The following is a 72,089-nucleotide window of genomic DNA, read 5'->3' as shown; positions in this document are numbered from 1 at the left end:
CTCATCTGCCATTTACCTGCCCACATCTCCAGTCTCTCCAAGTCCTTCTGAAGAGAAATTACATCCTGCTCTGATTCTACTGTACTACCTTACACAATTTAGTATCATCAGCAAAGATGCAGACTTTGCTCTCGAAGCCAACCTCAAGGTCATTAATAAACAAGTTAAAAAGCAGGGGTCCCAGTACCGATCCCTGAGGTACTCCACTCATGACTTTAGCCCAACCTGAAAAATTTCCATTTATGACAACCCTCTGTTGTCTGTCCTTTAACCAGTTTTCAATCAAGGTGCATATATTTTTACTGAGTCCAATATTCTTTATTTTATACATCAACCTCTTGTGTGAAACCGTATCAAAAGCCTTTGCAAAATCTAAGTAGACCACATCAACTGCATTACCCTGGTCTAAATTCCTACTTACCTCTTCAAAGAAACAAATAAGGTTAGTTTGGCATGATCTATCCCTCATAAATCCATGCTGACTATTACTAATAATTTTGTTTTCCATTATTTATTCCTGAATATTATCCCGTATTAAACCTTAAGTAGTTTCCCTACTATTGAAGTCAGGCTTACAGGTCTGTAATTCCCCGGTTGTGATCTAGCTCCCTTTTTAAATATAGGCACCACATCTGCTTTACGCCAATCTTGTGGTATTGAGCCTGTGGAAATGGAGTCCTTGAATATTAAATATAATGGTTTGGCTATTACTGAGCTTAACTTCTTGAGAACTCTTGGATGTATGCCTTCGGGGCCAGGTGCCTTATTTACTTAAATTTTTTCAAGCCGCTTATGAACTTCTTCCTCAGTTAACCAATTGTTCATTAATATGGAGGTTGTGGCTTCCTCCTGCGGCACTACTATTGAACTTGATTCCTCCCTTGTAAACACAGAGGCAAAGAATTTGTTTAATACCTCTGCTATATTTTGTCTCCTATAATCTGCCTACCCATCTCACACTGAAAGGGTCCTATATTTTCTTTTCTCATTTTTTTGTTATAAAGGTACTTAACAAACTTTTTAGGGTTGACCTTACTTTCTATTGCAATCCTTTTTTCATTATCCATTTTTGCTAATTTGATTGCCCTTTTGCAATTTTTGTTACATTCCTTATAATTCTGATATTATGTCTCTGTCCCTTCTGACTTAAAGAATATAAACACCTTCCTCTTCTTGTCCATTTCCTCCCCTACCTGTTTATTTAGCCACATAGGTTTTGACTTATTTCTTTTATACTTATTACCCTAGGGTATTCACTGATCAGTGTGCTTTTCTAACAATCTTTTAAAGACTGCCCATTTATCTTTTACATTTTTCCTTGCAAAAACATCTTCCCAGTGTATTACTTGTAGATTAGACCCCAGTTTATAAAAAATTGCCTTTCTAAAGTTTAAGGTCTTTGTTGAACCCAAGTAATCTGTTTTTTTGGTAATTTATTTCAAATGAGACCATGATATGATCACTGTTACACAAATGTTCCAGGACTTGAATATTTGTTATAAATTCTTCATTGTTTGATATTACCAAATCCAGTACAGTCCCTCTCCTGGTTGGTTCCTCAATAATTTGGGTCATATAATTGTCTTTAAGCACCCCCAAAAACCTGTTTTCTTTTGTTGTAATGCTAATTTCATTTCCCCAGTCTATGTCTGGATAATTAAAATCCCCCATTATGCAAACATGACCCAGTTTTGATGCCTTCTCCAATTGCTAAAGTATTTTAGCTTCCTCAATCTCACAGATATTTGGTGGTCTATAGCATATCCCTACAATTTTTTTTTATATATATACTTTTACCTCCACTGATAATTTTTATCCACAAGGTCTCTACATTTTCATAATTCCCTTCATAAATATCTTCCCTTATAATAGGTTTTAGATCCGGTTTAACATATAAACATAAACATACTCCACCTCCCCTTCGTCTGCACCACTAGACGAATCAAGGGCCTGCTCAGTGAGCTCTAAACCCCCTTCAAGATTGCCAGTTGTCTCTTCTGATCAGCAATCTCTGACTCTAAAGAGACCACCCGCTCACACTTCCCACAGCGGTATGCTCCTTAGAACAGCTGCTCCAAGTGCACATACATGTGGCAAGATGTGCATTGAGTAGCATTTTCAATCCTGCTCATTCTAGCAACTATGAAGTTTATAAGTAGCAACAATAAACTGTACTTCAATATACTATACCTTGTTTACCCTCTTCATTGTTCAAACTGCTTCTGTTTCTAACTGAACATTTTAAACAACCAGCACTTCAAATCAACCACACAGATCAGTATACGCAATCTCCTATACTTATAAATATACTTTTATTTTAATTTGTTATTGTGTATACCTCTACTTTATTTAAAACAATAAACATAGGAATGATACTGTACCAGCTGAATTGTTCTATGGGAAATCCTGTTCTTCATCAGCGTCATTGAGACCACTGATGATAAACATGAAAGACACTGAAGCAAAGACAAAAGATGGCCAAAGGCTCCTGTAGAATAAAACCCTTAAATATAAATTCAGATAAAAACAAATGATTGGATTTTTTTTTAAATATTTGATCAGTTCTGCTTTCAGGCCCATGTTTGTACAATTAAATGCTACTCTCTGTGTTATGTTTTAGCTATTGACCTCACATTTATTCCTGATTGGCCATTACCTTTAGGATTGTTGGTTTTTGCACACGTAGTAACGTAGCATTCTCTGCAGTGCTACTGGCTCTACTGTACCTTTCCTTTAAATCAGTGGAAATATGTATTTGAAAAAATGTACAGCACAAATCCGACAGTAAATTGTTTAATAAGTTTATTTTAATGTGTGTAATCAGACATTTTAAAAGAGTTTGTAATTGCTGATCTCTTAAGAAGTAATGTAAAGAGAGTTAACAGAATGTTTAATCCTTTCAGTCAACAAACTTGAGATGCATTCAGAGGGATTACTTCTTGCCTCCTCCTCCACCTCCACCTCCACCTCCATGACCTCCACTGCTTTGACAGCCGTGACCTCCACTGCTTTGACCTCCACCTCCGTGACCTCCACCTCCGCCTCCGCCTCCGTGACCTCCACTGCTCTGACCTCCACCTCCACCTCCATGACCTCCACTGCTTTGACCTCCACCTCCGTGACCTCCACCTCCGCCTCCGCCTCCGTGACCTCCACTGCTCTGACCTCCACCTCCACCTCCGTGACCTCCACCTCCGTGACCTCCACTGCTTTGACCTCCACCTCCGTGACCTCCACTGCTTTGACCTCCACCTCCACCTCCGTGACCTCCACTGCTTTGACCTCCACCTCCACCTCCGTGACCTCCACCTCCGTGACCTCCACTGCTTTGACCTCCACCTCCGTGACCTCCACCGCTGCTACCCCCATGACCTTGATGGCAAGGTTCTGATGAGAGATAGAAGTATAATTTGAAGGAAGGGCTGAGATACATAGATTACTTCTAAATGATGGAAATGTCAGTAAAAAAAATCAGATCATACAAAGACAGCTTATTTAAAACAGAAATCCCCCACATTGAGGGACTTATTAATTTTACAGTAAAAGGAGGGACACAGAAGCGGACAGAAATTATTCAATTCCGATGTACTTGAATTTTGAACAGAACACAAAATAAGCAGGAAAGTGCTTAAAAGCACAACAAAAAATGAAAATATGCTGAAATAAGTATACAATTATACAAAATGATTACGAAACTATAACAATTTAACTGAAACACGTCATTTAAAAATGGCAAGAAACACCCTCAGTTTTCTACTCCACTGGTAACCCACAGTAGAGATGGTTCTTGGTCTGGTGGTCTGGGTTTGGTTCTAAATCATTTTTAGGTCTAGGTTTGAAAATCTGAAGGGATTTGGTTTTAGTTTTGTATTTTGTTTTGGAATGTAAAATTCTGGTACTTTCTGATTTCACACACCTAGTTTTGTCCATCTCTACTCAATACTGGATTGGTTAAAAAAGTATTTTTCTCACAATATTACAATATATTTTCCATGTATCTCCATCTAAACAGTATGATAATAATCTAGGCCAATCTATCTACAGATCTCACTCTCATTTCACACACCCAGTTTTGCCCATCTCTTTCTAACAAAAACATGAAAAAGTTTTAGAACAAAAATCAAAACACCAGTGAGGGTGCCCACCCTTATTGTATATAAGTTATTGTGCAATCTATTGCTATTGCTGTCATTTATTTTTTTAAAGACCCATTTTGGAAAAAGGCAAAACCCTCTCATACAATTACAGACAAGGAGAAGGCAGTGATATGTAGGAGATTGCTGGTGCAAAAGAGCTGTGTTTTCCTTAATCAACTTTATCTATAACAAGCATCATCATGGTCTCTACAGTCATTCTTTCCTATCCATTTATGCTCCAGGTTTAAATGACTGTTTTCCCCCTATAGTAATAAGTGTATTGATGCATTGTTTTATACTTTATTGGGAGTACTGTAAAGAGAAACACAAACAGTGTGACTGTACATATTGCTGCACAATGAATCACAGGCCCTCCCGTAAACAACAGGATTAAGATCTGATTGACCATGCAGATTTTCTTACCTGGGCATTTTGGGGCAGGGCATGCGTCCTTGCATGATTTAGCTGGTGCACATGCTGAAATGAGAGAGAATGAATATCACTGAGACAGATATGTGCAAATCCTGTATGGTTTTTATGGACCTCGTAAATACAACTTATATGTGTGATAGCTAATGGCCAATCATACAAAAGCATTGAAACCCTACAGTAGATGAATAGGGTTCAACAAGTGTATTTCTGCCATTAGGTTAACAATAGAAAAGATCATGCATTCATGTATCAGGGTGAGTGCATATCAGTGAGGGAGTTGAAGAGAGTAAAAGAAGAAGCTACTTTTCACAATTCAGTGTTTTTCCCCCTCATGTTTTTCCCTTTTCCTTACTTCCAAACACCCTGCAGTTCCGAATTGTATTAAAATGTCACTATTTTTAATTTTTTCATGTTTCATTCATGTGATGCAAGCAAAAGAAAATCTTTTTTTTTCTTTCACCAAGACACATATAGTTCTATACATTAACCTTTTGTTCTCTTTAAATAACTGTTTTTAATGTATTCACAATAATCTTTTAGACTAAAATATATTCTCGGTCTTCAGTCCTTAATAACCAAATTTATCTGGAGTTTCAAAAAATCAAGAGTCAAAAGAAATATATTACATAGACTGACATCGGCGGGGGGCTTAGCAGTACCTTGCTTGTTGTCATACTATAAAGCGGCTAATTAAGTCGGTTATCTCAATGGCACACGGACCCCGATCGGAAGCGGTGGGTGGAATTGGAAAGGGAGGTGTGTTCTCCAGTCGAATTATACAATCTGATTTGGACCCAAAAATCTATTCTTAAATCCTTCAAGGGGCCGCGCTCCTCAATGTCCAACTCATTGGAAGTATGGGAAGCTACTAAATTAAGGTGTGGGCTAACCTCTAGGAGTATGCTGATGATCCCATTGTTTGATAACACAGACTTTGCTCCAGGACTGAACATTAGAGATTTTGCAATTTGGAAACAAAAGGGAATTCTTTGATTTAATGATTTGGAGGCACGGAAAAATATTAAATCATTTGATCAAATTAAGGCAGAAAAAGAAATTCCCCAATCTGAATTCTTTAGGTACCTCCAAATAATTGCATTTTATACAAAAGCAGCACCCTTTTCCCCATTAACAAATTTTGAACAACTCTGTTTGTTGGAAACAGACACTAGTGGACTTACTTCTCAAAGGTACAAAGAGAGAGTCTGTTCGGGACGGGAGTACTCTCGACCTCCACATTACACTGCTCAATGGGAGGAAGATCTAGGGGAAACGCGACAATTTGCAGACTGGGAGGAGATATATTTGGCTGCAGCGAAAAGCTTGATCTGCACGTCACTGAAGTAGAACGCATATAAAGTAATGATGAGGTGGAACCTCACCCCACTAACATTATCCAAATTCATTGACGGGTACTCCCCATTGTGTCCTAAACAATGTGGAGAGCAAGCAGACTTGCTGCACATGCTGTGGTCTTGCCCTCAGATTCAGCCCCTCTGGAAGGAAATTCATATTTGGCTACAGAGGATTTTGGACCTTGAGGTACCATTTGATCCATGGCTGTTCCTACTGAACAGACCAGCACAGCAGCTTTCCAGAGAAGAAAATAAACTCATTTTGCATAAAGCAACAGTGGCGAGGTGTGAAATGGTGGCATTGTGGAAACAAAAAGACTTGTTTAAGTTCCAATAGAATACTGCACCGACACACTTTATTCGAGCAAATACCCGGTATGTACCTGGCAGATACCTGGAATGCGCCGCTCCTCACCTCTGACAAGCCCCGTTGCATTTGCCTTCCCAGCCTGGGTTCATGCCTGGCTGATGGGCGGCTGATCTGTTAAATGATAATGATTAGGATTTAATAGGCTGCAATGCTTCGCGTGTCTACCAGATGGCATAAATTCATGAATTGTAATGCAGTATATATATATATATACTGTGCAGTATTGCAGCCAGCGGGAATAAAATGCTTCAATCCCTGCTTGGAAAATAACTCAATGCACTCGGGCAGAAAACAGTCACAAACCTCAATACACCCGGGTATACCCGAATTCGTGGGACTAGCCAAGCTTGAATAAAGTGTGTCGCCAGTGTACATATATTTGCAATAACTATATACAGCTAAGAACATCTCTTTGTCATTCAGTCCAGACTTTTGCATGTAAAATAGAGGCATTAACTAGTAAATTCCATGTAACCCTATTCGCTATCATAAAGGACTACTTACGGTCAGAATCTTTGCATCCACCACCCTTTGATCCAGGCATGATTGCTCTTCTAGTTATAATCTGCTGTAGGGATGGAGATCTAGGATGGTACAGGTCTACCAGCAATGCCTGATGGTGCTGCTTTTATACACAAAGTGAAGCCATTCAATTATTGACAAGTGCTTTCAGGAACCAATGGGATCCCTGTCCAAACATCTATAATTAAGTATTTAGGAAGCAATGCATTTTTGTTCAATTGTTTTCTTTAATCAAGGTAGGGTGTATCTCAATTTTGTATTTTTTCTTTTACTCCAATAAAATAATGGGATTGCTGGTGTGTTTCTTTGCTACTCACTGTTGTGAGTAATTTCCAGCATAATACGAGCATTATTAGCAGCTGGAATGCTTAGGAAATGTTCCCATACATGAGCTTGAAAGATAGCATAACTCCCTTCTTCAGGTCTGACCAATTGGAATTGCTTTGCAATGCATTGCTGGCAGCCAGTTGGTTAACTTGTTTTGTGGTACAAGGCACCTGGTTTACTTGCACCTTCTTATTTACAAATCCACTTATAAAAAAAATAATATATATATATACAGCTGAACCCTGTTATAACACGGTGCTTGGGGGCCACAGAATGAGACCGCGTTATAACCGGGATCGCGATTTAAAAAATTAATGGCCGCCATGATCATGGATTCCACATCCGCCAGAGGGGGAGAGCTGGGATAACTCACCCAGCTCTCCCTGAGCCCGGACGTAGCAGCGGCAGTTCCCCGCCCTCCCCTCCCCCCTCCGCGCAGCGCAGCCGGCAGGAACAATCTCCCTCCTCTCCTATCCCTCAGCGGAGGTACAGGGAGGGAGGGAGAGGTGTGTGTATATGTGTGTGTGTGGTGATGTGCAGGGGGATGTGATGGGCAGGGGGGGATTGGGTGTCCAGAGAGGGTGATGTGCAGGAAGGGGATGTGATGTGCAGGAAGGGGGAGTGTGATGGGAAGGGGGGATGGGATGTGATGTGCAGGGGGGGTGATGTGTAGGCAGGGGATGTGATGTGGAGGAAGGGGGATGTGATGGGCAGGGGGGATGGGATGTGTAGGGGGAGTGATGTGCAGGCAGGGGATGTGATGTGCAGGAAGGGGGGATGTGATGGGCAGGGGGGATGGGATGTGATGTGCAAGGGGGGGTGATGTGCAGGCAGGGGATGTGATGTGCAGGAAGGGGGGATGTGGTGGACGAGTGAATATTTATTTTTTTCATCTCATATTTTCAACACATGTGCCTTACATTTCAGACACTCTTATAGTATTGATAAAAGGGCACACATACTTACATGAATTACAGAAAATGGAGTGGGGGGGAGGTGTAAGATGGACAATTAAAGGGAAAGATAATAACCACAAGTTTTTTTAAGATTATTGCAGCAGCTTCTGTTCTCCGCATTTTCTTGGTGGTCCATAAGCTTTACTACCTGTCCTCCTGGTTTTAACATTATCTTCCACCTTCCTTTTGTGGCTTTTTGTGTGAGCCCAGGTCAATGCTCTCCTGTCTCCCTTCTTCAAATGCAGTATGCACTTTTGCCTGTAATAAGGTTTAGATGATGATGAAATATTTCTCTATGTCTTTCTTTGTGGTGTTTTGTGGCTATACACCTCCCGATCTGACTAAGAGTTTGGCTGGCCAAATGTAGGGGATTCTCTCACGTGTGGAAATCACCAAATGGTTCAATGAACATTAGCTAATGCAAAACAAGCAAACACAGAAGCAAACACAGAAGCAAATGCATAAGAATAATCTTTCAAAATGTTAATCGGCGGACACATAAATTAATCTAGTAAATTGTGTTGGTTTTCACTGATTTTGCCCTATTTTCCCTTTATTAAATAGCTCCCCTTGTGTCAGTTGAATATGGTATTACTGTAAAGAACCCTTTCCTTTTTTGCTGGTGAAATCTCCTTTCCTCCAACCTTATGGGATGGCCCTGAGTCCTTTGTACTGCTCGTGGAATGAATAGTTTTTTGAAAGCTCCTTGTACTGTCCCCGAATATATATTTTTATACCTAATTTCCTCAATTCTAAGAAGCACTTTTTTTTCGATTTTCACATGTCTGAAATTGGGGTGTGTCTTAGAATTGATGTATTTAAAAAAGTATCTACAGTACTAACCCCCCCTTTTTACTTAACATGTTTCAGGAGACTCCCATGTCAGTGGAGGATGAAGTGTGCAATGCCGGCAGGAGAAGTCCCACGTCTGTAGATGGTTGAAGATGGACAGCAGGTGGGAGTGCGGTGTCGGCGGCAGGACAGGTACCAATCTGCAGGTGAATGAAGATAAGAAGACAGTGGGCGGGCGGTGGTGGAGGCGGCTAATAGATCATAATAGCAGGAGCAGAGCGGCATATGGGAACGGCTTGAGAGGTGCACACTGTAATACCGGAAGTTGACCTGTGTCTGACTTCCGGTTACATTGTGCACCTTCCAAACCGTTCCCCCTATGCCGCTCTGCTCCTTCTCAGCTCTCCTGCTATTATGATCTCCTGCCCCTGCACACCACCGCACACCCGCTGTCTTCTTATCTTCATTCACCTACAGGCTTTGGACCTGTCCTGCTGCCGCACACCTACCCGCTGTCCATCTTTAACCATCTGCAGATGTGGGAGCTCTCCTGCCGCCACCGCCCGCTTCATCCTCCGCTGACATGGGACTGCTCCTGGAACATAGTAAGTGAAAAAGGAATTTTCCTCGATTGTAAGGGCCAAATCGATGGTGCGTCTTACAATCGAAGGCGTCTTACAATCAAGGAAATACAGTAGTTATCATATCCCCTCTTACTGTAGATGCCTCTTTTATAATGTAAATCAATCTAATTCAGCTAGCCTCTCCTCATAAGTTAGATAGTCATCCCCTTTATTAATTTGGTGGCTCTTCTCTGCACTCTCTCTAGTTCCATAATATCTTTTCTTAGGATTGGTGCCCCAAACTGTACTCCATATTCAAGGTGTGGTCTTACTAAGGCATTGTAAAGGGGCATAATAATGTTTACTTCCCTTCTATCCATTGCCGTTTAATGCAAGATAAGATCTTGTTTGCCTTTGCAGGTTCTGCATGACTTTGGGCACTATTGCTAAGCCTGCTGTCTACAAGCACTCCTAAATCCTTCTCCATCAAGGATTCCCCCAATTTATCCCCATTTAATTTGTATGTCGCCTTTTTATTCTTGCATCCCAAATGCATAACCTTACATTTATCTGTATTAAACCTCATCTGCCATTTACCTGCCCACATCTCCAGTCTCTCCAAGTCCTTCTGAAGAGAAATACATCCTGCTCTGATTCTACTGTACTACCTTACACAATTTAGTATCATCAGCAAAGATGCAGACTTTGCTCTCGAAGCCAACCTCAAGGTCATTAATAAACAAGTTAAAAAGCAGGGGTCCCAGTACCGATCCCTGAGGTACTCCACTCATGACTTTAGCCCAACCTGAAAAATTTCCATTTATGACAACCCTCTGTTGTCTGTCCTTTAACCAGTTTTCAATCCAGGTGCATATATTTTTACTGAGTCCAATATTCTTTATTTTATACATCAACCTCTTGTGTGAAACCGTATCAAAAGCTTTTGCAAAATCTAAGTAGACCACATCAACTGCATTACCCTGGTCTAAATTCCTAGTTACCTCTTCAAAGAAACAAATAAGGTTAGTTTGGCATGATCTATCCCTCATAAATCCATGCTGACTATTACTAATAATTTTGTTTTCCATTATTAATTCCTGAATATTATCCCGTATTAAACCTTAAGTAGTTTCCCCACTATTGAAGTCAGGCTTACAGGTCTGTAATTCCCCGGTTGTGATCTAGCTCCCTTTTTAAATATAGGCACCACATCTGCTTTACGCCAATCTTGTGGTATTGAGCCTGTGGAAATGGAGTCCTTGAATATTAAATATAATGGTTTGGCTACTACTGAGCTTAACTTCTTGAGAACACTTGGATGTATGCCTTCGGGGCCAGGTGCCTTATTTACTTAAATTTTTTCAAGCCGCTTATGAACTTCTTCCTCAGTTAACCAATTGTTCATTAATATGGAGGTTGTGGCTTCCTCCTGCGGCACTACTATTGAACTTGATTCCTCCCTTGTAAACACAGTAGCAAAGAATTTGTTTAATACCTCTGCTTTTTTTTGTCTCCTATAATCTGCCTACTCATCTCACACTGAAAGGGTCCTATATTTTCTTTTCTCATTTTTTTGTTATAAAGGTACTTAACGAACTTTTTAGGGTTGACCTTACTTTCTATTGCAATCCTTTTTTCATTATCCATTTTTGCTAATTTGATTGCCCTTTTGCAATTTTTGTTACATTCCTTATAATTCTGATATTATGTCTCTGTCCCTTCTGACTTAAAGAATATAAACACCTTCCTCTTCTTGTCCATTTCCTCCCCTACCTGTTTATTTAGTCACATAGTTTTTGACTAATTTCTTTTATACTTATTACCCTAGTGTATTCACTGATCAGTGTGCTTTTCTAACAATCTTTTAAAGACTGCCTATTTATCTTCTACATTTTTCCTTGCAAAAACATCTTCCCAGTGTATTACTTGTAGATTAGACCCCAGTTTATAAAAAATTGCCTTTCTAAAGTTTAAGGTCTTTGTTGAACCCAAGTAATCTGTTTTTTTGGTAATTTATTTCAAATGAGACCATGATATGATCACTGTTACACAAATGTTCCAGGACCTGAATATTTGTTATAAATTCTTCATTGTTTGATATTACCAAATCCAGTACAGTCCCTCTCCTGGTTGGTTCCTCAATAATTTGGGTCATATAATTGTCTTTAAGCACCCCCAAAAACCTGTTTTCTTTTGTTGTAATGCTAATTTCATTTCCCCAGTCTATGTCTGGATAATTAAAATCTCCCATTATGCAAACATGACCCAGTTTTGATGCCTTCTCCAATTGCTAAAGTATTTTAGCTTCCTCAATCTCACAGATATTTGGTGGTCTATAGCATATCCCTACAATTTTTTTTTATATATATACTTTTACCTCCACTGATAATTTTTATCCACAAAGTCTCTACATTTTCATAATTCCCTTCATAAATATCTTCCCTTATAATAGGTTTTAGATCCGGTTTAATATATAAACATAAACATACTCCACCTCCCCTTCGTCTGCACCACTAGACGAATCAAGGGCCTGCTCAGTGAGCTCTAAACCCCCTTCAAGATTGCCAGTTGTCTCTTCTGATCAGCAATCTCTGACTCTAAAGAGACCACCCGCTCACACTTCCCACAGCGGTATGCTCCTTAGAACAGCTGCTCCAAGTGCACATACATGTGGCAAGATGTGCATTGAGTAGCATTTTCAATCCTGCTCATTCTAGCAACTATGAAGTTTATAAGTAGCAACAATAAACTGTACTTCAATATACTATACCTTGTTTACCCTCTTCATTGTTCAAACTGCTTCTGTTTCTAACTGAACATTTTAAACAACCAGCACTTCAAATCAACCACACAGATCAGTATACGCAATCTCCTATACTTATAAATATACTTTTATTTTAATTTGTTATTGTGTATATCACTACTTTATTTAAAACAATAAACATAGGAATGATACTGTACCAGCTGAATTGTTCTATGGGAAATCCTGTTCTTCATCAGCGTCATTGAGACCACTGATGATAAACATGAAAGACACTGAAGCAAAGACAAAAGATGGCCAAAGGCTCCTGTAGAATAAAACCCTTAAATATAAATTCAGATAAAAACAAATGATTGGATTTTTTTTTAAATATTTGATCAGTTCTGCTTTCAGGCCCATGTTTGTACAATTAAATGCTACTCTCTGTGTTATGTTTTAGCTATTGACCTCACATTTATTCCTGATTGGCCATTACCTTTAGGATTGTTGGTTTTTGCACACGTAGTAACGTAGCATTCTCTGCAGTGCTACTGGCTCTACTGTACCTTTCCTTTAAATCAGTGGAAATATGTATTTGAAAAAATGTACAGCACAAATCCGACAGTAAATTGTTTAATAAGTTTATTTTAATGTGTGTAATCAGACATTTTAAAAGAGTTTGTAATTGCTGATCTCTTAAGAAGTAATGTAAAGAGAGTTAACAGAATGTTTAATCCTTTCAGTCAACAAACTTGAGATGCATTCAGAGGGATTACTTCTTGCCTCCTCCTCCACCTCCACCTCCACCTCCATGACCTCCACTGCTTTGACAGCCGTGACCTCCACTGCTTTGACCTCCACCTCCGTGACCTCCACCTCCGCCTCCGCCTCCGTGACCTCCACTGCTCTGACCTCCACCTCCATGACCTCCACCTCCGTGACCTCCACTGCTTTGACCTCCACCTCCGTGACCTCCGCCTCCATGACCTCCACTGCTTTGACAACCGTGACCTCCACTGCTTTGACCTCCACCTCCACCTCCGTGACCTCCACTGCTTTGACCTCCACCTCCACCTCCATGACCTCCACCTCCGTGACCTCCACTGCTTTGACCTCCACCTCCGTGACCTCCACCGCTGCTACCCCCATGACCTTGATGGCAAGGTTCTGATGAGAGATAGAAGTATAATTTGAAGGAAGGGCTGAGATACATAGATTACTTCTAAATGATGGAAATGTCAGTAAAAAAAATTAGATCATACAAAGACAGCTTATTTAAAACAGAAATCCCCCACATTGAGGGACTTATTAATTTTACAGTAAAAGGAGGGACACAGAAGCGGACAGAAATTATTCAATTCCGATGTACTTGAATTTTGAACAGAACACAAAATAAGCAGGAAAGTGCTTAAAAGCACAACAAAAAATGAAAATATGCTGAAATAAGTATACAATTATACAAAATGATTACGAAACTATAACAATTTAACTGAAACACGTCATTTAAAAATGGCAAGAAACACCCTCAGTTTTCTACTCCACTGGTAACCCACAGTAGAGATGGTTCTTGGTCTGGTGGTCTGGGTTTGGTTCTAAATCATTTTTAGGTCTAGGTTTGAAAATCTGAAGGGATTTGGTTTTAGTTTTGTATTTTGTTTTGGAATGTAAAATTCTGGTACTTTCTGATTTCACACACCTAGTTTTGTCCATCTCTACTCAATACTGGATTGGTTAAAAAAGTATTTTTCTCACAATATTACAATATATTTTCCATGTATCTCCATCTAAACAGTATGATAATAATCTAGGCCAATCTATCTACAGATCTCACTCTCATTTCACACACCCAGTTTTGCCCATCTCTTTCTAACAAAAACATGAAAAAGTTTTAGAACAAAAATCAAAACACCAGTGAGGGTGCCCACCCTTATTGTATATAAGTTATTGTGCAATCTATTGCTATTGCTGTCATTTATTTTTTTAAAGACCCATTTTGGAAAAAGGCAAAACCCTCTCATACAATTACAGACAAGGAGAAGGCAGTGATATGTAGGAGATTGCTGGTGCAAAAGAGCTGTTTTCCTTAAACAACTTTATCTATAACAAGCATCATCATGGTCTCTACAGTCATTCTTTCCTATCCATTTATGCTCCAGGTTTAAATGACTGTTTTCCCCCTATAGTAATAAGTGTATTGATGCATTGTTTTATACTTTATTGGGAGTACTGTAAAGAGAAACACAAACAGTGTGACTGTACATATTGCTGCACAATGAATCACAGGCCCTCCCGTAAACAACAGGATTAAGATCTGATTGACCATGCAGATTTTCTTACCTGGGCATTTTGGGGCAGGGCATGCGTCCTTGCATGATTTAGCTGGTGCACATGCTGAAATGAGAGAGAATGAATATCACTGAGACAGATATGTGCAAATCCTGTATGGTTTTTATGGACCTCGTAAATACAACTTATATGTGTGATAGCTAATGGCCAATCATACAAAAGCATTGAAACCCTACAGTAGATGAATAGGGTTCAACAAGTGTATTTCTGCCATTAGGTTAACAATAGAAAAGATCATGCATCCATGTATCAGGGTGAGTGCATATCAGTGAGGGAGTTGAAGAGAGTAAAAGAAGAAGCTACTTTTCACAATTCAGTGTTTTTCCCCCTCATGTTTTTCCCTTTTCCTTACTTCCAAACACCCTGCAGTTCCGAATTGTATTAAAATGTCACTATTTTAAATTTTTTCATGTTTCATTCATGTGATGCAAGCAAAAGAAAATCTTTTTTTTTCTTTCACCAAGACACATATAGTTGTATACATTAACCTTTTGTTCTCTTTAAATAACTGTTTTTAATGTATTCACAATAATCTTTTAGACTAAAATATATTCTCGGTCTTCAGTCCTTAATAACCAAATTTATCTGGAGTTTCAAAAAATCAAGAGTCAAAAGAAATATATTACATAGACCGACATCGGCGGGGGGCTTAGCAGTACCTTGCTTGTTGTCATACTATAAAGCGGCTAATTAAGTCGGTTATCTCAATGGCACACGGACCCCGATCGGAAGCGGTGGGTGGAATTGGAAAGGGAGGTGTGTTCTCCAGTCGAATTATACAATCTGATTTGGACCCAAAAATCTATTCTTAAATCCTTCAAGGGGCCGCGCTCCTCATGTCCAACTCATTGGAAGTATGGGAAGCTACTAAATTAAGGTGTGGGCTAACCTCTAGGAGTATGCTGATGATCCCATTGTTTGATAACACAGACTTTGCTCCAGGACTGAACATTAGAGATTTTGCAATTTGGAAACAAAAGGGAATTCTTTGATTTAATGATTTGGAGGCACGGAAAAATATTAAATCATTTGATCAAATTAAGGCAGAAAAAGAAATTCCCCAATCTGAATTCTTTAGGTACCTCCAAATAATTGCATTTTATACAAAAGCAGCACCCTTTTCCCCATTAACAAATTTTGAACAACTCTGTTTGTTGGAAACAGACACTAGTGGACTTACTTCTCAAAGGTACAAAGAGAGAGTCTGTTCGGGATGGGAGTACTCTCGACCTCCACATTACACTGCTCAATGGGAGGAAGATCTAGGGGAAACGCGACAATTTGCAGACTGGGAGGAGATATATTTGGCTGCAGCGACAAGCTTGATCTGCACGTCACTGAAGTAGAACGCATATAAAGTAATGATGAGGTGGAACCTCACCCCACTAACATTATCCAAATTCATTGACGGGTACTCCCCATTGTGTCCTAAACAATGTGGAGAGCAAGCAGACTTTCTGCACATGCTGTGGTCTTGCCCTCAGATTCAGCCCCTCTGGAAGGAAATTCATATTTGGCTACAGAGGATTTTGGACCTTGAGGTACCATTTGATCCATGGCTGTTCCTACTGAACAGACCAGCACAGCAGCTTTCCAGAGAAGAAAATAAACTCATTTTGCATAAAGCAACAGTGGCGAGGTGTGAAATGGCGGCATTGTGGAAACAAAAAGACTTGTTTAAGTTCCAATAGAATACATATATTTGCAATAACTATATACAGCTAAGAACATCTCTTTGTCATTCAGTCCAGACTTTTGCATGTAAAATAGAGGCATTAACTAGTAAATTCCATGTAACCCTATTCGCTATCATAAAGGACTACTTACGGTCAGAATCTTTGCATCCACCACCCTTTGATCCAGGCATGATTGCTCTTCTAGTTATAATCTGCTGTAGGGATGGAGATCTAGGATGGTACAGGTCTACCAGCAATGCCTGATGTTGCTACTTTTATACACAAAGTGAAGCCATTCAATTATTGACAAGTGCTTTCAGGAACCAATGGGATCCCTGTCCAAACATCTATAATTAAGTATTTAGGAAGCAATGCATTTTTGTTCAATTGTTTTCTTTAATCAAGGTTGGGTGTATCTCAATTTTGTATTTTTTCTTTTACTCCAATAAAATAATGGGATTGCTGGTGTGTTTCTTTGCTACTCACTGTTGTGAGTAATTTCCAGCATAATACGAGCATTATTAGCAGCTGGAATGCTTAGGAAATGTACCCATACATGAGCTTGAAAGATAGCATAACTCCCTTCTTCAGGTCTGACCAATTGGAATTGCTTTGCAATGCATTGCTGGCAGCCAGTTGGTTAACTTGTTTTGTGGTACAAGGCACCTGGATTACTTGCACCTTCTTATTTACAAATCCACTTATAAAAAAAATAATATATATATATACAGCTGAACCTTGTTATAACACGGTGCTTGGGGGCCACAGAATGAGACCGCGTTATAACCGGGATCGCGATTTTAAAAATTAATGGCCGCCATGATCATGGATTCCACATCCGCCAGAGGGGGAGAGCTGGGATAACTCACCCAGCTCTCCCTGAGCCCGGACGTAGCAGCGGCAGTTCCCCGCCCTCCCCTCCCCCCTCCGCGCAGCGCAGCCGGCAGGAACAATCTCCCTCCTCTCCTATCCCTCAGCGGAGGTACAGGGAGGGAGGGAGAGGTGTGTGTATATGTGTGTGTGTGGTGATGTGCAGGGGGATGTGATGGGCAGGGGGGGATTGGGTGTCCAGAGAGGGTGATGTGCAGGAAGGGGATGTGATGTGCAGGAAGGGGGAATGTGATGGGAAGGGGGGATGGGATGTGATGTGCATGGGGGGTGATGAGTAGGCAGGGGATGTGATGTGGAGGAAGGGGGATGTGATGGGCAGGGGGGATGGGATGTGTAGGGGGAGTGATGTGCAGGCAGGGGATGTGATGTGCAGGAAGGGGGGATGTGATGGGCAGGGGGGATGGGATGTGATGTGCAAGGGGGGGTGATGTGCAGGCAGGGGATGTGATGTGCAGGAAGGGGGGATGTGATGGGCGAGTGAATATTTATTTTTTTCATCTCATATTTTCAACACGTGCCTTATATTTCAGACACTCTTATAGTATTGATAAAAGGGCACACATACTTACATGAATTACAGAAAATGGAGTGGGGGGGAGGTGTAAGATGGACAATTAAAGGGAAAGATAATAACCACAAGTTTTTTTAAGATTATTGCAGCAGCTTCTGTTCTCCGCATTTTCTTGGTGGTCCATAAGCTTTACTACCTGTCCTCCTGGTTTTAACATTATCTTCCACCTTCCTTTCGTGGCTTTTTGTGTGAGCCCAGGTCAATGCTCTCCTGTCTCCCTTCTTCAAATGCAGTATGCACTTTTGCCTGTAATAAGGTTTAGATGATGATGAAATATTTCTCTATGTCTTTCTTTGTGGTGTTTTGTGGCTATACACCTCCCGATCTGACTAAGAGTTTGGCTGGCCAAATGTAGGGGATTCTCTCACGTGTGGAAATCACCAAATGGTTCAATGAACATTAGCTAATGCAAAACAAGTAAACACAGAAGCAAACGCAGAAGCAATGCATAAGAATAATCTTTCAAAATGTTAATCGGCGGACACATAAATTAATCTAGTAAATTGTGTTGGTTTTCACGGATTTTGCCCTATTTTCCCTTTATTAAATAGCTCCCCTTGTGTCAGTTGAATATGGTATTACTGTAAAGAACCTTTTCCTTTTTTGCTGGTGAAATCTCCTTTCCTCCAACCTTATGGGATGGCCCCGAGTCCTTTGTACTGTTCGTGGAATGAATAGTTTTTTGAAAGCTCCTTGTACTGTCCCCGAATATATATTTTTATACCTAATTTCCTCAATTCTAAGACGCACTTTTTTTTCGATTTTCACATGTCTGAAATTGGAGTGTGTCTTAGAATTGATGTATTTAAAAAAGTATCTACAGTACTAACCCCCCCTTTTTACTTAACATGTTTCAGGAGACTCCCATGTCAGTGGAGGATGAAGTGTGCAATGCCGGCAGGAGAAGTCCCACGTCTGTAGATGGTTGAAGATGGACAGCAGGTGGGAGTGCGGTGTCGGCGGCAGGACAGGTACCAATCTGCAGGTGAATGAAGATAAGAAGACAGTGGGCGGGCGGTGGTGGAGGCGGCTAATAGATCATAATAGCAGGAGCAGAGCGGCATATGGGAACGGCTTGAGAGGTGCACACTGTAATACCGGAAGTTGACCTGTGTCTGACTTCCGGTTACATTGTGCACCTTCCAAACCGTTCCCCCTATGCCGCTCTGCTCCTTCTCAGCTCTCCTGCTATTATGATCTCCTGCCCCTGCACACCACCGCACACCCGCTGTCTTCTTATCTTCATTCACCTACAGGCTTTGGACCTGTCCTGCTGCCGCACACCTACCCGCTGTCCATCTTTAACCATCTGCAGATGTGGGAGCTCTCCTGCCGCCACCGCCCGCTTCATCCTCCGCTGACATGGGACTGCTCCTGGAACATAGTAAGTGAAAAAGGAATTTTCCTCGATTGTAAGGGCCAAATCGATGGTGCGTCTTACAATCGAAGGCGTCTTACAATCAAGGAAATACAGTAGTTATCATATCCCCTCTTACTGTAGATGCCTCTTTTATAATGTAAATCAATCTAATTCAGCTAGCCTCTCCTCATAAGTTAGATAGTCATCCCCTTTATTAATTTGGTGGCTCTTCTCTGCACTCTCTCTAGTTCCATAATATCTTTTCTTAGGATTGGTGCCCCAAACTGTACTCCATATTCAAGGTGTGGTCTTACTAAGGCATTGTAAAGGGGCATAATAATGTTTACTTCCCTTCTATCCATTGCCGTTTAATGCAAGATAAGATCTTGTTTGCCTTTGCAGGTTCTGCATGACTTTGGGCACTATTGCTAAGCCTGCTGTCTACAAGCACTCCTAAATCCTTCTCCATCAAGGATTCCCCCAATTTATCCCCATTTAATTTGTATGTCGCCTTTTTATTCTTGCATCCCAAATGCATAACCTTACATTTATCTGTATTAAACCTCATCTGCCATTTACCTGCCCACATCTCCAGTCTCTCCAAGTCCTTCTGAAGAGAAATACATCCTGCTCTGATTCTACTGTACTACCTTACACAATTTAGTATCATCAGCAAAGATGCAGACTTTGCTCTCGAAGCCAACCTCAAGGTCATTAATAAACAAGTTAAAAAGCAGGGGTCCCAGTACCGATCCCTGAGGTACTCCACTCATGACTTTAGCCCAACCTGAAAAATTTCCATTTATGACAACCCTCTGTTGTCTGTCCTTTAACCAGTTTTCAATCCAGGTGCATATATTTTTACTGAGTCCAATATTCTTTATTTTATACATCAACCTCTTGTGTGAAACCGTATCAAAAGCTTTTGCAAAATCTAAGTAGACCACATCAACTGCATTACCCTGGTCTAAATTCCTAGTTACCTCTTCAAAGAAACAAATAAGGTTAGTTTGGCATGATCTATCCCTCATAAATCCATGCTGACTATTACTAATAATTTTGTTTTCCATTATTAATTCCTGAATATTATCCCGTATTAAACCTTAAGTAGTTTCCCCACTATTGAAGTCAGGCTTACAGGTCTGTAATTCCCCGGTTGTGATCTAGCTCCCTTTTTAAATATAGGCACCACATCTGCTTTACGCCAATCTTGTGGTATTGAGCCTGTGGAAATGGAGTCCTTGAATATTAAATATAATGGTTTGGCTACTACTGAGCTTAACTTCTTGAGAACACTTGGATGTATGCCTTCGGGGCCAGGTGCCTTATTTACTTAAATTTTTTCAAGCCGCTTATGAACTTCTTCCTCAGTTAACCAATTGTTCATTAATATGGAGGTTGTGGCTTCCTCCTGCGGCACTACTATTGAACTTGATTCCTCCCTTGTAAACACAGTAGCAAAGAATTTGTTTAATACCTCTGCTTTTTTTTGTCTCCTATAATCTGCCTACTCATCTCACACTGAAAGGGTCCTATATTTTCTTTTCTCATTTTTTTGTTATAAAGGTACTTAACGAACTTTTTAGGGTTGACCTTACTTTCTATTGCAATCCTTTTTTCATTATCCATTTTTGCTAATTTGATTGCCCTTTTGCAATTTTTGTTACATTCCTTATAATTCTGATATTATGTCTCTGTCCCTTCTGACTTAAAGAATATAAACACCTTCCTCTTCTTGTCCATTTCCTCCCCTACCTGTTTATTTAGTCACATAGTTTTTGACTAATTTCTTTTATACTTATTACCCTAGTGTATTCACTGATCAGTGTGCTTTTCTAACAATCTTTTAAAGACTGCCTATTTATCTTCTACATTTTTCCTTGCAAAAACATCTTCCCAGTGTATTACTTGTAGATTAGACCCCAGTTTATAAAAAATTGCCTTTCTAAAGTTTAAGGTCTTTGTTGAACCCAAGTAATCTGTTTTTTTGGTAATTTATTTCAAATGAGACCATGATATGATCACTGTTACACAAATGTTCCAGGACCTGAATATTTGTTATAAATTCTTCATTGTTTGATATTACCAAATCCAGTACAGTCCCTCTCCTGGTTGGTTCCTCAATAATTTGGGTCATATAATTGTCTTTAAGCACCCCCAAAAACCTGTTTTCTTTTGTTGTAATGCTAATTTCATTTCCCCAGTCTATGTCTGGATAATTAAAATCTCCCATTATGCAAACATGACCCAGTTTTGATGCCTTCTCCAATTGCTAAAGTATTTTAGCTTCCTCAATCTCACAGATATTTGGTGGTCTATAGCATATCCCTACAATTTTTTTTTATATATATACTTTTACCTCCACTGATAATTTTTATCCACAAAGTCTCTACATTTTCATAATTCCCTTCATAAATATCTTCCCTTATAATAGGTTTTAGATCCGGTTTAATATATAAACATAAACATACTCCACCTCCCCTTCGTCTGCACCACTAGACGAATCAAGGGCCTGCTCAGTGAGCTCTAAACCCCCTTCAAGATTGCCAGTTGTCTCTTCTGATCAGCAATCTCTGACTCTAAAGAGACCACCCGCTCACACTTCCCACAGCGGTATGCTCCTTAGAACAGCTGCTCCAAGTGCACATACATGTGGCAAGATGTGCATTGAGTAGCATTTTCAATCCTGCTCATTCTAGCAACTATGAAGTTTATAAGTAGCAACAATAAACTGTACTTCAATATACTATACCTTGTTTACCCTCTTCATTGTTCAAACTGCTTCTGTTTCTAACTGAACATTTTAAACAACCAGCACTTCAAATCAACCACACAGATCAGTATACGCAATCTCCTATACTTATAAATATACTTTTATTTTAATTTGTTATTGTGTATATCACTACTTTATTTAAAACAATAAACATAGGAATGATACTGTACCAGCTGAATTGTTCTATGGGAAATCCTGTTCTTCATCAGCGTCATTGAGACCACTGATGATAAACATGAAAGACACTGAAGCAAAGACAAAAGATGGCCAAAGGCTCCTGTAGAATAAAACCCTTAAATATAAATTCAGATAAAAACAAATGATTGGATTTTTTTTTAAATATTTGATCAGTTCTGCTTTCAGGCCCATGTTTGTACAATTAAATGCTACTCTCTGTGTTATGTTTTAGCTATTGACCTCACATTTATTCCTGATTGGCCATTACCTTTAGGATTGTTGGTTTTTGCACACGTAGTAACGTAGCATTCTCTGCAGTGCTACTGGCTCTACTGTACCTTTCCTTTAAATCAGTGGAAATATGTATTTGAAAAAATGTACAGCACAAATCCGACAGTAAATTGTTTAATAAGTTTATTTTAATGTGTGTAATCAGACATTTTAAAAGAGTTTGTAATTGCTGATCTCTTAAGAAGTAATGTAAAGAGAGTTAACAGAATGTTTAATCCTTTCAGTCAACAAACTTGAGATGCATTCAGAGGGATTACTTCTTGCCTCCTCCTCCACCTCCACCTCCACCTCCATGACCTCCACTGCTTTGACAGCCGTGACCTCCACTGCTTTGACCTCCACCTCCGTGACCTCCACCTCCGCCTCCGCCTCCGTGACCTCCACTGCTCTGACCTCCACCTCCATGACCTCCACCTCCGTGACCTCCACTGCTTTGACCTCCACCTCCGTGACCTCCGCCTCCATGACCTCCACTGCTTTGACAACCGTGACCTCCACTGCTTTGACCTCCACCTCCACCTCCGTGACCTCCACTGCTTTGACCTCCACCTCCACCTCCATGACCTCCACCTCCGTGACCTCCACTGCTTTGACCTCCACCTCCGTGACCTCCACCGCTGCTACCCCCATGACCTTGATGGCAAGGTTCTGATGAGAGATAGAAGTATAATTTGAAGGAAGGGCTGAGATACATAGATTACTTCTAAATGATGGAAATGTCAGTAAAAAAAATTAGATCATACAAAGACAGCTTATTTAAAACAGAAATCCCCCACATTGAGGGACTTATTAATTTTACAGTAAAAGGAGGGACACAGAAGCGGACAGAAATTATTCAATTCCGATGTACTTGAATTTTGAACAGAACACAAAATAAGCAGGAAAGTGCTTAAAAGCACAACAAAAAATGAAAATATGCTGAAATAAGTATACAATTATACAAAATGATTACGAAACTATAACAATTTAACTGAAACACGTCATTTAAAAATGGCAAGAAACACCCTCAGTTTTCTACTCCACTGGTAACCCACAGTAGAGATGGTTATTGGTCTGGTGGTCTGGGTTTGGTTCTAAATCATTTTTAGGTCTAGGTTTGAAAATCTGAAGGGATTTGGTTTTAGTTTTGTATTTTGTTTTGGAATGTAAAATTCTGGTACTTTCTGATTTCACACACCTAGTTTTGTCCATCTCTACTCAATACTGGATTGGTTAAAAAAGTATTTTTCTCACAATATTACAATATATTTTCCATGTATCTCCATCTAAACAGTATGATAATAATCTAGGCCAATCTATCTACAGATCTCACTCTCATTTCACACACCCAGTTTTGCCCATCTCTTTCTAACAAAAACATGAAAAAGTTTTAGAACAAAAATCAAAACACCAGTGAGGGTGCCCACCCTTATTGTATATAAGTTATTGTGCAATCTATTGCTATTGCTGTCATTTATTTTTTTAAAGACCCATTTTGGAAAAAGGCAAAACCCTCTCATACAATTACAGACAAGGAGAAGGCAGTGATATGTAGGAGATTGCTGGTGCAAAAGAGCTGTTTTCCTTAATCAACTTTATCTATAACAAGCATCATCATGGTCTCTACAGTCATTCTTTCCTATCCATTTATGCTCCAGGTTTAAATGACTGTTTTCCCCCTATAGTAATAAGTGTATTGATGCATTGTTTTATACTTTATTGGGAGTACTGTAAAGAGAAACACAAACAGTGTGACTGTACATATTGCTGCACAATGAATCACAGGCCCTCCCGTAAACAACAGGATTAAGATCTGATTGACCATGCAGATTTTCTTACCTGGGCATTTTGGGGCAGGGCATGCGTCCTTGCATGATTTAGCTGGTGCACATGCTGAAATGAGAGAGAATGAATATCACTGAGACAGATATGTGCAAATCCTGTATGGTTTTTATGGACCTCGTAAATACAACTTATATGTGTGATAGCTAATGGCCAATCATACAAAAGCATTGAAACCCTACAGTAGATGAATAGGGTTCAACAAGTGTATTTCTGCCATTAGGTTAACAATAGAAAAGATCATGCATCCATGTATCAGGGTGAGTGCATATCAGTGAGGGAGTTGAAGAGAGTAAAAGAAGAAGCTACTTTTCACAATTCAGTGTTTTTCCCCCTCATGTTTTTCCCTTTTCCTTACTTCCAAACACCCTGCAGTTCCGAATTGTATTAAAATGTCACTATTTTAAATTTTTTCATGTTTCATTCATGTGATGCAAGCAAAAGAAAATCTTTTTTTTTCTTTCACCAAGACACATATAGTTGTATACATTAACCTTTTGTTCTCTTTAAATAACTGTTTTTAATGTATTCACAATAATCTTTTAGACTAAAATATATTCTCGGTCTTCAGTCCTTAATAACCAAATTTATCTGGAGTTTCAAAAAATCAAGAGTCAAAAGAAATATATTACATAGACCGACATCGGCGGGGGGCTTAGCAGTACCTTGCTTGTTGTCATACTATAAAGCGGCTAATTAAGTCGGTTATCTCAATGGCACACGGACCCCGATCGGAAGCGGTGGGTGGAATTGGAAAGGGAGGTGTGTTCTCCAGTCGAATTATACAATCTGATTTGGACCCAAAAATCTATTCTTAAATCCTTCAAGGGGCCGCGCTCCTCATGTCCAACTCATTGGAAGTATGGGAAGCTACTAAATTAAGGTGTGGGCTAACCTCTAGGAGTATGCTGATGATCCCATTGTTTGATAACACAGACTTTGCTCCAGGACTGAACATTAGAGATTTTGCAATTTGGAAACAAAAGGGAATTCTTTGATTTAATGATTTGGAGGCACGGAAAAATATTAAATCATTTGATCAAATTAAGGCAGAAAAAGAAATTCCCCAATCTGAATTCTTTAGGTACCTCCAAATAATTGCATTTTATACAAAAGCAGCACCCTTTTCCCCATTAACAAATTTTGAACAACTCTGTTTGTTGGAAACAGACACTAGTGGACTTACTTCTCAAAGGTACAAAGAGAGAGTCTGTTCGGGATGGGAGTACTCTCGACCTCCACATTACACTGCTCAATGGGAGGAAGATCTAGGGGAAACGCGACAATTTGCAGACTGGGAGGAGATATATTTGGCTGCAGCGACAAGCTTGATCTGCACGTCACTGAAGTAGAACGCATATAAAGTAATGATGAGGTGGAACCTCACCCCACTAACATTATCCAAATTCATTGACGGGTACTCCCCATTGTGTCCTAAACAATGTGGAGAGCAAGCAGACTTTCTGCACATGCTGTGGTCTTGCCCTCAGATTCAGCCCCTCTGGAAGGAAATTCATATTTGGCTACAGAGGATTTTGGACCTTGAGGTACCATTTGATCCATGGCTGTTCCTACTGAACAGACCAGCACAGCAGCTTTCCAGAGAAGAAAATAAACTCATTTTGCATAAAGCAACAGTGGCGAGGTGTGAAATGGCGGCATTGTGGAAACAAAAAGACTTGTTTAAGTTCCAATAGAATACATATATTTGCAATAACTATATACAGCTAAGAACATCTCTTTGTCATTCAGTCCAGACTTTTGCATGTAAAATAGAGGCATTAACTAGTAAATTCCATGTAACCCTATTCGCTATCATAAAGGACTACTTACGGTCAGAATCTTTGCATCCACCACCCTTTGATCCAGGCATGATTGCTCTTCTAGTTATAATCTGCTGTAGGGATGGAGATCTAGGATGGTACAGGTCTACCAGCAATGCCTGATGTTGCTACTTTTATACACAAAGTGAAGCCATTCAATTATTGACAAGTGCTTTCAGGAACCAATGGGATCCCTGTCCAAACATCTATAATTAAGTATTTAGGAAGCAATGCATTTTTGTTCAATTGTTTTCTTTAATCAAGGTTGGGTGTATCTCAATTTTGTATTTTTTCTTTTACTCCAATAAAATAATGGGATTGCTGGTGTGTTTCTTTGCTACTCACTGTTGTGAGTAATTTCCAGCATAATACGAGCATTATTAGCAGCTGGAATGCTTAGGAAATGTACCCATACATGAGCTTGAAAGATAGCATAACTCCCTTCTTCAGGTCTGACCAATTGGAATTGCTTTGCAATGCATTGCTGGCAGCCAGTTGGTTAACTTGTTTTGTGGTACAAGGCACCTGGATTACTTGCACCTTCTTATTTACAAATCCACTTATAAAAAAAATAATATATATATATACAGCTGAACCTTGTTATAACACGGTGCTTGGGGGCCACAGAATGAGACCGCGTTATAACCGGGATCGCGATTTTAAAAATTAATGGCCGCCATGATCATGGATTCCACATCCGCCAGAGGGGGAGAGCTGGGATAACTCACCCAGCTCTCCCTGAGCCCGGACGTAGCAGCGGCAGTTCCCCGCCCTCCCCTCCCCCCTCCGCGCAGCGCAGCCGGCAGGAACAATCTCCCTCCTCTCCTATCCCTCAGCGGAGGTACAGGGAGGGAGGGAGAGGTGTGTGTATATGTGTGTGTGTGGTGATGTGCAGGGGGATGTGATGGGCAGGGGGGTATTGGGTGTCCAGAGAGGGTGATGTGCAGGAAGGGGATGTGATGTGCAGGAAGGGGGAATGTGATGGGAAGGGGGGATGGGATGTGATGTGCATGGGGGGTGATGAGTAGGCAGGGGATGTGATGTGGAGGAAGGGGATGTGATGGGCAGGGGGGATGGGATGTGTAGGGGGAGTGATGTGCAGGCAGGGGATGTGATGTGCAGGAAGGGGGGATGTGATGGGCAGGGGGGATGGGATGTGATGTGCAAGGGGGGGTGATGTGCAGGCAGGGGATGTGATGTGCAGGAAGGGGGGATGTGATGGGCGAGTGAATATTTATTTTTTTCATCTCATATTTTCAACACGTGCCTTATATTTCAGACACTCTTATAGTATTGATAAAAGGGCACACATACTTACATGAATTACAGAAAATGGAGTGGGGGGGAGGTGTAAGATGGACAATTAAAGGGAAAGATAATAACCACAAGTTTTTTTAAGATTATTGCAGCAGCTTCTGTTCTCCGCATTTTCTTGGTGGTCCATAAGCTTTACTACCTGTCCTCCTGGTTTTAACATTATCTTCCACCTTCCTTTCGTGGCTTTTTGTGTGAGCCCAGGTCAATGCTCTCCTGTCTCCCTTCTTCAAATGCAGTATGCACTTTTGCCTGTAATAAGGTTTAGATGATGATGAAATATTTCTCTATGTCTTTCTTTGTGGTGTTTTGTGGCTATACACCTCCCGATCTGACTAAGAGTTTGGCTGGCCAAATGTAGGGGATTCTCTCACGTGTGGAAATCACCAAATGGTTCAATGAACATTAGCTAATGCAAAACAAGTAAACACAGAAGCAAACGCAGAAGCAATGCATAAGAATAATCTTTCAAAATGTTAATCGGCGGACACATAAATTAATCTAGTAAATTGTGTTGGTTTTCACGGATTTTGCCCTATTTTCCCTTTATTAAATAGCTCCCCTTGTGTCAGTTGAATATGGTATTACTGTAAAGAACCTTTTCCTTTTTTGCTGGTGAAATCTCCTTTCCTCCAACCTTATGGGATGGCCCCGAGTCCTTTGTACTGTTCGTGGAATGAATAGTTTTTTGAAAGCTCCTTGTACTGTCCCCGAATATATATTTTTATACCTAATTTCCTCAATTCTAAGACGCACTTTTTTTTCGATTTTCACATGTCTGAAATTGGAGTGTGTCTTAGAATTGATGTATTTAAAAAAGTATCTACAGTACTAACCCCCCCTTTTTACTTAACATGTTTCAGGAGACTCCCATGTCAGTGGAGGACGAAGTGTGCAATGCCGGCAGGAGAAGTCCCACGTCTGTAGATGGTTGAAGATGGACAGCAGGTGGGAGTGCGGTGTCGGCGGCAGGACAGGTACCAATCTGCAGGTGAATGAAGATAAGAAGACAGTGGGCGGGCGGTGGTGGAGGCGGCTAATAGATCATAATAGCAGGAGCAGAGCGGCATATGGGAACGGCTTGAGAGGTGCACACTGTAATACCGGAAGTTGACCTGTGTCTGACTTTCGGTTACATTGTGCACCTTCCAAACCGTACCCCCTATGCCGCTCTGCTCCTTCTCAGCTCTCCTGCTATTATGATCTCCTGCCCCTGCACACCACCGCACACCCGCTGTCTTCTTATCTTCATTCACCTACAGGCTTTGGACCTGTCCTGCTGCCGCACACCTACCCGCTGTCCATCTTTAACCATCTGCAGATGTGGGAGCTCTCCTGCCGCCACCGCCCGCTTCATCCTCCGCTGACATGGGACTGCTCCTGGAACATAGTAAGTGAAAAAGGAATTTTCCTCGATTGTAAGGGCCAAATCCATGGTGCGTCTTACAATCGAAGGCGTCTTACAATCAAGGAAATACAGTAGTTATCATATCCCCTCTTACTGTAGATGCCTCTTTTATAATGTAAATCAATCTAATTCAGCTAGCCTCTCCTCATAAGTTAGATAGCCATCCCCTTTATTAATTTGGTGGCTCTTCTCTGCACTCTCTCTAGTTCCATAATATCTTTTCTTAGGATTGGTGCCCCAAACTGTACTCCATATTCAAGGTGTGGTCTTACTAAGGCATTGTAAAGGGGCATAATAATGTTTACTTCCCTTCTATCCATTGCCGTTTAATGCAAGATAAGATCTTGTTTGCCTTTGCAGGTTCTGCATGACTTTGTGCACTATTGCTAAGCCTGCTGTCTACAAGCACTCCTAAATCCTTCTCCATCAAGGATTCCCCCAATTTATCCCCATTTAATTTGTATGTCGCCTTTTTTTCTTGCATCCCAAATGCATAACCTTACATTTATCTGTATTAAACCTCATCTGCCATTTACCTGCCCACATCTCCAGTCTCTCCAAGTCCTTCTGAAGAGAAATTACATCCTGCTCTGATTCTACTGTACTACCTTACACAATTTAGTATCATCAGCAAAGATGCAGACTTTGCTCTCGAAGCCAACCTCAAGGTCATTAATAAACAAGTTAAAAAGCAGGGGTCCCAGTACCGATCCCTGAGGTACTCCACTCATGACTTTAGCCCAACCTGAAAAATTTCCATTTATGACAACCCTCTGTTGTCTGTCCTTTAACCAGTTATCAATCAAGGTGCATATATTTTTACTGAGTCCAATATTCTTTATTTTATACATCAACCTCTTGTGTGAAACCGTATCAAAAGCCTTTGCAAAATCTAAGTAGACCACATCAACTGCATTACCCTGGTCTAAATTCCTACTTACCTCTTCAAAGAAACAAATAAGGTTAGTTTGGCATGATCTATCCCTCATAAATCCATGCTGACTATTACTAATAATTTTGTTTTCCATTATTTATTCCTGAATATTATCCCGTATTAAACCTTAAGTAGTTTCCCCACTATTGAAGTCAGGCTTACAGGTCTGTAATTCCCCGGTCGTGATCTAGCTCCCTTTTTAAATATAGGCACCACATCTGCTTTACGCCAATCTTGTGGTATTGAGCCTGTGGAAATGGAGTCCTTGAATATTAAATATAATGGTTTGGCTATTACTGAGCTTAACTTCTTGAGAACACTTCGATATATGCCTTCGGGGCCAGGTGCCTTATTTACTTAAATTTTTTCAAGCCGCTTATGAACTTCTTCCTCAGTTAACCAATTGTTCATTAATATGGAGGTTGTGGCTTCCTCCTGCGGCACTACTATTGAACTTGATTCCTCCCTTGTAAACACAGAGGCAAAGAATTTGTTTAATACCTCTGCTATATTTTGTCTCCTATAATCTGCCTACCCATCTCACACTGAAAGGGTCCTATATTTTCTTTTCTCATTTTTTTGTTATAAAGGTACTTAACAAACTTTTTAGGGTTGACCTTACTTTCTATTGCAATCCTTTTTTCATTATCCATTTTTGCTAATTTGATTGCCCTTTTGCAATTTTTGTTACATTCCTTATAATTCTGATATTATGTCTCTGTCCCTTCTGACTTAAAGAATATAAACACCTTCCTCTTCTTGTCCATTTCCTCCCCTACCTGTTTATTTAGCCACATAGGTTTTGACTTATTTCTTTTATACTTATTACCCTAGGGTATTCACTGATCAGTGTGCTTTTCTAACAATCTTTTAAAGACTGCCCATTTATCTTTTACATTTTTCCTTGCAAAAACATCTTCCCAGTGTATTACTTGTAGATTAGACCCCAGTTTATAAAAAATTGCCTTTCTAAAGTTTAAGGTCTTTGTTGAACCCAAGTAATCTGTTTTTTTGGTAATTTATTTCAAATGAGACCATGATATGATCACTGTTACACAAATGTTCCAGGACTTGAATATTTGTTATAAATTCTTCATTGTTTGATATTACCAAATCCAGTACAGTCCCTCTCCTGGTTGGTTCCTCAATAATTTGGGTCATATAATTGTCTTTAAGCACCCCCAAAAACCTGTTTTCTTTTGTTGTAATGCTAATTTCATTTCCCCAGTCTATGTCTGGATAATTAAAATCCCCCATTATGCAAACATGACCCAGTTTTGATGCCTTCTCCAATTGCTAAAGTATTTTAGCTTCCTCAATCTCACAGATATTTGGTGGTCTATAGCATATCCCTACAATTTTTTTTTATATATATACTTTTACCTCCACTGATAATTTTTATCCACAAGGTCTCTACATTTTCATAATTCCCTTCATAAATATCTTCCCTTATAATAGGTTTTAGATCCGGTTTAACATATAAACATAAACATACTCCACCTCCCCTTCGTCTGCACCACTAGACGAATCAAGGGCCTGCTCAGTGAGCTCTAAACCCCCTTCAAGATTGCAAGTTGTCTCTTCTGATCAGCAATCTCTGACTCTAAAGAGACCACCCGCTCACACTTCCCACAGCGGTATGCTCCTTAGAACAGCTGCTCCAAGTGCACATACATGTGGCAAGATGTGCATTGAGTAGCATTTTCAATCCTGCTCATTCTAGCAACTATGAAGTTTATAAGTAGCAACAATAAACTGTACTTCAATATACTATACCTTGTTTACCCTCTTCATTGTTCAAACTGCTTCTGTTTCTAACTGAACATTTTAAACAACCAGCACTTCAAATCAACCACACAGATCAGTATACGCAATCTCCTATACTTATAAATATACTTTTATTTTAATTTGTTATTGTGTATACCTCTACTTTATTTAAAACAATAAACATAGGAATGATACTGTACCAGCTGAATTGTTCTATGGGAAATCCTGTTCTTCATCAGCGTCATTGAGACCACTGATGATAAACATGAAAGACACTGAAGCAAAGACAAAAGATGGCCAAAGGCTCCTGTAGAATAAAACCCTTAAATATAAATTCAGATAAAAACAAATGATTGGAATTTTTTTTAAATATTTGATCAGTTCTGCTTTCAGGCCCATGTTTGTACAATTAAATGCTACTCTCTGTGTTATGTTTTAGCTATTGACCTCACATTTATTCCTGATTGGCCATTACCTTTAGGATTGTTGGTTTTTGCACACGTAGTAACGTAGCATTCTCTGCAGTGCTACTGGCTCTACTGTACCTTTCCTTTAAATCAGTGGAAATATGTATTTGAAAAAATGTACAGCACAAATCCGACAGTAAATTGTTTAATAAGTTTATTTTAATGTGTGTAATCAGACATTTTAAAAGAGTTTGTAATTGCTGATCTCTTAAGAAGTAATGTAAAGAGAGTTAACAGAATGTTTAATCCTTTCAGTCAACAAACTTGAGATGCATTCAGAGGGATTACTTCTTGCCTCCTCCTCCACCTCCACCTCCACCTCCATGACCTCCACTGCTTTGACAGCCGTGACCTCCACTGCTTTGACCTCCACCTCCGTGACCTCCACCTCCGCCTCCGCCTCCATGACCTCCACTGCTCTGACCTCCACCTCCACCTCCATGACCTCCACTGCTTTGACCTCCACCTCCGTGACCTCCACCTCCGCCTCCGCCTCCGTGACCTCCACTGCTCTGACCTCCACCTCCACCTCCGTGACCTCCACCTCCGTGACCTCCACTGCTTTGACCTCCACCTCCACCTCCGTGACCTCCGCCTCCATGACCTCCACTGCTTTGACAACCGTGACCTCCACTGCTTTGACCTCCACCTCCACCTCCGTGACCTCCACTGCTTTGACCTCCACCTCCACCTCCGTGACCTCCACCTCCGTGACCTCCACTGCTTTGACCTCCACCTCCGTGACCTCCACCGCTGCTACCCCCATGACCTTGATGGCAAGGTTCTGATGAGAGATAGAAGTATAATTTGAAGGAAGGGCTGAGATACATAGATTACTTCTAAATGATGGAAATGTCAGTAAAAAAAATCAGATCATACAAAGACAGCTTATTTAAAACAGAAATCCCCCACATTGAGGGACTTATTAATTTTACAGTAAAAGGAGGGACACAGAAGCGGACAGAAATTATTCAATTCCGATGTACTTGAATTTTGAACAGAACACAAAATAAGCAGGAAAGTGCTTAAAAGCACAACAAAAAATGAAAATATGCTGAAATAAGTATACAATTATACAAAATGATTACGAAACTATAACAATTTAACTGAAACACGTCATTTAAAAATGGCAAGAAACACCCTCAGTTTTCTACTCCACTGGTAACCCACAGTAGAGATGGTTCTTGGTCTGGTGGTCTGGGTTTGGTTCTAAATCATTTTTAGGTCTAGGTTTGAAAATCTGAAGGGATTTGGTTTTAGTTTTGTATTTTGTTTTGGAATGTAAAATTCTGGTACTTTCTGATTTCACACACCTAGTTTTGTCCATCTCTACTCAATACTGGATTGGTTAAAAAAGTATTTTTCTCACAATATTACAATATATTTTCCATGTATCTCCATCTAAACAGTATGATAATAATCTAGGCCAATCTATCTACAGATCTCACTCTCATTTCACACACCCAGTTTTGCCCATCTCTTTCTAACAAAAACATGAAAAAGTTTTAGAACAAAAATCAAAACACCAGTGAGGGTGCCCACCCTTATTGTATATAAGTTATTGTGCAATCTATTGCTATTGCTGTCATTTATTTTTTTAAAGACCCATTTTGGAAAAAGGCAAAACCCTCTCATACAATTACAGACAAGGAGAAGGCAGTGATATGTAGGAGATTGCTGGTGCAAAAGAGCTGTGTTTTCCTTAATCAACTTTATCTATAACAAGCATCATCATGGTCTCTACAGTCATTCTTTCCTATCCATTTATGCTCCAGTTTTAAATGACTGTTTTCCCCCTATAGTAATAAGTGTATTGATGCATTGTTTTATACTTTATTGGGAGTACTGTAAAGAGAAACACAAACAGTGTGACTGTACATATTGCTGCACAATGAATCACAGGCCCTCCCGTAAACAACAGGATTAAGATCTGATTGACCATGCAGATTTTCTTACCTGGGCATTTTGGGGCAGGGCATGCGTCCTTGCATGATTTAGCTGGTGCACATGCTGAAATGAGAGAGAATGAATATCACTGAGACAGATATGTGCAAATCCTGTATGGTTTTTATGGACCTCGTAAATACAACTTATATGTGTGATAGCTAATGGCCAATCATACAAAAGCATTGAAACCCTACAGTAGATGAATAGGGTTCAACAAGTGTATTTCTGCCATTAGGTTAACAATAGAAAAGATCATGCATTCATGTATCAGGGTGAGTGCATATCAGTGAGGGAGTTGAAGAGAGTAAAAGAAGAAGCTACTTTTCACAATTCAGTGTTTTTCCCCCTCATGTTTTTCCCTTTTCCTTACTTCCAAACACCCTGCAGTTCCAAATTGTATTAAAATGTCACTATTTTTAATTTTTTCATGTTTCATTCATGTGATGCAAGCAAAAGAAAATCTTTATTTTTCTTTCACCAAGACACATATAGTTCTATACATTAACCTTTTGTTCTCTTTAAATAACTGTTTTTAATGTATTCACAATAATCTTTTAGACTAAAATATATTCTCGGTCTTCAGTCCTTAATAACCAAATTTATCTGGAGTTTCAAAAAATCAAGAGTCAAAAGAAATATATTACATAGACCGACATCGGCGGGGGGCTTAGCAGTACCTTGCTTGTTGTCATACTATAAAGCGGCTAATTAAGTCGGTTATCTCAATGGCACACGGACCCCGATCGGAAGCGGTGGGTGGAATTGGAAAGGGAGGTGTGTTCTCCAGTCGAATTATACAATCTGATTTGGACCCAAAAATCTATTCTTAAATCCTTCAAGGGGCCGCGCTCCTCAATGTCCAACTCATTGGAAGTATGGGAAGCTACTAAATTAAGGTGTGGGCTAACCTCTAGGAGTATGCTGATGATCCCATTGTTTGATAACACAGACTTTGCTCCAGGACTGAACATTAGAGATTTTGCAATTTGGAAACAAAAGGGAATTCTTTGATTTAATGATTTGGAGGCACGGAAAAATATTAAATCATTTGATCAAATTAAGGCAGAAAAAGAAATTCCCCAATCTGAATTCTTTAGGTACCTCCAAATAATTGCATTTTATACAAAAGCAGCACCCTTTTCCCCATTAACAAATTTTGAACAACTCTGTTTGTTGGAAACAGACACTAGTGGACTTACTTCTCAAAGGTACAAAGAGAGAGTCTGTTCGGGACGGGAGTACTCTCGACCTCCACATTACACTGCTCAATGGGAGGAAGATCTAGGGGAAACGCGACAATTTGCAGACTGGGAGGAGATATATTTGGCTGCAGCGAAAAGCTCGATCTGCACGTCACTGAAGTAGAACGCATATAAAGTAATGATGAGGTGGAACCTCACCCCACTAACATTATCCAAATTCATTGACGGGTACTCCCCATTGTGTCCTAAACAATGTGGAGAGCAAGCAGACTTGCTGCACATGCTGTGGTCTTGCCCTCAGATTCAGCCCCTCTGGAAGGAAATTCATATTTGGCTACAGAGGATTTTGGACCTTGAGGTACCATTTGATCCATGGCTGTTCCTACTGAACAGACCAGCACAGCAGCTTTCCAGAGAAGAAAATAAACTCATTTTGCATAAAGCAACAGTGGCGAGGTGTGAAATGGCGGCATTGTGGAAACAAAAAGACTTGTTTAAGTTCCAATAGAATACATATATTTGCAATAACTATATACAGCTAAGAACATCTCTTTGTCATTCAGTCCAGACTTTTGCATGTAAAATAGAGGCATTAACTAGTAAATTCCATGTAACCCTATTCGCTATCATAAAGGACTACTTACGGTCAGAATCTTTGCATCCACCACCCTTTGATCCAGGCATGATTGCTCTTCTAGTTATAATCTGCTGTAGGGATGGAGATCTAGGATGGTACAGGTCTACCAGCAATGCCTGATGGTGCTGCTTTTATACACAAAGTGAAGCCATTCAATTATTGACAAGTGCTTTCAGGAACCAATGGGATCCCTGTCCAAACATCTATAATTAAGTATTTAGGAAGCAATGCATTTTTGTTCAATTGTTTTCTTTAATCAAGGTTGGGTGTATCTCAATTTTGTATTTTTTCTTTTACTCCAATAAAATAATGGGATTGCTGGTGTGTTTCTTTGCTACTCACTGTTGTGAGTAATTTCCAGCATAATACGAGCATTATTAGCAGCTGGAATGCTTAGGAAATGTTCCCATACATGAGCTTGAAAGACAGCATAACTCCCTTCTTCAGGTCTGACCAATTGGAATTGCTTTGCAATGCATTGCTGGCAGCCAGTTGGTTAACTTGTTTTGTGGTACAAGGCACCTGGATTACTTGCACCTTCTTATTTACAAATCCACTTATAAAAAAAATAATATATATATATACAGCTGAACCCTGTTATAACACGGTGCTTGGGGGCCACAGAATGAGACCGCGTTATAACCGGGATCGCGATTTTAAAAATTAATGGCCGCCATGATCATGGATTCCACATCCGCCAGAGGGGGAGAGCTGGGATAACTCACCCAGCTCTCCCTGAGCCCGGACGTAGCAGCGGCAGTTCCCCGCCCTCCCCTCCCCCCTCCGCGCAGCGCAGCCGGCAGGAACAATCTCCCTCCTCTCCTATCCCTCAGCGGAGGTACAGGGAGGGAGGAAGAGGTGTGTGTATATGTGTGTGTGTGGTGATGTGCAGGGGGATGTGATGGGCAGGGGGGGATTGGGTGTCCAGAGAGGGTGATGTGCAGGAAGGGGATGTGATGTGCAGGAAGGGGGAATGTGATGGGAAGGGGGGATGGGATGTGATGTGCAGGGGAGGTGATGTGTAGGCAGGGGATGTGATGTGGAGGAAGGGGGATGTGATGGGCAGGGGGGATGGGATGTGTAGGGGGAGTGATGTGCAGGCAGGGGATGTGATGTGCAGGAAGGGGGGATGTGATGGGCAGGGGGGATGGGATGTGATGTGCAAGGGGGGGTGATGTGCAGGCAGGGGATGTGATGCGCAGGAAGGGGGGATGTGATGGGCGAGTGAATATTTATTTTTTTCATCTCATATTTTCAACACATGTGCCTTATATTTCAGACACTCTTATAGTATTGATAAAAGGGCACACATACTTACATGAATTACAGAAAATGGAGTGGGGGGGAGGTGTAAGATGGACAATTAAAGGGAAAGATAATAACCACAAGTTTTTTTAAGATTATTGCAGCAGCTTCTGTTCTCCGCATTTTCTTGGTGGTCCATAAGCTTTACTACCTGTCCTCCTGGTTTTAACATTATCTTCCACCTTCCTTTCGTGGCTTTTTGTGTGAGCCCAGGTCAATTCTCTCCTGTCTCCCTTCTTCAAATGCAGTATGCACTTTTGCCTGTAATAAGGTTTAGATGATGATGAAATATTTCTCTATGTCTTTCTTTGTGGTGTTTTGTGGCTATACACCTCCCGATCTGACTAAGAGTTGGGCTGGCCAAATGTAGGGGATTCTCTCACGTGTGGAAATCACCAAATGGTTCAATGAACATTAGCTAATGCAAAACAAGCAAACACAGAAGCAAACGCAGAAGCAAATGCATAAGAATAATCTTTCAAAATGTTAATCGGCGGACACATAAATTAATCTAGTAAATTGTGTTGGTTTTCACGGATTTTGCCCTATTTTCCCTTTATTAAATAGCTCCCCTTGTGTCAGTTGAATATGGTATTACTGTAAAGAACCCTTTCCTTTTTTGCTGGTGAAATCTCCTTTCCTCCAACCTTATGGGATGGCCCCGAGTCCTTTGTACTGCTCGTGGAATGAATAGTTTTTTGAAAGCTCCTTGTACTGTCCCCGAATATATATTTTTTTACCTAATTTCCTCAATTCTAAGACGCACTTTTTTTTTCGATTTTCACATGTCTGAAATTGGGGTGTGTCTTAGAATTGATGTATTTAAAAAAGTATCTACAGTACTAACCCCCCCTTTTTACTTAACATGTTTCAGGAGACTCCCATGTCAGTGGAGGACGAAGTGTGCAATGCCGGCAGGAGAAGTCCCACGTCTGTAGATGGTTGAAGATGGACAGCAGGTGGGAGTGCGGTGTCGGCGGCAGGACAGGTACCAATCTGCAGGTGAATGAAGATAAGAAGACAGTGGGCGGGCGGTGGTGGAGGCGGCTAATAGATCATAATAGCAGGAGCAGAGCGGCATATGGGAACGGCTTGAGAGGTGCACACTGTAATACCGGAAGTTGACCTGTGTCTGACTTCCGGTTACATTGTGCACCTTCCAAACCGTTCCCCCTATGCCGCTCTGCTCCTTCTCAGCTCTCCTGCTATTATGATCTCCTGCCCCTGCACACCACCGCACACCCGCTGTCTTCTTATCTTCATTCACCTACAGGCTTTGGACCTGTCCTGCTGCCGCACACCTACCCGCTGTCCATCTTTAACCATCTGCAGATGTGGGAGCTCTCCTGCCGGCACCGCCCGCTTCATCCTCCGCTGACATGGGACTGCTCCTGGAACATAGTAAGTGAAAAAGGAATTTTCCTCGATTGTAAGGGCCAAATCGATGGTGCGTCTTACAATCGAAGGCGTCTTACAATCAAGGAAATACAGTAGTTATCATATCCCCTCTTACTGTAGATGCCTCTTTTATAATGTAAATCAATCTAATTCAGCTAGCCTCTCCTCATAAGTTAGATAGTCATCCCCTTTATTAATTTGGTGGCTCTTCTCTGCACTCTCTCTAGTTCCATAATATCTTTTCTTAGGATTGGTGCCCCAAACTGTACTCCATATTCAAGGTGTGGTCTTACTAAGGCATTGTAAAGGGGCATAATAATGTTTACTTCCCTTCTATCCATTGTCGTTTAATGCAAGATAAGATCTTGTTTGCCTTTGCAGGTTCTGCATGACTTTGGGCACTATTGCTAAGCCTGCTGTCTACAAGCACTCCTAAATCCTTCTCCATCAAGGATTCCCCCAATTTATCCCCATTTAATTTGTATGTCGCCTTTTTTTCTTGCATCCCAAATGCATAACCTTACATTTATCTGTATTAAACCTCATCTGCCATTTACCTGCCCACATCTCCAGTCTCTCCAAGTCCTTCTGAAGAGAAATTACATCCTGCTCTGATTCTACTGTACTACCTTACACAATTTAGTATCATCAGCAAAGATGCAGACTTTGCTCTCGAAGCCAACCTCAAGGTCATTCATAAACAAGTTAAAAAGCAGGGGTCCCAGTACCGATCCCTGAGGTACTCCACTCATGACTTTAGCCCAACCTGAAAAATTTCCATTTATGACAACCCTCTGTTGTCTGTCCTTTAACCAGTTTTCAATCCAGGTGCATATATTTTTACTGAGTCCAATATTCTTTATTTTATACATCAACCTCTTGTGTGAAACCGTATCAAAAGCCTTTGCAAAATCTAAGTAGACCACATCAACTGCATTACCCTGGTCTAAATTCCTACTTACCTCTTCAAAGAAACAAATAAGGTTAGTTTGGCATGATCTATCCCTCATAAATCCATGCTGACTATTACTAATAATTTTGTTTTCCATTATTTATTCCTGAATATTATCCCGTATTAAACCTTAAGTAGTTTCCCCAATATTGAAGTCAGGCTTACAGGTCTGTAATTCCCCGGTTGTGATCTAGCTCCCTTTTTAAATATAGGCACCACATCTGCTTTACGCCAATATTGTGGTATTGAGCCTGTGGAAATGGAGTCCTTGAATATTAAATATAATGGTTTGGCTATTACTGAGCTTAACTTCTTGAGAACACTTGGATGTATGCCTTCGGGGCCAGGTGCCTTATTTACTTAAATTTTTTCAAGCCGCTTATGAACTTCTTCCTCAGTTAACCAATTGTTCATTAATATGGAGGTTGTGGCTTCCTCCTGCGGCACTACTATTGAACTTGATTCCTCCCTTGTAAACACAGAGGCAAAGAATTTGTTTAATACCTCTGCTTTTTTTTGTCTCCTATAATCTGCCTACCCATCTCACACTGAAAGGGTCCTATATTTTCTTTTCTCATTTTTTTGTTATAAAGGTACTTAACGAACTTTTAGGGTTGACCTTACTTTCTATTGCAATCCTTTTTTCATTATCCATTTTTGCTAATTTGATTGCCCTTTTGCAATTTTTGTTACATTCCTTATAATTCTGATATTATGTCTCTGTCCCTTCTGACTTAAAGAATATAAACACCTTCCTCTTCTTGTCCATTTCCTCCCCTACCTGTTTATTTAGCCACATAGGTTTTGACTTATTTCTTTTATACTTATTACCCTAGGGTATTCACTGATCAGTGTGCTTTTCTAACAATCTTTTAAAGACTGCCTATTTATCTTCTACATTTTTCCTTGCAAAAACATCTTCCCAGTGTATTACTTGTAGATTAGACCCCAGTTTATAAAAAATTGCCTTTCTAAAGTTTAAGGTCTTTGTTGAACCCAAGTAATCTGTTTTTTTTGGTAATTTATTTCAAATGAGACCATGATATGATCACTGTTACACAAATGTTCCAGGACTTGAATATTTGTTATAAATTATTCATTGTTTGATATTACCAAATCCAGTACAGTCCCTCTCCTGGTTGGTTCCTCAATAATTTGGGTCATATAATTGTCTTTAAGCACCCCCAAAAACCTGTTTTCTTTTGTTGTAATGCTAATTTCATTTCCCCAGTCTATGTCTGGATAATTAAAATCCCCCATTATGCAAACATGACCCAGTTTTGATGCCTTCTCCAATTGCTAAAGTATTTTAGCTTCCTCAATCTCACAGATATTTGGTGGTCTATAGCATATCCCTACAATTTTTTTTTATATATATACTTTTACCTCCACTGATAATTTTTATCCACAAGGTCTCTACATTTTCATAATTCCCTTCATAAATATCTTCCCTTATAATAGGTTTTAGATCCGGTTTAACATATAAACATAAACATACTCCACCTCCCCTTCGTCTGCACCACTAGACGAATCAAGGGCCTGCTCAGTGAGCTCTAAACCCCCTTCAAAATTGCCAGTTGTCTCTTCTGATCAGCAATCTCTGACTCTAAAGAGACCACCCGCTCACACTTCCCACAGCGGTATGCTCCTTAGAACAGCTGCTCCAAGTGCACATACATGTGGCAAGATGTGCATTGAGTAGCATTTTCAATCCTGCTCATTCTAGCAACTATGAAGTTTATAAGTAGCAACAATAAACTGTACTTCAATATACTATACCTTGTTTACCCTCTTCATTGTTCAAACTTCTTCTGTTTCTAACTGAACATTTTAAACAACCAGCACTTCAAATCAACCACACAGATCAGTATACGCAATCTCCTATACTTATAAATATACTTTTATTTTAATTTGTTATTGTGTATACCTCTACTTTATTTAAAACAATAAACATAGGAATGATACTGTACCAGCTGAATTGTTCTATGGGAAATCCTGTTCTTCATCAGCGTCATTGAGACCACTGATGATAAACATGAAAGACACTGAAGCAAAGACAAAAGATGGCCAAAGGCTCCTGTAGAATAAAACCCTTAAATATAAATTCAGATAAAAACAAATGATTGGATTTTTTTTTAAATATTTGATCAGTTCTGCTTTCAGGCCCATGTTTGTACAATTAAATGCTACCCTCTGTGTTATGTTTTAGCTATTGACCTCACATTTATTCCTGATTGGCCATTACCTTTAGGATTGTTGGTTTTTGCACACGTAGTAACGTAGCATTCTCTGCAGTGCTACTGGCTCTACTGTACCTTTCCTTTAAATCAGTGGAAATATGTATTTGAAAAAATGTACAGCACAAATCCGACAGTAAATTGTTTAATAAGTTTATTTTAATGTGTGTAATCAGACATTTTAAAAGAGTTTGTAATTGCTGATCTCTTAAGAAGTAATGTAAAGAGAGTTAACAGAATGTTTAATCCTTTCAGTCAACAAACTTGAGATGCATTCAGAGGGATTACTTCTTGCCTCCTCCTCCACCTCCACCTCCACCTCCACCTCCATGACCTCCACTGCTTTGACAGCCGTGACCTCCACTGCTTTGACCTCCACCTCCGTGACCTCCACCTCCGCCTCCGCCTCCATGACCTCCACTGCTCTGACCTCCACCTCCACCTCCATGACCTCCACTGCTTTGACCTCCACCTCCGTGACCTCCACCTCCGCCTCCGCCTCCGTGACCTCCACTGCTCTGACCTCCACCTCCACCTCCGTGACCTCCACCTCTGTGACCTCCACTGCTTTGACCTCCACCTCCACCTCCGTGACCTCCGCCTCCATGACCTCCACTGCTTTGACAACCGTGACCTCCACTGCTTTGACCTCCACCTCCACCTCCGTGACCTCCACTGCTTTGACCTCCACCTCCACCTCCGTGACCTCCACCTCCGTGACCTCCACTGCTTTGACCTCCACCTCCGTGACCTCCACCGCTGCTACCCCCATGACCTTGATGGCAAGGTTCTGATGAGAGATAGAAGTATAATTTGAAGGAAGGGCTGAGATACATAGATTACTTCTAAATGATGGAAATGTCAGTAAAAAAAATCAGATCATACAAAGACAGCTTATTTAAAACAGAAATCCCCCACATTGAGGGACTTATTAATTTTACAGTAAAAGGAGGGACACAGAAGCGGACAGAAATTATTCAATTCCGATGTACTTGAATTTTGAACAGAACACAAAATAAGCAGGAAAGTGCTTAAAAGCACAACAAAAAATGAAAATATGCTGAAATAAGTATACAATTATACAAAATGATTACGAAACTATAACAATTTAACTGAAACACGTCATTTAAAAATGGCAAGAAACACCCTCAGTTTTCTACTCCACTGGTAACCCACAGTAGAGATGGTTCTTGGTCTGGTGGTCTGGGTTTGGTTCTAAATCATTTTTAGGTCTAGGTTTGAAAATCTGAAGGGATTTGGTTTTAGTTTTGTATTTTGTTTTGGAATGTAAAATTCTGGTACTTTCTGATTTCACACACCTAGTTTTGTCCATCTCTACTCAATACTGGATTGGTTAAAAAAGTATTTTTCTCACAATATTACAATATATTTTCCATGTATCTCCATCTAAACAGTATGATAATAATCTAGGCCAATCTATCTACAGATCTCACTCTCATTTCACACACCCAGTTTTGCCCATCTCTTTCTAACAAAAACATGAAAAAGTTTTAGAACAAAAATCAAAACACCAGTGAGGGTGCCCACCCTTATTGTATATAAGTTATTGTGCAATCTATTGCTATTGCTGTCATTTATTTTTTTAAAGACCCATTTTGGAAAAAGGCAAAACCCTCTCATACAATTACAGACAAGGAGAAGGCAGTGATATGTAGGAGATTGCTGGTGCAAAAGAGCTGTGTTTTCCTTAATCAACTTTATCTATAACAAGCATCATCATGGTCTCTACAGTCATTCTTTCCTATCCATTTATGCTCCAGGTTTAAATGACTGTTTTCCCCCTATAGTAATAAGTGTATTGATGCATTGTTTTATACTTTATTGGGAGTACTGTAAAGAGAAACACAAACAGTGTGACTGTACATATTGCTGCACAATGAATCACAGGCCCTCCCGTAAACAACAGGATTAAGATCTGATTGACCATGCAGATTTTCTTACCTGGGCATTTTGGGGCAGGGCATGCGTCCTTGCATGATTTAGCTGGTGCACATGCTGAAATGAGAGAGAATGAATATCACTGAGACAGATATGTGCAAATCCTGTATGGTTTTTATGGACCTCGTAAATACAACTTATATGTGTGATAGCTAATGGCCAATCATACAAAAGCATTGAAACCCTACAGTAGATGAATAGGGTTCAACAAGTGTATTTCTGCCATTAGGTTAACAATAGAAAAGATCATGCATTCATGTATCAGGGTGAGTGCATATCAGTGAGGGAGTTGAAGAGAGTAAAAGAAGAAGCTACTTTTCACAATTCAGTGTTTTTCCCCCTCATGTTTTTCCCTTTTCCTTACTTCCAAACACCCTGCAGTTCCGAATTTTGGACCTTGAGGTACCATTTGATCCATGGCTGTTCCTACTGAACAGACCAGCACAGCAGTTTTCCAGAGAAGAAAATAAACTCATTTTGCATAAAGCAACAGTGGCGAGGTGTGAAATGGCGGCATTGTGGAAACAAAAAGACTTGTTTAAGTTCCAATAGAATACATATATTTGCAATAACTATATACAGCTAAGAACATCTCTTTGTCATTCAGTCCAGACTTTTGCATGTAAAATAGAGGCATTAACTAGTAAATTCCATGTAACCCTATTCGCTATCATAAAGGACTACTTACGGTCAGAATCTTTGCATCCACCACCCTTTGATCCAGGCATGATTGCTCTTCTAGTTATAATCTGCTGTAGGGATGGAGATCTAGGATGGTACAGGTCTACCAGCAATGCCTGATGGTGCTGCTTTTATACACAAAGTGAAGCCATTCAATTATTGACAAGTGCTTTCAGGAACCAATGGGATCCCTGTCCAAACATCTATAATTAAGTATTTAGGAAGCAATGCATTTTTGTTCAATTGTTTTCTTTAATCAAGGTAGGGTGTATCTCAATTTTGTATTTTTTCTTTTACTCCAATAAAATAATGGGATTGCTGGTGTGTTTCTTTGCTACTCACTGTTGTGAGTAATTTCCAGCATAATACGAGCATTATTAGCAGCTGGAATGCTTAGGAAATGTTCCCATACATGAGCTTGAAAGATAGCATAACTCCCTTCTTCAGGTCTGACCAATTGGAATTGCTTTGCAATGCATTGCTGGCAGCCAGTTGGTTAACTTGTTTTGTGGTACAAGGCACCTGGATTACTTGCACCTTCTTATTTACAAATCCACTTATAAAAAAAATAATATATATATATACAGCTGAACCTTGTTATAACACGGTGCTTGGGGGCCACAGAATGAGACCGCGTTATAACCGGGATCGCGATTTTAAAAATTAATGGCCGCCAGGATCATGGATTCCACATCCGCCAGAGGGGGAGAGCTGGGATAACTCACCCAGCTCTCCCTGAGCCCGGACGTAGCAGCGGCAGTTCCCCGCCCTCCCCTCCCCCCTCCGCGCAGCGCAGCCGGCAGGAACAATCTCCCTCCTCTCCTATCCCTCAGCGGAGGTACAGGGAGGGAGGGAGAGGTGTGTGTATATGTGTGTGTGTGGTGATGTGCAGGGGGATGTGATGGGCAGGGGGGTATTGGGTGTCCAGAGAGGGTGATGTGCAGGAAGGGGATGTGATGTGCAGGAAGGGGGAATGTGATGGGAAGGGGGGATGGGATGTGATGTGCAGGGGGGGGTGATGTGTAGGCAGGGGATGTGATGTGGAGGAAGGGGGATGTGATGGGCAGGGGGGATGGGATGTGTAGGGGGAGTGATGTGCAGGCAGGGGATGTGATGTGCAGGAAGGGGGGATGTGATGGGCAGGGGGGATGGGATGTGATGTGCAAGGGGGGGTGGTGTGCAGGCAGGGGATGTGATGTGCAGGAAGGGGGGATGTGGTGGACGAGTGAATATTTATTTTTTTCATCTCATATTTTCAACACATGTGCCTTATATTTCAGACACTCTTATAGTATTGATAAAAGGGCACACATACTTACATGAATTACAGAAAATGGAGTGGGGGGGAGGTGTAAGATGGACAATTAAAGGGAAAGATAATAACCACAAGTTTTTTTAAGATTATTGCAGCAGCTTCTGTTCTCCGCATTTTCTTGGTGGTCCATAAGCTTTACTACCTGTCCTCCAGGTTTTAACATTATCTTCCACCTTCCTTTCGTGGCTTTTTGTGTGAGCCCAGGTCAATTCTCTCCTGTCTCCCTTCTTCAAATGCAGTATGCACTTTTGCCTGTAATAAGGTTTAGATGATGATGAAATATTTCTCTATGTCTTTCTTTGTGGTGTTTTGTGGCTATACACCTCCCGATCTGACTAAGAGTTTGACTGGCCAAATGTAGGGGGTGTGGAAATCACCAAATGGTTCAATGAACATTAGCTAATGCAAAACAAGCAAACACAGAAGCAAACGCAGAAGCAAATGCATAAGAATAATCTTTCAAAATGTTAATCGGTGGACACATAAATTAATCTAGTAAATTGTGTTGGTTTTCACGGATTTTGCCCTATTTTCCCTTTATTAAATAGCTCCCCTTGTGTCAGTTGAATATGGTATTACTGTAAAGAACCCTTTCCTTTTTTGCTGGTGAAATCTCCTTTCCTCCAACCTTATGGGATGGCCCCGAGTCCTTTGTACTGCTCGTGGAATGAATAGTTTTTTGAAAGCTCCTTGTACTGTCCCCGAATATATATTTTTATACCTAATTTCCTCAATTCTAAGACGCACTTTTTTTTCGATTTTCACATGTCTGAAATTGGGGTGTGTCTTAGAATTGATATATTTAAAAAAGTATCTACAGTACTAACCCCCCCTTTTTACTTAACATGTTTCAGGAGACTCCCATGTCAGTGGAGGACGAAGTGTGCAATGCCGGCAGGAGAAGTCCCACGTCTGTAGATGGTTGAAGATGGACAGCAGGTGGGAGTGCGGTGTCGGCGGCAGGACAGGTACCAATCTGCAGGTGAATGAAGATAAGAAGACAGTGGGCGGGCGGTGGTGGAGGCGGCTAATAGATCATAATAGCAGGAGCAGAGCGGCATATGGGAACGACTTGAGAGGTGCACACTGTAATACCGGAAGTTGACCTGTGTCTGACTTCCGGTTACATTGTGCACCTTCCAAACCGTTCCCCCTATGCCGCTCTGCTCCTTCTCAGCTCTCCTGCTATTATGATCTCCTGCCCCTGCATACCACCGCACACCCGCTGTCTTCTTATCTTCATTCACCTACAGGCTTTGGACCTGTCCTGCTGCCGCACACCTACCCGCTGTCCATCTTTAACCATCTGCAGATGTGGGAGCTCTCCTGCCGGCACCGCCCGCTTCATCCTCCGCTGACATGGGACTGCTCCTGGAACATAGTAAGTGAAAAAGGAATTTTCCTCGATTGTAAGGGCCAAATCGATGGTGCGTCTTACAATCGAAGGCGTCTTACAATCAAGGAAATACAGTAGTTATCATATCCCCTCTTACTGTAGATGCCTCTTTTATAATGTAAATCAATCTAATTCAGCTAGCCTCTCCTCATAAGTTAGATAGTCATCCCCTTTATTAATTTGGTGGCTCTTCTCTGCACTCTCTCTAGTTCCATAATATCTTTTCTTAGGATTGGTGCCCCAAACTATACTCCATATTCAAGGTGTGGTCTTACTAAGGCATTGTAAAGGGGCATAATAATGTTTACTTCCCTTCTATCCATTGCCGTTTAATGCAAGATAAGATCTTGTTTGCCTTTGCAGGTTCTGCATGACTTTGGGCACTATTGCTAAGCCTGCTGTCTACAAGCACTCCTAAATCCTTCTCCATCAAGGATTCCCCCAATTTATCCCCATTTAATTTGTATGTCGCCTTTTTATTCTTGCATCCCAAATGCATAACCTTACATTTATCTGTATTAAACCTCATCTGCCATTTACCTGCCCACATCTCCAGTCTCTCCAAGTCCTTCTGAAGAGAAATACATCCTGCTCTGATTCTACTGTACTACCTTACACAATTTAGTATCATCAGCAAAGATGCAGACTTTGCTCTCGAAGCCAACCTCAAGGTCATTAATAAACAAGTTAAAAAGCAGGGGTCCCAGTACCGATCCCTGAGGTACTCCACTCATGACTTTAGCCCAACCTGAAAAATTTCCATTTATGACAACCCTCTGTTGTCTGTCCTTTAACCAGTTTTCAATCCAGGTGCATATATTTTTACTGAGTCCAATATTCTTTATTTTATACATCAACCTCTTGTGTGAAACCGTATCAAAAGCCTTTGCAAAATCTAAGTAGACCACATCAACTGCATTACCCTGGTCTAAATTCCTACTTACCTCTTCAAAGAAACAAATAAGGTTAGTTTGGCATGATCTATCCCTCATAAATCCATGCTGACTATTACTAATAATTTTGTTTTCCATTATTTATTCCTGAATATTATCCCGTATTAAACCTTAAGTAGTTTCCCAACTATTGAAGTCAGGCTTACAGGTCTGAAATTCCCCGGTTGTGATCTAGCTCCCTTTTTAAATATAGGCACCACATCTGCTTTACGCCAATCTTGTGGTATTGAGCCTGTGGAAATGGAGTCCTTGAATATTAAATATAATGGTTTGGCTATTACTGAGCTTAACTTCTTGAGAACACTTGGATGTATGCCTTCGGGGCCAGGTGCCTTATTTACTTAAATTTTTTCAAGCCGCTTATGAACTTCTTCCTCAGTTAACCAATTGTTCATTAATATGGAGGTTGTGGCTTCCTCCTGCGGCACTACTATTGAACTTGATTCCTCCCTTGTAAACACAGAGGCAAAGAATTTGTTTAATACCTCTGCTTTTTTTTGTCTCCTATAATCTGCCTACCCATCTCACACTGAAAGGGTCCTATATTTTCTTTTCTCATTTTTTTGTTATAAAGGTACTTAACGAACTTTTTAGGGTTGACCTTACTTTCTATTGCAATCCTTTTTTCATTATCCATTTTTGCTAATTTGATTGCCCTTTTGCAATTTTTGTTACATTCCTTATAATTCTGATATTATGTCTCTGTCCCTTCTGACTTAAAGAATATAAACACCTTCCTCTTCTTGTCCATTTCCTCCCCTACCTGTTTATTTAGCCACATAGGTTTTGACTTATTTCTTTTATACTTATTACCCTAGGGTATTCACTGATCAGTGTGCTTTTCTAACAATCTTTTAAAGACTGCCTATTTATCTTCTACATTTTTCCTTGCAAAAACATCTTCCCAGTGTATTACTTGTAGATTAGACCCCAGTTTATAAAAAATTGCCTTTCTAAAGTTTAAGGTCTTTGTTGAACCCAAGTAATCTGTTTTTTTGGTAATTTATTTCAAATGAGACCATGATATGATCACTGTTACACAAATGTTCCAGGACCTGAATATTTGTTATAAATTCTTCATTGTTTGATATTACCAAATCCAGTACAGTCCCTCTCCTGGTTGGTTCCTCAATAATTTGGGTCATATAATTGTCTTTAAGCACCCCCAAAAACCTGTTTTCTTTTGTTGTAATGCTAATTTCATTTCCCCAGTCTATGTCTGGATAATTAAAATCCCCCATTATGCAAACATGACCCAGTTTTGATGCCTTCTCCAATTGCTAAAGTATTTTAGCTTCCTCAATCTCACAGATATTTGGTGGTCTATAGCATATCCCTACAATTTTTTGTTATATATATACTTTTACCTCCACTGATAATTTTTATCCACAAGGTCTCTACATTTTCATAATTCCCTTCATAAATATCTTCCCTTATAATAGGTTTTAGATCCGGTTTTACATATAAACATAAACATACTCCACCTCCCCTTCGTCTGCACCACTAGACGAATCAAGGGCCTGCTCAGTGAGCTCTAAACCCCCTTCAAGATTGCCAGTTGTCTCTTCTGATCAGCAATCTCTGACTCTAAAGAGACCACCCGCTCACACTTCCCACAGCGGTATGCTCCTTAGAACAGCTGCTCCAAGTGCACATACATGTGGCAAGATGTGCATTGAGTAGCATTTTCAATCCTGCTCATTCTAGCAACTATGAAGTTTATAAGTAGCAACAATAAACTGTACTTCAATATACTATACCTTGTTTACCCTCTTCATTGTTCAAACTGCTTCTGTTTCTAACTGAACATTTTAAACAACCAGCACTTCAAATCAACCACACAGATCAGTATACGCAATCTCCTATACTTATAAATATACTTTTATTTTAATTTGTTATTGTGTATACCTCTACTTTATTTAAAACAATAAACATAGGAATGATACTGTACCAGCTGAATTGTTCTATGGGAAATCCTGTTCTTCATCAGCGTCATTGAGACCACTGATGATAAACATAAAAGACACTGAAGCAAAGACAAAAGATGGCCAAAGGCTCCTGTAGAATAAAACCCTTAAATATAAATTCAGATAAAAACAAATGATTGGATTTTTTTTAAAATATTTGATCAGTTCTGCTTTCAGGCCCATGTTTGTACAATTAAATGCTACTCTCTGTGTTATGTTTTAGCTATTGACCTCACATTTATTCCTGATTGGCCATTACCTTTAGGATTGTTGGTTTTTGCACACGTAGTAACGTAGCATTCTCTGCAGTGCTACTGGCTCTACTGTACCTTTCCTTTAAATCAGTGGAAATATGTATTTGAAAAAATGTACAGCACAAATCCGACAGTAAATTGTTTAATAAGTTTATTTTAATGTGTGTAATCAGACATTTTAAAAGAGTTTGTATTTGCTGATCTCTTAAGAAGTAATGTAAAGAGAGTTAACAGAATGTTTAATCCTTTCAGTCAACAAACTTGAGATGCATTCAGAGGGATTACTTCTTGCCTCCTCCTCCACCTCCACCTCCACCTCCATGACCTCCACTGCTTTGACAGCCGTGACCTCCACTGCTTTGACCTCCACCTCCGTGACCTCCACCTCCGCCTCCGCCTCCGTGACCTCCACTGCTCTGACCTCCACCTCCACCTCCGTGACCTCCACCTCCGTGACCTCCACTGCTTTGACCTCCACCTCCGTGACCTCCGCCTCCATGACCTCCACTACTTTGACAACCGTGACCTCCACTGCTTTGACCTCCACCTCCACCTCCGTGACCTCCACTGCTTTGACCTCCACCTCCACCTCCGTGACCTCCACCTCCGTGACCTCCACTGCTTTGACCTCCACCTCCGTGACCTCCACCGCTGCTACCCCCATGACCTTGATGGCAAGGTTCTGATGAGAGATAGAAGTATAATTTGAAGGAAGGGCTGAGATACATAGATTACTTCTAAATGATGGAAATGTCAGTAAAAAAAATCAGATCATACAAAGACAGCTTATTTAAAACAGAAATCCCCCACATTGAGGGACTTATTAATTTTACAGTAAAAGGAGGGACACAGAAGCGGACAGAAATTATTCAATTCCGATGTACTTGAATTTTGAACAGAACACAAAATAAGCAGGAAAGTGCTTAAAAGCACAACAAAAAATGAAAATATGCTGAAATAAGTATACAATTATACAAAATGATTACGAAACTATAACAATTTAACTGAAACACGTCATTTAAAAATGGCAAGAAACACCCTCAGTTTTCTACTCCACTGGTAACCCACAGTAGAGATGGTTCTTGGTCTGGTGGTCTGGGTTTGGTTCTAAATCATTTTTAGGTCTAGGTTTGAAAATCTGAAGGGATTTGGTTTTAGTTTTGTATTTTGTTTTGGAATGTAAAATTCTGGTACTTTCTGATTTCACACACCTAGTTTTGTCCATCTCTACTCAATACTGGATTGGTTAAAAAAGTATTTTTCTCACAATATTACAATATATTTTCCATGTATCTCCATCTAAACAGTATGATAATAATCTAGGCCAATCTATCTACAGATCTCACTCTCATTTCACACACCCAGTTTTGCCCATCTCTTTCTAACAAAAACATGAAAAAGTTTTAGAACAAAAATCAAAACACCAGTGAGGGTGCCCACCCTTATTGTATATAAGTTATTGTGCAATCTATTGCTATTGCTGTCATTTATTTTTTTAAAGACCCATTTTGGAAAAAGGCAAAACCCTCTCATACAATTACAGACAAGGAGAAGGCAGTGATATGTAGGAGATTGCTGGTGCAAAAGAGCTGTGTTTTCCTTAATCAACTTTATCTATAACAAGCATCATCATGGTCTCTACAGTCATTCTTTCCTATCCATTTATGCTCCAGTTTTAAATGACTGTTTTCCCCCTATAGTAATAAGTGTATTGATGCATTGTTTTATACTTTATTGGGAGTACTGTAAAGAGAAACACAAACAGTGTGACTGTACATATTGCTGCACAATGAATCACAGGCCCTCCCGTAAACAACAGGATTAAGATCTGATTGACCATGCAGATTTTCTTACCTGGGCATTTTGGGGCAGGGCATGCGTCCTTGCATGATTTAGCTGGTGCACATGCTGAAATGAGAGAGAATGAATATCACTGAGACAGATATGTGCAAATCCTGTATGGTTTTTATGGACCTCGTAAATACAACTTATATGTGTGATAGCTAATGGCCAATCATACAAAAGCATTGAAACCCTACAGTAGATGAATAGGGTTCAACAAGTGTATTTCTGCCATTAGGTTAACAATAGAAAAGATCATGCATTCATGTATCAGGGTGAGTGCATATCAGTGAGGGAGTTGAAGAGAGTAAAAGAAGAAGCTACTTTTCACAATTCAGTGTTTTTCCCCCTCATGTTTTTCCCTTTTCCTTACTTCCAAACACCCTGCAGTTCCGAATTGTATTAAAATGTCACTATTTTTAATTTTTTCATGTTTCATTCATGTGATGCAAGCAAAAGAAAATCTTTATTTTTCTTTCACCAAGACACATATAGTTCTATACATTAACCTTTTGTTCTCTTTAAATAACTGTTTTTAATGTATTCACAATAATCTTTTAGACTAAAATATATTCTCGGTCTTCAGTCCTTAATAACCAAATTTATCTGGAGTTTCAAAAAATCAAGAGTCAAAAGAAATATATTACATAGACCGACATCGGCGGGGGGCTTAGCAGTACCTTGCTTGTTGTCATACTATAAAGCGGCTAATTAAGTCGGTTATCTCAATGGCACACGGACCCCGATCGGAAGCGGTGGGTGGAATTGGAAAGGGAGGTGTGTTCTCCAGTCGAATTATACAATCTGATTTGGACCCAAAAATCTATTCTTAAATCCTTCAAGGGGCCGCGCTCCTCAATGTCCAACTCATTGGAAGTATGGGAAGCTACTAAATTAAGGTGTGGGCTAACCTCTAGGAGTATGCTGATGATCCCATTGTTTGATAACACAGACTTTGCTCCAGGACTGAACATTAGAGATTTTGCAATTTGGAAACAAAAGGGAATTCTTTGATTTAATGATTTGGAGGCACGGAAAAATATTAAATCATTTGATCAAATTAAGGCAGAAAAAGAAATTCCCCAATCTGAATTCTTTAGGTACCTCCAAATAATTGCATTTTATACAAAAGCAGCACCCTTTTCCCCATTAACAAATTTTGAACAACTCTGTTTGTTGGAAACAGACACTAGTGGACTTACTTCTCAAAGGTACAAAGAGAGAGTCTGTTCGGGACGGGAGTACTCTCGACCTCCACATTACACTGCTCAATGGGAGGAAGATCTAGGGGAAACGCGACAATTTGCAGACTGGGAGGAGATATATTTGGCTGCAGCGAAAAGCTCGATCTGCACGTCACTGAAGTAGAACGCATATAAAGTAATGATGAGGTGGAACCTCACCCCACTAACATTATCCAAATTCATTGACGGGTACTCCCCATTGTGTCCTAAACAATGTGGAGAGCAAGCAGACTTGCTGCACATGCTGTGGTCTTGCCCTCAGATTCAGCCCCTCTGGAAGGAAATTCATATTTGGCTACAGAGGATTTTGGACCTTGAGGTACCATTTGATCCATGGCTGTTCCTACTGAACAGACCAGCACAGCAGCTTTCCAGAGAAGAAAATAAACTCATTTTGCATAAAGCAACAGTGGCGAGGTGTGAAATGGCGGCATTGTGGAAACAAAAAGACTTGTTTAAGTTCCAATAGAATACATATATTTGCAATAACTATATACAGCTAAGAACATCTCTTTGTCATTCAGTCCAGACTTTTGCATGTAAAATAGAGGCATTAACTAGTAAATTCCATGTAACCCTATTCGCTATCATAAAGGACTACTTACGGTCAGAATCTTTGCATCCACCACCCTTTGATCCAGGCATGATTGCTCTTCTAGTTATAATCTGCTGTAGGGATGGAGATCTAGGATGGTACAGGTCTACCAGCAATGCCTGATGGTGCTGCTTTTATACACAAAGTGAAGCCATTCAATTATTGACAAGTGCTTTCAGGAACCAATGGGATCCCTGTCCAAACATCTATAATTAAGTATTTAGGAAGCAATGCATTTTTGTTCAATTGTTTTCTTTAATCAAGGTTGGGTGTATCTCAATTTTGTATTTTTTCTTTTACTCCAATAAAATAATGGGATTGCTGGTGTGTTTCTTTGCTACTCACTGTTGTGAGTAATTTCCAGCATAATACGAGCATTATTAGCAGCTGGAATGCTTAGGAAATGTTCCCATACATGAGCTTGAAAGACAGCATAACTCCCTTCTTCAGGTCTGACCAATTGGAATTGCTTTGCAATGCATTGCTGGCAGCCAGTTGGTTAACTTGTTTTGTGGTACAAGGCACCTGGATTACTTGCACCTTCTTATTTACAAATCCACTTATAAAAAAAATAATATATATATATACAGCTGAACCCTGTTATAACACGGTGCTTGGGGGCCACAGAATGAGACCGCGTTATAACCGGGATCGCGATTTTAAAAATTAATGGCCGCCATGATCATGGATTCCACATCCGCCAGAGGGGGAGAGCTGGGATAACTCACCCAGCTCTCCCTGAGCCCGGACGTAGCAGCGGCAGTTCCCCGCCCTCCCCTCCCCCCTCTGCGCAGCGCAGCCGGCAGGAACAATCTCCCTCCTCTCCTATCCCTCAGCGGAGGTACAGGGAGGGAGGAAGAGGTGTGTGTATATGTGTGTGTGTGGTGATGTGCAGGGGGATGTGATGGGCAGGGGGGGATTGGGTGTCCAGAGAGGGTGATGTGCAGGAAGGGGATGTGATGTGCAGGAAGGGGGAATGTGATGGGAAGGGGGGATGGGATGTGATGTGCAGGGGAGGTGATGTGTAGGAAGGGGATGTGATGCGCAGGAAGGGGGGATGTGATGGGCGAGTGAATATTTATTTTTTTCATCTCATATTTTCAACACATGTGCCTTATATTTCAGACACTCTTATAGTATTGATAAAAGGGCACACATACTTACATGAATTACAGAAAATGGAGTGGGGGGGAGGTGTAAGATGGACAATTAAAGGGAAAGATAATAACCACAAGTTTTTTTAAGATTATTGCAGCAGCTTCTGTTCTCCGCATTTTCTTGGTGGTCCATAAGCTTTACTACCTGTCCTCCTGGTTTTAACATTATCTTCCACCTTCCTTTCGTGGCTTTTTGTGTGAGCCCAGGTCAATTCTCTCCTGTCTCCCTTCTTCAAATGCAGTATGCACTTTTGCCTGTAATAAGGTTTAGATGATGATGAAATATTTCTCTATGTCTTTCTTTGTGGTGTTTTGTGGCTATACACCTCCCGATCTGACTAAGAGTTTGGCTGGCCAAATGTAGGGGATTCTCTCACGTGTGGAAATCACCAAATGGTTCAATGAACATTAGCTAATGCAAAACAAGCAAACACAGAAGCAAACGCAGAAGCAAATGCATAAGAATAATCTTTCAAAATGTTAATCGGCGGACACATAAATTAATCTAGTAAATTGTGCTGGTTTTCACGGATTTTGCCCTATTTTCCCTTTATTAAATAGCTCCCCTTGTGTCAGTTGAATATGGTATTACTGTAAAGAACCCTTTCCTTTTTTGCTGGTGAAATCTCCTTTCCTCCAACCTTATGGGATGGCCCCGAGTCCTTTGTACTGCTCGTGGAATGAATAGTTTTTTGAAAGCTCCTTGTACTGTCCCCGAATATATATTTTTATACCTAATTTCCTCAATTCTAAGACGCACTTTTTTTTCCGATTTTCACATGTCTGAAATTGGGGTGTGTCTTAGAATTGATGTATTTAAAAAAGTATCTACAGTACTAACCCCCCCTTTTTACTTAACATGTTTCAGGAGACTCCCATGTCAGTGGAGGACGAAGTGTGCAATGCCGGCAGGAGAAGTCCCACGTCTGTAGATGGTTGAAGATGGACAGCAGGTGGGAGTGCGGTGTCGGCGGCAGGACAGGTACCAATCTGCAGGTGAATGAAGATAAGAAGACAGTGGGCGGGCGGTGGTGGAGGCGGCTAATAGATCATAATAGCAGGAGCAGAGCGGCATATGGGAACGGCTTGAGAGGTGCACACTGTAATACCGGAAGTTGACCTGTGTCTGACTTCCGGTTACATTGTGCACCTTCCAAACCGTTCCCCCTATGCCGCTCTGCTCCTTCTCAGCTCTCCTGCTATTATGATCTCCTGCCCCTGCACACCACCGCACACCCGCTGTCTTCTTATCTTCATTCACCTACAGGCTTTGGACCTGTCCTGCTGCCGCACACCTACCCGCTGTCCATCTTTAACCATCTGCAGATGTGGGAGCTCTCCTGCCGGCACCGCCCGCTTCATCCTCCGCTGACATGGGACTGCTCCTGGAACATAGTAAGTGAAAAAGGAATTTTCCTCGATTGTAAGGGCCAAATCGATGGTGCGTCTTACAATCGAAGGCGTCTTACAATCAAGGAAATACAGTAGTTATCATATCCCCTCTTACTGTAGATGCCTCTTTTATAATGTAAATCAATCTAATTCAGCTAGCCTCTCCTCATAAGTTAGATAGTCATCCCCTTTATTAATTTGGTGGCTCTTCTCTGCACTCTCTCTAGTTCCATAATATCTTTTCTTAGGATTGGTGCCCCAAACTGTACTCCATATTCAAGGTGTGGTCTTACTAAGGCATTGTAAAGGGGCATAATAATGTTTACTTCCCTTCTATCCATTGTCGTTTAATGCAAGATAAGATCTTGTTTGCCTTTGCAGGTTCTGCATGACTTTGGGCACTATTGCTAAGCCTGCTGTCTACAAGCACTCCTAAATCCTTCTCCATCAAGGATTCCCCCAATTTATCCCCATTTAATTTGTATGTCGCCTTTTTTTCTTGCATCCCAAATGCATAACCTTACATTTATCTGTATTAAACCTCATCTGCCATTTACCTGCCCACATCTCCAGTCTCTCCAAGTCCTTCTGAAGAGAAATTACATCCTGCTCTGATTCTACTGTACTACCTTACACAATTTAGTATCATCAGCAAAGATGCAGACTTTGCTCTCGAAGCCAACCTCAAGGTCATTAATAAACAAGTTAAAAAGCAGGGGTCCCAGTACCGATCCCTGAGGTACTCCACTCATGACTTTAGCCCAACCTGAAAAATTTCCATTTATGACAACCCTCTGTTGTCTGTCCTTTAACCAGTTTTCAATCCAGGTGCATATATTTTTACTGAGTCCAATATTCTTTATTTTATACATCAACCTCTTGTGTGAAACCGTATCAAAAGCCTTTGCAAAATCTAAGTAGACCACATCAACTGCATTACCCTGGTCTAAATTCCTACTTACCTCTTCAAAGAAACAAATAAGGTTAGTTTGGCATGATCTATCCCTCATAAATCCATGCTGACTATTACTAATAATTTTGTTTTCCATTATTTATTCCTGAATATTATCCCGTATTAAACCTTAATTAGTTTCCCCAATATTGAAGTCAGGCTTACAGGTCTGTAATTCCCCGGTTGTGATCTAGCTCCCTTTTTAAATATAGGCACCACATCTGCTTTACGCCAATATTGTGGTATTGAGCCTGTGGAAATGGAGTCCTTGAATATTAAATATAATGGTTTGGCTATTACTGAGCTTAACTTCTTGAGAACACTTGGATGTATGCCTTCGGGGCCAGGTGCCTTATTTACTTAAATTTTTTCAAGCCGCTTATGAACTTCTTCCTCAGTTAACCAATTGTTCATTAATATGGAGGTTGTGGCTTCCTCCTGCGGCACTACTATTGAACTTGATTCCTCCCTTGTAAACACAGAGGCAAAGAATTTGTTTAATACCTCTGCTTTTTTTTGTCTCCTATAATCTGCCTACCCATCTCACACTGAAAGGGTCCTATATTTTCTTTTCTCATTTTTTTGTTATAAAGGTACTTAACGAACTTTTAGGGTTGACCTTACTTTCTATTGCAATCCTTTTTTCATTATCCATTTTTGCTAATTTGATTGCCCTTTTGCAATTTTTGTTACATTCCTTATAATTCTGATATTATGTCTCTGTCCCTTCTGACTTAAAGAATATAAACACCTTCCTCTTCTTGTCCATTTCCTCCCCTACCTGTTTATTTAGCCACATAGGTTTTGACTTATTTCTTTTATACTTATTACCCTAGGGTATTCACTGATCAGTGTGCTTTTCGAACAATCTTTTAAAGACTGCCCATTTATCTTCTACATTTTTCCTTGCAAAACATCTTCCCAGTGTATTACTTGTAGATTAGACCCCAGTTTATAAAAAATTGCCTTTCTAAAGTTTAAGGTCTTTGTTGAACCCAAGTAATCTGTTTTTTTTGGTAATTTATTTCAAATGAGACCATGATATGATCACTGTTACACAAATGTTCCAGGACTTGAATATTTGTTATAAATTCTTCATTGTTTGATATTACCAAATCCAGTACAGTCCCTCTCCTGGTTGGTTCCTCAATAATTTGGGTCATATAATTGTCTTTAAGCACCCCCAAAAACCTGTTTTCTTTTGTTGTAATGCTAATTTCATTTCCCCAGTCTATGTCTGGATAATTAAAATCCCCCATTATGCAAACATGACCCAGTTTTGATGCCTTCTCCAATTGCTAAAGTATTTTAGCTTCCTCAATCTCACAGATATTTGGTGGTCTATAGCATATCCCTACAATTTTTTTTTATATATATACTTTTACCTCCACTGATAATTTTTATCCACAAGGTCTCTACATTTTCATAATTCCCTTCATAAATATCTTCCCTTATAATAGGTTTTAGATCCGGTTTAACATATAAACATAAACATACTCCACCTCCCCTTCGTCTGCACCACTAGACGAATCAAGGGCCTGCTCAGTGAGCTCTAAACCCCCTTCAAGATTGCCAGTTGTCTCTTCTGATCAGCAATCTCTGACTCTAAAGAGACCACCCGCTCACACTTCCCACAGCGGTATGCTCCTTAGAACAGCTGCTCCAAGTGCACATACATGTGGCAAGATGTGCATTGAGTAGCATTTTCAATCCTGCTCATTCTAGCAACTATGAAGTTTATAAGTAGCAACAATAAACTGTACTTCAATATACTATACCTTGTTTACCCTCTTCATTGTTCAAACTTCTTCTGTTTCTAACTGAACATTTTAAACAACCAGCACTTCAAATCAACCACACAGATCAGTATACGCAATCTCCTATACTTATAAATATACTTTTATTTTAATTTGTTATTGTGTATACCTCTACTTTATTTAAAACAATAAACATAGGAATGATACTGTACCAGCTGAATTGTTCTATGGGAAATCCTGTTCTTCATCAGCGTCATTGAGACCACTGATGATAAACATGAAAGACACTGAAGCAAAGACAAAAGATGGCCAAAGGCTCCTGTAGAATAAAACCCTTAAATATAAATTCAGATAAAAACAAATGATTGGATTTTTTTTTAAATATTTGATCAGTTCTGCTTTCAGGCCCATGTTTGTACAATTAAATGCTACTCTCTGTGTTATGTTTTAGCTATTGACCTCACATTTATTCCTGATTGGCCATTACCTTTAGGATTGTTGGTTTTTGCACACGTAGTAACGTAGCATTCTCTGCAGTGCTACTGGCTCTACTGTACCTTTCCTTTAAATCAGTGGAAATATGTATTTGAAAAAATGTACAGCACAAATCCGACAGTAAATTGTTTAATAAGTTTATTTTAATGTGTGTAATCAGACATTTTAAAAGAGTTTGTAATTGCTGATCTCTTAAGAAGTAATGTAAAGAGAGTTAACAGAATGTTTAATCCTTTCAGTCAACAAACTTGAGATGCATTCAGAGGGATTACTTCTTGCCTCCTCCTCCACCTCCACCTCCACCTCCATGACCTCCACTGCTTTGACAGCCGTGACCTCCACTGCTTTGACCTCCACCTCCGTGACCTCCACCTCCGCCTCCGCCTCCATGACCTCCACTGCTCTGACCTCCACCTCCACCTCCATGACCTCCACTGCTTTGACCTCCACCTCCGTGACCTCCACCTCCGCCTCCGCCTCCGTGACCTCCACTGCTCTGACCTCCACCTCCACCTCCGTGACCTCCACCTCCGTGACCTCCACTGCTTTGACCTCCACCTCCACCTCCGTGACCTCCGCCTCCATGACCTCCACTGCTTTGACAACCGTGACCTCCACTGCTTTGACCTCCACCTCCACCTCCGTGACCTCCACTGCTTTGACCTCCACCTCCACCTCCGTGACCTCCACCTCCGTGACCTCCACTGCTTTGACCTCCACCTCCGTGACCTCCACCGCTGCTACCCCCATGACCTTGATGGCAAGGTTCTGATGAGAGATAGAAGTATAATTTGAAGGAAGGGCTGAGATACATAGATTACTTCTAAATGATGGAAATGTCAGTAAAAAAAATCAGATCATACAAAGACAGCTTATTTAAAACAGAAATCCCCCACATTGAGGGACTTATTAATTTTACAGTAAAAGGAGGGACACAGAAGCGGACAGAAATTATTCAATTCCGATGTACTTGAATTTTGAACAGAACACAAAATAAGCAGGAAAGTGCTTAAAAGCACAACAAAAAATGAAAATATGCTGAAATAAGTATACAATTATACAAAATGATTACGAAACTATAACAATTTAACTGAAACACGTCATTTAAAAATGGCAAGAAACACCCTCAGTTTTCTACTCCACTGGTAACCCACAGTAGAGATGGTTCTTGGTCTGGTGGTCTGGGTTTGGTTCTAAATCATTTTTAGGTCTAGGTTTGAAAATCTGAAGGGATTTGGTTTTAGTTTTGTATTTTGTTTTGGAATGTAAAATTCTGGTACTTTCTGATTTCACACACCTAGTTTTGTCCATCTCTACTCAATACTGGATTGGTTAAAAAAGTATTTTTCTCACAATATTACAATATATTTTCCATGTATCTCCATCTAAACAGTATGATAATAATCTAGGCCAATCTATCTACAGATCTCACTCTCATTTCACACACCCAGTTTTGCCCATCTCTTTCTAACAAAAACATGAAAAAGTTTTAGAACAAAAATCAAAACACCAGTGAGGGTGCCCACCCTTATTGTATATAAGTTATTGTGCAATCTATTGCTATTGCTGTCATTTATTTTTTTAAAGACCCATTTTGGAAAAAGGCAAAACCCTCTCATACAATTACAGACAAGGAGAAGGCAGTGATATGTAGGAGATTGCTGGTGCAAAAGAGCTGTGTTTTCCTTAATCAACTTTATCTATAACAAGCATCATCATGGTCTCTACAGTCATTCTTTCCTATCCATTTATGCTCCAGTTTTAAATGACTGTTTTCCCCCTATAGTAATAAGTGTATTGATGCATTGTTTTATACTTTATTGGGAGTACTGTAAAGAGAAACACAAACAGTGTGACTGTACATATTGCTGCACAATGAATCACAGGCCCTCCCGTAAACAACAGGATTAAGATCTGATTGACCATGCAGATTTTCTTACCTGGGCATTTTGGGGCAGGGCATGCGTCCTTGCATGATTTAGCTGGTGCACATGCTGAAATGAGAGAGAATGAATATCACTGAGACAGATATGTGCAAATCCTGTATGGTTTTTATGGACCTCGTAAATACAACTTATATGTGTGATAGCTAATGGCCAATCATACAAAAGCATTGAAACCCTACAGTAGATGAATAGGGTTCAACAAGTGTATTTCTGCCATTAGGTTAACAATAGAAAAGATCATGCATTCATGTATCAGGGTGAGTGCATATCAGTGAGGGAGTTGAAGAGAGTAAAAGAAGAAGCTACTTTTCACAATTCAGTGTTTTTCCCCCTCATGTTTTTCCCTTTTCCTTACTTCCAAACACCCTGCAGTTCCAAATTGTATTAAAATGTCACTATTTTTAATTTTTTCATGTTTCATTCATGTGATGCAAGCAAAAGAAAATCTTTATTTTTCTTTCACCAAGACACATATAGTTCTATACATTAACCTTTTGTTCTCTTTAAATAACTGTTTTTAATGTATTCACAATAATCTTTTAGACTAAAATATATTCTCGGTCTTCAGTCCTTAATAACCAAATTTATCTGGAGTTTCAAAAAATCAAGAGTCAAAAGAAATATATTACATAGACCGACATCGGCGGGGGGCTTAGCAGTACCTTGCTTGTTGTCATACTATAAAGCGGCTAATTAAGTCGGTTATCTCAATGGCACACGGACCCCGATCGGAAGCGGTGGGTGGAATTGGAAAGGGAGGTGTGTTCTCCAGTCGAATTATACAATCTGATTTGGACCCAAAAATCTATTCTTAAATCCTTCAAGGGGCCGCGCTCCTCAATGTCCAACTCATTGGAAGTATGGGAAGCTACTAAATTAAGGTGTGGGCTAACCTCTAGGAGTATGCTGATGATCCCATTGTTTGATAACACAGACTTTGCTCCAGGACTGAACATTAGAGATTTTGCAATTTGGAAACAAAAGGGAATTCTTTGATTTAATGATTTGGAGGCACGGAAAAATATTAAATCATTTGATCAAATTAAGGCAGAAAAAGAAATTCCCCAATCTGAATTCTTTAGGTACCTCCAAATAATTGCATTTTATACAAAAGCAGCACCCTTTTCCCCATTAACAAATTTTGAACAACTCTGTTTGTTGGAAACAGACACTAGTGGACTTACTTCTCAAAGGTACAAAGAGAGAGTCTGTTCGGGACGGGAGTACTCTCGACCTCCACATTACACTGCTCAATGGGAGGAAGATCTAGGGGAAACGCGACAATTTGCAGACTGGGAGGAGATATATTTGGCTGCAGCGAAAAGCTTGATCTGCACGTCACTGAAGTAGAACGCATATAAAGTAATGATGAGGTGGAACCTCACCCCACTAACATTATCCAAATTCATTGACGGGTACTCCCCATTGTGTCCTAAACAATGTGGAGAGCAAGCAGACTTGCTGCACATGCTGTGGTCTTGCCCTCAGATTCAGCCCCTCTGGAAGGAAATTCATATTTGGCTACAGAGGATTTTGGACCTTGAGGTACCATTTGATCCATGGCTGTTCCTACTGAACAGACCAGCACAGCAGCTTTCCAGAGAAGAAAATAAACTCATTTTGCATAAAGCAACAGTGGCGAGGTGTGAAATGGCGGCATTGTGGAAACAAAAAGACTTGTTTAAGTTCCAATAGAATACATATATTTGCAATAACTATATACAGCTAAGAACATCTCTTTGTCATTCAGTCCAGACTTTTGCATGTAAAATAGAGGCATTAACTAGTAAATTCCATGTAACCCTATTCGCTATCATAAAGGACTACTTACGGTCAGAATCTTTGCATCCACCACCCTTTGATCCAGGCATGATTGCTCTTCTAGTTATAATCTGCTGTAGGGATGGAGATCTAGGATGGTACAGGTCTACCAGCAATGCCTGATGGTGCTGCTTTTATACACAAAGTGAAGCCATTCAATTATTGACAAGTGCTTTCAGGAACCAATGGGATCCCTGTCCAAACATCTATAATTAAGTATTTAGGAAGCAATGCATTTTTGTTCAATTGTTTTCTTTAATCAAGGTTGGGTGTATCTCAATTTTGTATTTTTTCTTTTACTCCAATAAAATAATGGGATTGCTGGTGTGTTTCTTTGCTACTCACTGTTGTGAGTAATTTCCAGCATAATACGAGCATTATTAGCAGCTGGAATGCTTAGGAAATGTTCCCATACATGAGCTTGAAAGACAGCATAACTCCCTTCTTCAGGTCTGACCAATTGGAATTGCTTTGCAATGCATTGCTGGCAGCCAGTTGGTTAACTTGTTTTGTGGTACAAGGCACCTGGATTACTTGCACCTTCTTATTTACAAATCCACTTATAAAAAAAATAATATATATATATACAGCTGAACCCTGTTATAACACGGTGCTTGGGGGCCACAGAATGAGACTGCGTTATAACCGGGATCGCGATTTTAAAAATTAATGGCCGCCATGATCATGGATTCCACATCCGCCAGAGGGGGAGAGCTGGGATAACTCACCCAGCTCTCCCTGAGCCCGGACGTAGCAGCGGCAGTTCCCCGCCCTCCCCTCCCCCCTCCGCGCAGCGCAGCCGGCAGGAACAATCTCCCTCCTCTCCTATCCCTCAGCGGAGGTACAGGGAGGGAGGAAGAGGTGTGTGTATATGTGTGTGTGTGGTGATGTGCAGGGGGATGTGATGGGCAGGGGGGGATTGGGTGTCCAGAGAGGGTGATGTGCAGGAAGGGGATGTGATGTGCAGGAAGGGGGAATGTGATGGGAAGGGGGGATGGGATGTGATGTGCAGGGGAGGTGATGTGTAGGCAGGGGATGTGATGTGGAGGAAGGGGGATGTGATGGGCAGGGGGGATGGGATGTGTAGGGGGAGTGATGTGCAGGCAGGGGATGTGATGTGCAGGAAGGGGGGATGTGATGGGCAGGGGGGATGGGATGTGATGTGCAAGGGGGGGTGATGTGCAGGCAGGGGATGTGATGCGCAGGAAGGGGGGATGTGATGGGCGAGTGAATATTTATTTTTTTCATCTCATATTTTCAACACATGTGTCTTATATTTCAGACACTCTTATAGTATTGATAAAAGGGCACACATACTTACATGAATTACAGAAAATGGAGTGGGGGGGAGGTGTAAGATGGACAATTAAAGGGAAAGATAATAACCACAAGTTTTTTTAAGATTATTGCAGCAGCTTCTGTTCTCCGCATTTTCTTGGTGGTCCATAAGCTTTACTACCTGTCCTCCTGGTTTTAACATTATCTTCCACCTTCCTTTCGTGGCTTTTTGTGTGAGCCCAGGTCAATTCTCTCCTGTCTCCCTTCTTCAAATGCAGTATGCACTTTTGCCTGTAATAAGGTTTAGATGATGATGAAATATTTCTCTATGTCTTTCTTTGTGGTGTTTTGTGGCTATACACCTCCCGATCTGACTAAGAGTTGGGCTGGCCAAATGTAGGGGATTCTCTCACGTGTGGAAATCACCAAATGGTTCAATGAACATTAGCTAATGCAAAACAAGCAAACACAGAAGCAAACGCAGAAGCAAATGCATAAGAATAATCTTTCAAAATGTTAATCGGCGGACACATAAATTAATCTAGTAAATTGTGTTGGTTTTCACGGATTTTGCCCTATTTTCCCTTTATTAAATAGCTCCCCTTGTGTCAGTTGAATATGGTATTACTGTAAAGAACCCTTTCCTTTTTTGCTGGTGAAATCTCCTTTCCTCCAACCTTATGGGATGGCCCCGAGTCCTTTGTACTGCTCGTGGAATGAATAGTTTTTTGAAAGCTCCTTGTACTGTCCCCGAATATATATTTTTTTACCTAATTTCCTCAATTCTAAGACGCACTTTTTTTTTCGATTTTCACATGTCTGAAATTGGGGTGTGTCTTAGAATTGATGTATTTAAAAAAGTATCTACAGTACTAACCCCCCCTTTTTACTTAACATGTTTCAGGAGACTCCCATGTCAGTGGAGGACGAAGTGTGCAATGCCGGCAGGAGAAGTCCCACGTCTGTAGATGGTTGAAGATGGACAGCAGGTGGGAGTGCGGTGTCGGCGGCAGGACAGGTACCAATCTGCAGGTGAATGAAGATAAGAAGACAGTGGGCGGGCGGTGGTGGAGGCGGCTAATAGATCATAATAGCAGGAGCAGAGCGGCATATGGGAACGGCTTGAGAGGTGCACACTGTAATACCGGAAGTTGACCTGTGTCTGACTTCCGGTTACATTGTGCACCTTCCAAACCGTTCCCCCTATGCCGCTCTGCTCCTTCTCAGCTCTCCTGCTATTATGATCTCCTGCCCCTGCACACCACCGCACACCCGCTGTCTTCTTATCTTCATTCACCTACAGGCTTTGGACCTGTCGTGCTGCCGCACACCTACCCGCTGTCCATCTTTAACCATCTGCAGATGTGGGAGCTCTCCTGCCGGCACCGCCCGCTTCATCCTCCGCTGACATGGGACTGCTCCTGGAACATAGTAAGTGAAAAAGGAATTTTCCTCGATTGTAAGGGCCAAATCGATGGTGCGTCTTACAATCGAAGGCGTCTTACAATCAAGGAAATACAGTAGTTATCATATCCCCTCTTACTGTAGATGCCTCTTTTATAATGTAAATCAATCTAATTCAGCTAGCCTCTCCTCATAAGTTAGATAGTCATCCCCTTTATTAATTTGGTGGCTCTTCTCTGCACTCTCTCTAGTTCCATAATATCTTTTCTTAGGATTGGTGCCCCAAACTGTACTCCATATTCAAGGTGTGGTCTTACTAAGGCATTGTAAAGGGGCATAATAATGTTTACTTCCCTTCTATCCATTGTCGTTTAATGCAAGATAAGATCTTGTTTGCCTTTGCAGGTTCTGCATGACTTTGGGCACTATTGCTAAGCCTGCTGTCTACAAGCACTCCTAAATCCTTCTCCATCAAGGATTCCCCCAATTTATCCCCATTTAATTTGTATGTCGCCTTTTTTTCTTGCATCCCAAATGCATAACCTTACATTTATCTGTATTAAACCTCATCTGCCATTTACCTGCCCACATCTCCAGTCTCTCCAAGTCCTTCTGAAGAGAAATTACATCCTGCTCTGATTCTACTGTACTACCTTACACAATTTAGTATCATCAGCAAAGATGCAGACTTTGCTCTCGAAGCCAACCTCAAGGTCATTCATAAACAAGTTAAAAAGCAGGGGTCCCAGTACCGATCCCTGAGGTACTCCACTCATGACTTTAGCCCAACCTGAAAAATTTCCATTTATGACAACCCTCTGTTGTCTGTCCTTTAACCAGTTTTCAATCCAGGTGCATATATTTTTACTGAGTCCAATATTCTTTATTTTATACATCAACCTCTTGTGTGAAACCGTATCAAAAGCCTTTGCAAAATCTAAGTAGACCACATCAACTGCATTACCCTGGTCTAAATTCCTACTTACCTCTTCAAAGAAACAAATAAGGTTAGTTTGGCATGATCTATCCCTCATAAATCCATGCTGACTATTACTAATAATTTTGTTTTCCATTATTTATTCCTGAATATTATCCCGTATTAAACCTTAAGTAGTTTCCCCAATATTGAAGTCAGGCTTACAGGTCTGTAATTCCCCGGTTGTGATCTAGCTCCCTTTTTAAATATAGGCACCACATCTGCTTTACGCCAATATTGTGGTATTGAGCCTGTGGAAATGGAGTCCTTGAATATTAAATATAATGGTTTGGCTATTACTGAGCTTAACTTCTTGAGAACACTTGGATGTATGCCTTCGGGGCCAGGTGCCTTATTTACTTAAATTTTTTCAAGCCGCTTATGAACTTCTTCCTCAGTTAACCAATTGTTCATTAATATGGAGGTTGTGGCTTCCTCCTGCGGCACTACTATTGAACTTGATTCCTCCCTTGTAAACACAGAGGCAAAGAATTTGTTTAATACCTCTGCTTTTTTTTGTCTCCTATAATCTGCCTACCCATCTCACACTGAAAGGGTCCTATATTTTCTTTTCTCATTTTTTTGTTATAAAGGTACTTAACGAACTTTTAGGGTTGACCTTACTTTCTATTGCAATCCTTTTTTCATTATCCATTTTTGCTAATTTGATTGCCCTTTTGCAATTTTTGTTACATTCCTTATAATTCTGATATTATGTCTCTGTCCCTTCTGACTTAAAGAATATAAACACCTTCCTCTTCTTGTCCATTTCCTCCCCTACCTGTTTATTTAGCCACATAGGTTTTGACTTATTTCTTTTATACTTATTACCCTAGGGTATTCACTGATCAGTGTGCTTTTCGAACAATCTTTTAAAGACTGCCCATTTATCTTCTACATTTTTCCTTGCAAAAACATCTTCCCAGTGTATTACTTGTAGATTAGACCCCAGTTTATAAAAAATTGCCTTTCTAAAGTTTAAGGTCTTTGTTGAACCCAAGTAATCTGTTTTTTTTGGTAATTTATTTCAAATGAGACCATGATATGATCACTGTTACACAAATGTTCCAGGACTTGAATATTTGTTATAAATTCTTCATTGTTTGATATTACCAAATCCAGTACAGTCCCTCTCCTGGTTGGTTCCTCAATAATTTGGGTCATATAATTGTCTTTAAGCACCCCCAAAAACCTGTTTTCTTTTGTTGTAATGCTAATTTCATTTCCCCAGTCTATGTCTGGATAATTAAAATCCCCCATTATGCAAACATGACCCAGTTTTGATGCCTTCTCCAATTGCTAAAGTATTTTAGCTTCCTCAATCTCACAGATATTTGGTGGTCTATAGCATATCCCTACAATTTTTTTTTATATATATACTTTTACCTCCACTGATAATTTTTATCCACAAGGTCTCTACATTTTCATAATTCCCTTCATAAATATCTTCCCTTATAATAGGTTTTAGATCCGGTTTAACATATAAACATAAACATACTCCACCTCCCCTTCGTCTGCACCACTAGACGAATCAAGGGCCTGCTCAGTGAGCTCTAAACCCCCTTCAAGATTGCCAGTTGTCTCTTCTGATCAGCAATCTCTGACTCTAAAGAGACCACCCGCTCACACTTCCCACAGCGGTATGCTCCTTAGAACAGCTGCTCCAAGTGCACATACATGTGGCAAGATGTGCATTGAGTAGCATTTTCAATCCTGCTCATTCTAGCAACTATGAAGTTTATAAGTAGCAACAATAAACTGTACTTCAATATACTATACCTTGTTTACCCTCTTCATTGTTCAAACTTCTTCTGTTTCTAACTGAACATTTTAAACAACCAGCACTTCAAATCAACCACACAGATCAGTATACGCAATCTCCTATACTTATAAATATACTTTTATTTTAATTTGTTATTGTGTATACCTCTACTTTATTTAAAACAATAAACATAGGAATGATACTGTACCAGCTGAATTGTTCTATGGGAAATCCTGTTCTTCATCAGCGTCATTGAGACCACTGATGATAAACATGAAAGACACTGAAGCAAAGACAAAAGATGGCCAAAGGCTCCTGTAGAATAAAACCCTTAAATATAAATTCAGATAAAAACAAATGATTGGATTTTTTTTTAAATATTTGATCAGTTCTGCTTTCAGGCCCATGTTTGTACAATTAAATGCTACTCTCTGTGTTATGTTTTAGCTATTGACCTCACATTTATTCCTGATTGGCCATTACCTTTAGGATTGTTGGTTTTTGCACACGTAGTAACGTAGCATTCTCTGCAGTGCTACTGGCTCTACTGTACCTTTCCTTTAAATCAGTGGAAATATGTATTTGAAAAAATGTACAGCACAAATCCGACAGTAAATTGTTTAATAAGTTTATTTTAATGTGTGTAATCAGACATTTTAAAAGAGTTTGTAATTGCTGATCTCTTAAGAAGTAATGTAAAGAGAGTTAACAGAATGTTTAATCCTTTCAGTCAACAAACTTGAGATGCATTCAGAGGGATTACTTCTTGCCTCCTCCTCCACCTCCACCTCCACCTCCATGACCTCCACTGCTTTGACAGCCGTGACCTCCACTGCTTTGACCTCCACCTCCGTGACCTCCACCTCCGCCTCCGCCTCCATGACCTCCACTGCTCTGACCTCCACCTCCACCTCCATGACCTCCACTGCTTTGACCTCCACCTCCGTGACCTCCACCTCCGCCTCCGCCTCCGTGACCTCCACTGCTCTGACCTCCACCTCCACCTCCGTGACCTCCACCTCCGTGACCTCCACTGCTTTGACCTCCACCTCCACCTCCGTGACCTCCGCCTCCATGACCTCCACTGCTTTGACAACCGTGACCTCCACTGCTTTGACCTCCACCTCCACCTCCGTGACCTCCACTGCTTTGACCTCCACCTCCACCTCCGTGACCTCCACCTCCGTGACCTCCACTGCTTTGACCTCCACCTCCGTGACCTCCACCGCTGCTACCCCCATGACCTTGATGGCAAGGTTCTGATGAGAGATAGAAGTATAATTTGAAGGAAGGGCTGAGATACATAGATTACTTCTAAATGATGGAAATGTCAGTAAAAAAAATCAGATCATACAAAGACAGCTTATTTAAAACAGAAATCCCCCACATTGAGGGACTTATTAATTTTACAGTAAAAGGAGGGACACAGAAGCGGACAGAAATTATTCAATTCCGATGTACTTGAATTTTGAACAGAACACAAAATAAGCAGGAAAGTGCTTAAAAGCACAACAAAAAATGAAAATATGCTGAAATAAGTATACAATTATACAAAATGATTACGAAACTATAACAATTTAACTGAAACACGTCATTTAAAAATGGCAAGAAACACCCTCAGTTTTCTACTCCACTGGTAACCCACAGTAGAGATGGTTCTTGGTCTGGTGGTCTGGGTTTGGTTCTAAATCATTTTTAGGTCTAGGTTTGAAAATCTGAAGGGATTTGGTTTTAGTTTTGTATTTTGTTTTGGAATGTAAAATTCTGGTACTTTCTGATTTCACACACCTAGTTTTGTCCATCTCTACTCAATACTGGATTGGTTAAAAAAGTATTTTTCTCACAATATTACAATATATTTTCCATGTATCTCCATCTAAACAGTATGATAATAATCTAGGCCAATCTATCTACAGATCTCACTCTCATTTCACACACCCAGTTTTGCCCATCTCTTTCTAACAAAAACATGAAAAAGTTTTAGAACAAAAATCAAAACACCAGTGAGGGTGCCCACCCTTATTGTATATAAGTTATTGTGCAATCTATTGCTATTGCTGTCATTTATTTTTTTAAAGACCCATTTTGGAAAAAGGCAAAACCCTCTCATACAATTACAGACAAGGAGAAGGCAGTGATATGTAGGAGATTGCTGGTGCAAAAGAGCTGTGTTTTCCTTAATCAACTTTATCTATAACAAGCATCATCATGGTCTCTACAGTCATTCTTTCCTATCCATTTATGCTCCAGTTTTAAATGACTGTTTTCCCCCTATAGTAATAAGTGTATTGATGCATTGTTTTATACTTTATTGGGAGTACTGTAAAGAGAAACACAAACAGTGTGACTGTACATATTGCTGCACAATGAATCACAGGCCCTCCCGTAAACAACAGGATTAAGATCTGATTGACCATGCAGATTTTCTTACCTGGGCATTTTGGGGCAGGGCATGCGTCCTTGCATGATTTAGCTGGTGCACATGCTGAAATGAGAGAGAATGAATATCACTGAGACAGATATGTGCAAATCCTGTATGGTTTTTATGGACCTCGTAAATACAACTTATATGTGTGATAGCTAATGGCCAATCATACAAAAGCATTGAAACCCTACAGTAGATGAATAGGGTTCAACAAGTGTATTTCTGCCATTAGGTTAACAATAGAAAAGATCATGCATTCATGTATCAGGGTGAGTGCATATCAGTGAGGGAGTTGAAGAGAGTAAAAGAAGAAGCTACTTTTCACAATTCAGTGTTTTTCCCCCTCATGTTTTTCCCTTTTCCTTACTTCCAAACACCCTGCAGTTCCGAATTTTGGACCTTGAGGTACCATTTGATCCATGGCTGTTCCTACTGAACAGACCAGCACAGCAGTTTTCCAGAGAAGAAAATAAACTCATTTTGCATAAAGCAACAGTGGCGAGGTGTGAAATGGCGGCATTGTGGAAACAAAAAGACTTGTTTAAGTTCCAATAGAATACATATATTTGCAATAACTATATACAGCTAAGAACATCTCTTTGTCATTCAGTCCAGACTTTTGCATGTAAAATAGAGGCATTAACTAGTAAATTCCATGTAACCCTATTCGCTATCATAAAGGACTACTTACGGTCAGAATCTTTGCATCCACCACCCTTTGATCCAGGCATGATTGCTCTTCTAGTTATAATCTGCTGTAGGGATGGAGATCTAGGATGGTACAGGTCTACCAGCAATGCCTGATGGTGCTGCTTTTATACACAAAGTGAAGCCATTCAATTATTGACAAGTGCTTTCAGGAACCAATGGGATCCCTGTCCAAACATCTATAATTAAGTATTTAGGAAGCAATGCATTTTTGTTCAATTGTTTTCTTTAATCAAGGTAGGGTGTATCTCAATTTTGTATTTTTTCTTTTACTCCAATAAAATAATGGGATTGCTGGTGTGTTTCTTTGCTACTCACTG

This window comes from Ascaphus truei, chromosome 8, assembly GCF_040206685.1.
Source record: "Ascaphus truei isolate aAscTru1 chromosome 8, aAscTru1.hap1, whole genome shotgun sequence".
Classification (NCBI taxonomy): domain Eukaryota; kingdom Metazoa; phylum Chordata; class Amphibia; order Anura; family Ascaphidae; genus Ascaphus; species Ascaphus truei.
Note: the sequence above shows the minus strand (reverse complement) of the source record.